Here is a 72089-nt window from a genome sequence, read left to right as displayed (position 1 = left end):
CCAATGTGGAAGTTATTGGTCGGAAACCATTTTGACATTCAAGGTCAATATGACCTTGACATTTGAACACAAGCTCAAAAGGGGTCATTTACAGGACAAGACCAATGCACCTGTGATGTCTGAGAGCCGGGGACATGGGTTGTTGTGTGATTGGTCGGAACTGTTTTATCATATAAGGTCAATTGGACTCACCCTGAATCTAATAGAGGTTTTCTACTGGCTAATAGCAATTAACCTGTTTAGTAGTTATTTGTCGGTGACCGTTCTTATACAAATGTTAATGATACCTTGGCCCTTTATCTTAAATTCAAAATGATCATCTACTAGCTTAGACAAATGCGAACGACTTCATGCCATCTTTAAAAAATTGTGGTCAAATGACAGATATAATTTCTGTCTGTTTAAATGTATTCTTATATCTAAACCGTAAAACAAGGAGAAATCAATCCTTATTGGATAAAATAAAGAATCCGAACATAAAATTATAAATTGCATATTAATTTCTAATATAAGTTAACATTATTGCAACTTCTTTGTGTAATTAAAATATTTGAGGTTGATGCTTGTTCGTTACTTTTGCACAACCTATCTTTGTATCATCATTTGAAATTCGGCTGAAAATTATCTTTATATTTCGATTTTATGATGAAAACAATATATCTTTATAAATATTCACCACCTGAAAATAAATATCCGAAAACAAATAAATAAACGGCCCTTTTAATAAGGCAGTGAAAAACCGTTTGACAAAATTTAGAAATTTAGACAAATAAGTTGGAAAACAATAAAACATCTTAGGCAAGCGCTACTGTGATTACTTATCTTTTCTTATCATTTGAACATATCATTTCCTATCTGTTTTTATTTCTGAAAACATCTTTCACGACGACAAATGCATGTGTCTAATCTTTCCGTATAGTTACTGCAGAAAGTAAAGTGTAGTGATTTAAACAGGCATCATTTTTTAAAATGGTCAATTAATCGGGAATATCAATACAGCCTACCACACAGTATTAGACATACTGCCTTGAACACATTGTAGGATATGAAAACTACTTTAGAGCAAACAAAATGAAAAATATGTTGATCAAAGACTTGATTGGATGCTTATTTGGTGTTTGAACAGCAACAGATATCACATAAAAAATAAAATAAATCTTATCAATATTTCTGTTCATTATATTTAGATAATACAGCTAAGAAAAAGAGTGAAAATGTGGCACCTGATCCCATTGAACAGCAACGGACACATCCTACATAACAACAAATAAATAATGTTTCTATTGTGTATATACAATTTAAATTAACCATCAAAAGTGATATATTGAAAAAAACAGGTGTTAAATTAAATGAAATTATTCAAATGGTACGTTACATTCCCTTTTGTGGCGTAACTACATTTATAAAAGAAGACATATCATTTCATAGCACATAGCTGATTCGATTTCCGCAATCTAATGGACAAATGATGTTGGCTCTAAGGAAAACTTCGTTTATTGATAAGATTAACTTTACTATTGCCTTTCTAAGTATATTTTGTAACAAAGTGATCGTTTCAAAATATAGTACAGATTTAATACAACTTGGTATGAGCACCTGTCACTACCAAGTCAACTTTTGTACTATCAAAAAACAAAATGACGAGGATACGCCATGTTGTTCCCGTTGCTCTTGTTGGTCAAGTTGCTACGAAAAGGGAGAATGCTGTCCAGATATTGCTAATACAACATTCCGGTTTAAGCATTCTTGCCATTCTGTTTATTATAAAAATACTGAATACTGGAGAAGAAAAACACAGTTACCAGCCAGAAGTTACGAAATGGTGACGGCGTGTCCAGATGGGACGGACTGTAGTTTCAACCCTTTTCAGCCCGGAGCAGATGTACGTCTTGATGACATGGTTGTTGTATACACTGAACCAGATAAAATTATTTTCCAGAATAGAATGTGTGCAGAATGCAATGGTATATATGATTACAAGAGGTAAGTATACATTATTTAGACGTAGTTGACTGACTATCTAGCTAAATAATATTAAAGTTTATACTTGTTGCGTTAATCAATAATGAAATGCTTGCCTTTTTAAGAATGAAGTACCGCCTGTTTGGATTCATATATCTATACTATCAAGTAGAATATCCACGCTTTGATGGTGCCTCGTTATGCAAAGGCACTGGTGTATTTCATAAAAGCTAAATGCATTTTATAAAAGTAAAATTGAATGGCATGTATTTCAATTAGCAATGGTATATTGTAGGTGGAGATTGATAGCATCTGATTGCATGTTCAGAGAAAAGATTCCGGAGGATATGTCTGGTAAAAAAATGACTCAACACATGCTAAAGAACTGTGTCATTTATTCCTTTCCTGAATTAGCTAATGAAATGTTGCCACAGACATGTGGTAAAACTTATAAGGAAACTATGATCTCGGTTTGTAATGTTACTGGCCGCTGGAATACTTTAGACAACAGTGTAATTGACAACTTGTTTGATGCATGCAACGACAAATACTTACGTAAGATTATTTTACTATACTGTTTCATTTATTTGTTGTCTTCATTGTCTAAACAAAAGCATATAAAAATCAGAGTGCTGAAAGCACTGGATGCGACAGACAAAGAAGGAATGCGTAAACGCTTTCATCTTGCACCAAGAATTTTCTAAATTTACGAAGGGCACTAAAATTCTATGCAAGACGTAATTTTATGGGGCTTGAATAGAGACCACCAATTCTGATCCAAAGACATATAATAGGTTTTCATATCTGTGTAAGTCTCAAAAGAATGACACCAATACATACATGTTGTTGCTTAGAAAAGTTTACCCCAAATTTCTCTTACTTCACACAATGCCATTTATTCAGTCTAACCTATGCTTGATTTATATGACTCAGAGAGTGACCCCCCAATTATGATCCCGAAAACATAATTATACATTTGTACAGTAAAAGCTCTGAAAACCGGACCCTGTCCGGACTTGACCAAAAGTCCGGTTTTCAGAGTTTTTATACATTTATTGATAATTATGTGTGTTTGAATATTGACTTTAATTATTCAAATCATTTTGTATCTACTTTTTAATCCTTTTGTATAAATCATATTTTAATTTCATTTTTTTTCAATAAATGTCCTGAGTTTTTTTATCATGCAAATTCATTATTATAATTCAGAAAATTATAAATAAAAACAAACATTTTCTCTAAAATATAACTTTTTAATTAGCTTTTGAAATGTGTCATTAATGGAATGAATTATTCATATTTTTGCATAAAATTAATGGCCCAAAAAAGATAACTTTAAGATCAAAATTTTACAGCAAATCAGGAATCATTTAACAAAAGATTCACAATTCTATTCAACATTTTATTGGTAATTGAATATGTCACTTGTTATTGGTACATCTTAGTCCACATTTAAATACACAGAAAGTTGACACTTAAATTGCTGTCCGGTTTTCCGAGGACTTTTATAAAGTAAAGGTCCTTGGATAGTGACCTCTATTAGGCCGAAAAAAAATCACATGAATAAACGGCCTATTCAGTTTATTTCTCAATAAAAAATGTTTGATATGATACATGTCTTAGTTTAACAGTTGAATAGAACTTGAATATCTTGGTTAACAAATTGTACAGATCGTATTTGTCTTGAAAATGGAACTGTAAGGCAGTATTTGTGTCTACGTTTGTTCGCTAATAACGATTTTTTTTTAAATGTTATTCAACAGATTAACGAAAAATATGAAATCAAATCCAATTAGATATTATAAATAATTAAATAAATATCTAATACTCGCTTTCAATGTTTTTATAACTTGCATAGGTCGTATTTTATAGTAAAGAGGAGTGTATTCATTCGATTGTTTTTGTACGCTGAATAATGGTTTATGCATGTTATAAATTAGAAGTGTCTAGTCTAGTCAAGTAAATCGCCCCGTCCGTGAATGACTGTCTTTAAAACCCAATTTCAAGATCATGTACTACGACCGTTTCGTCTTACAGACCGGATACATTGCTCTCTTTCAGTTTTTGTTGTTGACAATTTGTGTTATGTAGCCAATCTCTGAACATAACCGGAAGTTCAGGGAAGTAACTCGATGCCCACTGTACACACTTCTACACAGTACATACTACTTTTTAGTTATTGTTTTTAAATGCTTTGACACATGCGTTATCGTATTCACACTTATTTTGGCAAATGAAGGAAATTGAATCATATATCATTATCCAAAAACATTCTTCATGAAAATACAGCAGTTTCGATTGTTTGGCCTGATTACAGAAGAACTAGGTCTGAAATTACTATAGTAAACATAGTGCTTCTACGCGGAATAATCGTTATTTTCAACAAAAAAAAAATCAATCACCGCAAAACAGATATTTTCGTACTTCGACCGGAAGGAAAACGGGCCATTAGTACGATGCTTTGTCGCATATATAATCTTCATTTGTTTATTCTATCATTCAGATATTTAACGTTCTTTGGAATTGTTGTAATGTTCGTTTATTAATGAACAATTATTAATAGAAATTTAATCAAGTGCGTTGATACAATGAAGTAAAATAAAACACGACTAGTGTTCAGCACAAGATATAAATTTATTCTGTAAACCCTAATCATGTGATCTTAGATATTAACTAGAAAATACGGAGCATGCGCAAACAAGCATTATACATAGGGTCAGTTCAAGTTCATCATGTATGATAATACTACAGTAATTAAACTGTAACATGATCGCTTTCAACATATCCCGAGATATAGATTGTACTTTCTTGCTTGGTTGGGACTATCCACATTATCGTTGCATACCCCGAGAGCGCGTCCGTCGCAAAAACATTCTTGAATTATAGTTCTTTAGCAAAAAAGAGTGGAATAATTTCATTGGTATGATATTATTGCTTCAGAAATACAAGATTTATTGAATAGTATATGTTTTAATTTTACATTTCAGATGCTCCCGTTATAGAATCTACAACGTTTAATATTTACAAGAATGTGTATTGTTACTTGTGTAACAGTAAAGTAGGCGAACAGTTAGCAACGTCTTGCTATCAGTTTGTAAAAGACAGGTTCACTAACGAGTTCGTTGAAATACTGGATTTGCACACTGACTTTTCACCCCTTACGGCAACTGCTAATGAAGTGTGTGAAGAAAACGAAATCTTTGATGAGTTCTTCGTAAGTTCTTTAATCGCAACTTGTCTAATTCTACTATGCTTCATATACATTTATTACCGGACAGAATCAAAATTTAAAAATTTAATAAAGTCTCGGTGACAATAGCTGTCTACCAATGTGAAATATATGTTCAAGCAGTTGAATATATTTGTACAAAATTAAGATCTTTATAGTGAGAAGTTCGTTCATTTTAAAAGTATCTTTCTTTATAATTTAGATCTATTTATGTTGCTTTTTAAGGGTATACCACGAATAGCACGTCCGTGACAATAGTTATCCAGACCGAGCAAAACCTTCAGCTAAATCCCATATAGGCAGTCTTTAACAGTATGAGAATAAAGATCAAGTCACATCCATATTCACGCAACGCAGCTCTAACATAACATAATTTTATTAGTCGGCAACTGTTTAAATTAACTAAAATGGAAAGTATATGATGTTTTATTTGCTTGAATAATGCTTCCGAGGGATCACCTTTCTCTAAATTTATATTTGGTCGTTTACTATAGAATAAACATACTTTTTGTCTTAAATGAAAAATAAAATACAAAAAGTGTATTTACATTTTTTAGCAGAAATTTTAGGGGTATTATTAATTCATAGACTTCATGGAAACAGTCACTCATAAATCTGTTATAAATAGACAAAAATAGAATCCAGTAAGAATGTGCAAAACGGCAAAATTAAAAATGTTGAAGGCTCCGTTTGATTGAGCCTGTTCATGGACAGCAATGAAAAGGGCAAGCTAAAACAGTATTCATTATTTAAACAGAAATTCATTATTTAAACAGAAACAGCCACAGGTTTTTATCCTATATGTAGTTACATCTGATTTTAGTCTTTTCGAGCTATATGAGTACCTCTAAATACGAATCGCTAAAACTATTTGTTTACCTGTGTATTATGCTTTTCGTAAAGAATTAAAAATGTAAAATTTAGTTATCGTCGTAAGCAAATGAAATCGGTTAAAATATAACAAAATATCTTAAAAATCAGTTTTAAACAACTATGAGTTATTTAACTTAGAAATGCAAAGAAAACACTTAACTTTAAAATTTTTTTTTGTTTATTTCAGGGCAAGTGCATGGCAGTTATCTGTCCAGGATATCAGTATTTTACGGGAGGAATTTGCGTTAACCCTCCTTTCGAATTATCAATCGACGTCTATTACAAATTCAATATAATGCTTTTCCCCCTGAAACTGATTCCATCCGGCACATCATTAGAAGCTATCAATCTCAACGATGTCTTCAATAGCATTTTAGATACATCTAATATGAATAACCTATGCGAATATTTTCAGATGATTTCTGTGAAAGCGTATTTACATCTCGAGTCCCTTACTTTACATTTTTTTATTTTTGAAATAAACGCACTTGCGGTAGCTGAAAAGTACACGAATTGCACTCATGAGAATTTAGCTAATTCTCTACAAAATTTTACAAAAAGCGTTGAATTAAATATAACCGTCCCTTTTGATTCAGAAAGCGAAGACACAATAATTTTTTCATTACAACCTGATAATAGAACCCAAATGCTCGATTCCCTTGAAAGATTAGATCCTATTAACGAGACACATTTCAGCAAACTTCTGTTTGAAAGGCAAGAAGGAAAAATACCAACTACCATCGTAGAAATACCTTTTGTTTGTCCACATCTTACGTTGGACGTCCCAGAATATACAAAATTAGTTTCTCAATACCAGACACAAGAGCCAAACGTGGCAGATGCCACTTTTGCTGACAGATATGAGATTGTTGTCAAAACATTTGTAAATTCGTATGTTGATTATTTAGACAACCGACTTTTGCGAACATACTCTATTTGCCTTGATCAATATAAACGTTTAACATCAAAACCAGTTGTTAAACCTACAACGACAGCTTTGGGCACTTTGTCTTTAGTCCTTTCTTGCATTTCAATGATCTGCACTTTGGTCATATTCCTATTATTTTGTTTTACGAAAAGGCTAAATAATGGCCCAATGGTTATTTTCGGTTGTGCTCTCGTAAATCTTTTTGTTGCCCAAGGTTTTTTTCAGTTTGGAAGCGGATGGAATGATAAACCGTCTCTATGTCAGATAATAGGCATTGCTATTCATTATTTCTGGTTGGCTTCAGTATTTGCACTAAATGCTTACTGTGTTCTTATCTTAAGACAAATAGTGTCCGTTAGAATCAAGATGTGTAATACGGATTTGGCTGTTTCTTTGTTCTATGTCTATGGACTACCAGCTTGTTTTGTTCTTGTAAACATCATGTATACTAATGCAGATACATCAACACCAGCCGGAAGTGGGTATGGTGCAGGTCAATGTCACATCAACACAGCTTTAATGAGAGGACTTTTGTTTGCTTTTCCCATCTTTCTTACTGTTGCTTTTAACATTGTAATTAACTGTATGATTGCTGTTAAAATCAAACGTACACAAAACACTGCAAACAGTACTCGCAGAGAGTCCCGATACGCTATTGTTTTCTTCCGGTTGCTTGTAGTTGCAGGGTTTACATGGATATTTGGCATATTAAAAGAATTTGTTAATTCTCCAGTACTTGATTATTGTTTTGTCATTTTTGTTGGCGGACAAGGTATTTTTCTCCTGTTTTCCTTTGTCTGCAGACAACATTTCATTCAGCAACTTCGCAAAGAATTTCAGTCAAGAACATCAGATCGCTTTCTGTCTGGTTCGACATCTAACGGTTCAGATGTGCATGTTAAGAGTACAATTAAAGAAAACGAATAGATGTTTCAACAAAACCGTGTTACCGTGTACTTTGTTGTTATTGTTCTTTCGTGCATGTACCTATACATATATCCAATGCTTAAAATACTTTGTAATATAAGGCAGCGTTCTCAGAGGTTATAGCTGAACAAAAGGAACGAAGATCAACAATGTATTTGACGTTCACAGAACACAGCCCCGTCATAAAACAGTCACTTAGGCAAGGTCCCCAGAAGGACACTTTACTATGCCATAAACATTTCAAAATAGAGAAAATAAGTGGGTGAAACGGGTGGTTCCCGTCTCGATCATTTGCAGTGATAATAAAAATGCAGTGACTGATGACTGAGACGACATAAGCTGTAAGAATATTAAAAACAATCAGCCAAATATATGCCCGAATATATTCAAGCATGGTATTCAAAATCAAACATGAACACAAAATCACTAACGTTCGATAATGTGATTCAAAGCTGAACAAAAACAATTTAACAGCCCACCTTTTTAGGTCATAAACTTAATGCTATTGGTTTTGCAGACAGAAATTTCAACCGTATTCTCAAACATTTTAGTTTTAATTGCTGCTGTGTTGTTGGTCAATTCATGTGAATATTTAAATTAGACAAAAACCCTCCATTTTGGTCTCCCAGGTAGTGCAGACATTTTCCCGTTAAGTTAATCAGGAACTGTACCAGTGTGGACGAGCATGTTATTGTGTACCGATTGTATACAAATTTTCACCTATTGAAGTGCATAAACTTGAACAACATAAATTGGATTACATTGGTCTGGATTGCTTTAGTTCACCCTTTTTAGTTGTCAACGCATTAGAAATGACATATAATGTTTGTCTATCTATTCGAATTGTTAGTTTTTGTTAGGAAGACTACATTGCGTAATATACCAGTTATTCGTTTCACAAGACATTTCTCTTTCAAATAAAGAAAGACAAAATATCTGACCCCTTAATAATGTTTAAATTTTTTTTTATCGATCTACAATATCAACACCAATCGGAACATCCTCTGCTTTTATTTACAATAACCTCGGACTTAATTCGATTTAAAAGTAGTTCTATCACATAATTTTGTATTTTATCTTTGATAACGTATAGCGACATACATAGAAAAATCAAGTCAATTTCAGTAAAATTATGGTTTGAAATATGGCAATCATGACCAATTTATAAATACCGATGTAAGATTATAAACAATCGAATATTCAACCTGCTTTTTTTACAATTTCCTCGGATCTTTCAACCATAATAAAAAGTATATGTATATTAATTATGCACTGTTCACTTTAATATCTACAAATTTACTTAATTTGGATTTGAATAAACATAGTCAACAACTCCACGCACTTAATCACAATATGTTAACGTGTTAAGTTTCTTAGCATAGGTTAGACCGAAATACTGTATCCGTTCTATGTCTTCTTTCTATTGCGTTTGAGCTCCTTATACGAGGACTGACGGAAAAGGGTCGAAAAGTTGCGATTGTATCAATAACCTATATGATATTGTTTGCTTTATGTTTGACTTAACGCGCTGAAGTCATGACCATTTGTTGTACATTTTGTACATACATTCATATCTTTAATTCATATTGGAATTGCATGGACGTTGCAAGAACGATTAGCAGCAAGTCAATTGAATATAAGTTGTATTCGATAATTATTAACCAGGAACACGACAAGACCTCATTTGAAAAACATTAAGGCATACATTTATTATTTTTCTGTTGTTATCTTTATACATCTATTTTTTAATGTCAAATAAAAGTGTTGTGTAGGTTTTGCTTCAGCTAAATAGATCAAATATATGTTGTCTTTTTAGAAGTGATTTCACTGTTTTAATTCGACTTCACAAAAAGGAGAGAAGGTGTTTTTAATTAGCAATTTGCTGAAACGTGTACATTGTGTTATTTCTGTTTATATGCTTTGTTTCGTAGAAATCTTTTGCCTACGTTTTAAACATTATACGTAGAAGTGCTTATAAATGTACTCTTTGTATTCATTAAAATGTGTTTTGGTGTTATTCAGGCAATAGCAAATATAGTTAAATTGTGTGAGCTTAAGTATTGTTTAAAATTCATATGTAATGTGTATGTATAATATCGTTTTCAATTAATAAAGGTGTTTAAATTAATCAAAGTTATTCACATTTTTTTCCCTAAAAATGTCCGCCGTTTCAATTACTAAACAATAGGGCCATAAAAAATGACCCTGAAATCGCTCACCTGAATGTTATAACTCTCCTTGACAAGGAACAAACAATATTGTGAATTATAAACAAGAGCAGATATAAAATCTAACTCTTATTTTATCTGAAATAGCCATGTGTAAAACATACTGGTTTCTATTGCTAAGGGAAAACAAAATGTGATCATATTATGCAAATCAATGACCCACTAGGGCGGGGCCAATTTAGACCCCAGGGCTTTTATTTGAACTACGTTGGTAGACACTCACTAGATGTTTCAAGCTAAATATCTTAGCTCTAGCTCTTTGGGTTTTTGAAAAGAAAATTTTAAAGTTTGTAATAAAAAACATGTACAGAAAATCAATGACCCCGGGGGCGGATCCTATTTGACCCCAGGGCACTTATTTGAATAAACGTAAAAGACACTCACAAGAAAATGTTTCATGCTAAATATCTAAGAGGTTTTTGATCAAAAGATTTTTTGTTTGTTTTTACTATGGACATACAAAAAGCAAAATCCGGGAAAATGACCACTGGAGCGGGCCAATTTTGACCTAGGGCTTTTATTTGAACAAATTTGGTAGACACCAATAAGATGTTTCATTCCTAATCTCTAAGCTTTGGGTTTTTAAAAAGAGGTTTTTAAGTTTTAACTTTATACATATAAAGTTAATAATGACCCCCTTAGCGGGACAAATTTTGACCCCAGGACTTTTATTTGAACAATCTTGATGGACACTCACTAGAAGATGTTTCATGATTAATATTTAATCTCTAGCTCTTTAGGGTATTTTAAAAAAAGATTTTTTTAAATACTATATACATACACGGATATAATTCACTCTAGCCCTTTGGATTTTTAAAAGTTTTTTTTCTCTTTCGGTTGCCATGACAACCAGAGTTCTGCATTTAAATTTAATTCTTCGAAGAATTCACAAGGATGACAACCACAGGAACATTCTTGTGAAGTTTTGATAAAATTGGCTTAGCGGTTTATTTGGAGGTGTCGTTTAAAGTAAAAGTTTAAGGACAACGAACGGACGGACGCCGGACGAAAAGCGATTACAAAAGCTAACCTTGTCACTTTGTGTTATCAGTCCCGCCACTAGGAAGACACTGAAAATGAAAGAGCATGTTTGGACGAGGACAGTATTTAACGAGATGTCAATAACAGAATGAAATAGAATGAAATAGAAAAGAAGAGGCTGTCGAAGCTTTTTCGCGTAAGGTACCACCACGAGTCTAATATGAAGTTATCATTCTGGAAATAAGACCAACTACTGACTTTACTTTAAACAAATATGGTCCTTGTCCCAAATGTCTGTTGTTGGTTGCAAAAATATTGCTCAAAAAGCCCCAGAAGAAATGTGTCAACAGAAAAACAATTGTTAACCTCAGCATGGGAGACTTGACAATACAATCTGAATTTTGCTACCAATTGCACGTAAAATGACCCATTTATCCTATTGTGTATTGAATTCCTAAATTACATAACAAGAGTGCCATGATGGTTCTTATATCGCTCACCTGATAATGAAGGCTCAGCCCAAATTTCCAGAATATTTGGACTGGAACTGTGTCCCATAGAGTGTAAACACGGTTTTTCCATATTGGGGCTGTGTGACCTAGTTTTTGACCCCAGGTAACCCATATACGAACTAGACCAAGAAATCATCAAAATAACATTTCTGACCAATTTCAAAAAATATTTGGATCAAAACAGGAGCCTCTAAAGTGTTAACAAGGTTTTCTATATTTAGGCTGTTTGACTTAATTTATGACCCCAGGTGACCCATATTCGAACTTGACCTAGAAATCACCAAAACAGCCTTTCTGACCAATTTTCAAGATATGTGGATAAAAACAGTTGCCTCTAGAATGTTAACAATGTTTTTCAATATTTGGGCTATGTGACCTAGTTTCTGACCCATGACCTAGTTTCTGACCCAAAGTGACCCAAAAATCATCATAACAACCTTTCTAATCAATTTCCAGAATATTTGGATAAAAACAATAGCCACTTAAGTGTTAACAAAGGTTTTTGAATATTTGGGCTTTGACCTATATTAACAACATTTTTGACCAATTTCCAAAATATTTGGATCTTAACTGCAGCCACTACAGTGTTAACAAGATTTTTCTATTTTTAGCTGCTGTGACCTAGTTTTTGACCAGGGACAACCCATATTCGAACTTAACCTAGAAATCATCAAAACAGCTTTACCGACCAATTTCCAGAATATTTGGATCAAAACTGCAGCCACTAGTGTGTTAACAAGATTTTTTTATTTTATTTTTTGCTCCTGTGGCCTAGTTTTTGATCCGAGATTAGCCATATTCGAACATGACCTGTTTTTTATGCAAACAAACATTCTGACAAAGTGTGATTATGATCCAATCAAAACTGTGACTGCTATAGTATTAACAACCAAAATATTGACGACACCGACACACGACATCGGACGTTGGACATAGTCCCATCACTATACTTCACCTTGACCACTTCGTGGTTAGGTGAGCTAAAATTGATGTAAATAATGCCATGTTAAAGCATTTCTCAGCATTATCTGAGCTATCAAGCTCCCCTGAGCGTTGTTGTTACCTTTGATATCACTCTAACTTGTCTGCAATTGATGTCGTACATTTAAATATTTGATTGATTTGCAACGTCAGTCGGGTGATGATAGGTATCATAAAGTTTGATAACTCTAAATGGAATTCCAACATGTGGCTCTTTTGGGTAAAGCTTTTCATGCAAGGTAATTCATACAGTCAATGATTTGATAAATTCAATAATGCCTACTTAGAACATGTAAAATCAAGTTGGGTATGTGATAGAATGGGTAGAATTTTGCGTGTTTCTCGTATATCAATGATAAAATGAAAATAATAGACACTGTCTAACACACTATAATTTTAAGTGCACTTAATGTGTTTTCACTTTACTTGTGTTAAATGACTTTGGAATGATATTAACATGAACATTCGATATACTTACATGTAAAATATGCAATGTGCACAAGCTTTTGACGATAATTCCCAGCAATATGGAAAAAACACACAAATTTTGGATATAATTTCCAAAAATATGGACACCAAAGATATTTCACATAAATGCATTTCGTACATTAAGGTACCCCACAAGTAGAATTCTCCAACTGAATTCTCCATGCTCATTAATACGTCCGTCTGTCTATCCGTCTGAGCGTGTGCTAGTAAGGGGTATTTGGCGGTTAACATGTTAGAGGTGAGTTTAATTTCGTATACGCCAGACATGTTGGAATAATCCTTGGTTATGGGAAGCAAAAAGGCTTCTTTTTGGAGTTTTAAAAATATTGAAGATCACAGCCATCCGCAAGTCAACCTAGTAAGGACGTGTCCATATTTAGACCCGTCCATAACTGCCATGCTTGGATGGACTTTGAAATAAATTATATAAATGTGTGGCATATTGAGACAATGACATAAACAAAATCAAGGTGAAGCTCAAATGTCAAATCACACTTCACGTTAGACTTGACAGTGCTTGAAAAACTTTGTCCATTGAAGGATTATTGGAGAGGTCATCAGACCTATAAAAGTATAAGTAGATCTTATATAAACGATTATGGTGTCGGCCTGGTGAATTTTCGTACTCTTTGAGGCTTAATTCTCGATGCCACTTTTCTTGATTGATTATATACTGCCTTCAGCTTTAAACATCAACACTATCTAAGTCAAATGAGGTCCGAAATATAAAATGTTAACCATCTCCTTTTTCAGAAATCTGCATTCTGTTGTAACACTGTTCAAATTCACCACTTTAAAAACTCCTGACTGCTGGTGTGTAGTACATCTTTAATCCTTTCACCAACAAATGAGTTCCTGGAGAATACACAAAAAAAACTAAACTTTTAAAGTCATCCTATAACATACAAAAACTACACACAGCTATTAATATTAGTATTATACCCTAAATAAAACAATTCTGGGTTTGATTGGGAGTCTGGCAAGCATGTGCTGATTGTGTTATTAATATACTGAATAATTGTTGCTGCTGATGTGGAATTTATTACAGGGGATATATTTTAATCAAATAAAAACAAATGATATTGAGGACTTCCTCTGTTCTGGAATTCTACTGTTACAAACTAAAAAACTTTTTTCCCCCCCAAAAGGTTTTTTTTTCGAGTTAAAAAATTTTTCATATAAATGCTTTGGTATTTGTTTTGGGAAAATACATAGTGCCCAGGTATGATTTTTGTTTAAACAAAATGGGGCAGTTTGTGAATTAGGTTTTTTAAACTTGTTTTTGGAAATCCATCCAAATTTAAATTCTTTGACAAGTTAAAGGGGCCAAATGACAAAAATAAAGCACTTATTTAGTTCAAATTTATTGAAAGGTGGTCCCAAGGGTTTTAAAAACATGGGGTTAAAAAAATTTCGGGGTTTTAAAACTTTTTCCCAAATATGCAGCTTGTACCCACGAATGTTTAAATTAAAATTTATGGAGTAAATACCCAAATGTTTTTGAAATAGTTTAATGCATGTCTTTATAGTCGCTCACATTAAGTGCACTGAGTAGATATCTTATATTTTTGCAAAATATCCCAAATATAATGTTCATTCGTGTCTGAAAATATTCCTTAAGAAATGAATTCATAGGTCTCTGCGACAAGAAACCATTCACTCCGTTCAGAGTCAAATTTTTCATTGAAAGACAGGAAGCGAGAAACAAGCATAATTCAATGAAAAAATAAAGTGACCAAATAGGACAGGGAATAAAATCGTTCGGCCATTGTACTCATTAAATTTGGTTCGGCCATTGTACTCGTTTTTTATAAGATGCACAATTTCGTTATGCAACGTTACAAAGAATAGTAATTGTTCTTGACGGGCAAACTTCCAATTGTGCATAAGATGTCATTTGCGGCTAATTTTTTGCTCAAAATGTGTTTCTTTTACTGAAAACAAGATATTTTAGTACCTGTTCGGCCATTGTACTCATCACCCAAATACAACTTTTTCGACTTTCAGGCCTAAACAGAGAGAGCTACAAAAAGTAACCAATAAACATAACAGTACGTGGTTTTTTATACAGGGGTTCCGTGCGCGGCCTAGTTTTACATATAAATTTAACGTTAACTGTATGCTTACCTCAATTTCACTGCTTTAACCGAGAGTTTAGGCCGCCATTTTATGAGCCCATTGACGATTTTGGTCACATGATCATCCGCAGTGAATTACTTCCGTTGAAAACGGATGTTTACTTTTGACTATTCAACAAAAAGATATTTTATACGCGAAAGGAACTCAAGGGTGCAAAGAACTAAAATTTTACGAGAGTAATAGTTACTATCGTGGAAAACAAGAATGAATCGAGAAAAAAATGGCGGCCATTTTATTTCATTTTATTTAGAAAATAGACCACGTGACCAGATTTTATACTGATAAAAAATACTGTTACCTATGTAACAAAGTGAGGGGGTAATAATATGCTTTGATCCAGATGTTTTGTGAATATCTGAAGAGGTATTTTGACTTTTCCTAAAACATGAATGATCAGAAGAAATTTGAGAAGTGGCAAATTGATCTTATTCTTTTTCTGAAGGTAGCACACTTTATGTATGATAAACGCAACTTGGAAAGTTATTTTCTGAATATTTGCTAAATGTATTGCTAGTATTCAAATGAGACATGCATGCGCTATTTTCAATTAAACAGTTATCACTTTGCTTTGAATATGAATGAGTTGTAATAATTGTGGTAATTGTAATTTTCTACAATATGTTCTACAATGTTAGAATTTGTATTAAATTAGTACTCGTATTGTTTACGTGAAGTGTTGCAATAGTAACGTGAAGTGTTGCAATAGTAACAGAAGGCAGGATGTACATGTTGTAAGTATATACTGCATACAAGTAATTAACCAAGTCTTGAAAATTTTGAAAGCGAATAGTAATTGCAAAACCATGATAATCAGGTAAGACATTACTATTTCGAGCAAGTGAATCAAATAAACAAGAGGGCCATGATGGCCCTGAGGTCGTTCACCTGTATATAGGCCCCCCAACGTTGCAGGGCCAATTTAACCAAAGGGCTTTTATTTGCACAAACTTGGTAGACACCCATAAGAGGATGTTTCATGCTAAACATCTAAGCTCTAGCTCATTGGGCTTTTTAAAAGAAGATTTTTTAAAAGTTTTTACTATACACATATAGTTAAAAACAATGACACCCCTGGGGCCGGGCCAGTTTTGACTCCAGTGCTTTTATTTGAACAAACTTTGTAGACACTTACTAGAAGATGTTTCATGCTTAATATCTAAACTCTGGCTATTTGGGTTTTTTCAAAGAAGATTTTAAGCTTTTGCTATATACATATAAAGAAAATCAATGACCCCCGGGGGGGGGGCAATTTTGACCCCAGGTCTTTTATTTGAACAAACTTTGTAGACACTCACTAAAAGATGATTCATGCTTAATATCTTAACTCTAGCTATTTGGGTTTTTTCAAAGAAGATTTTTTAAGTTTTTGCTATACACATATAAGGAAAATCAATGACCCCCGGGGCGGTGCCAATTTTAACCCCAGGGCTGTAATTTGAACAAACTTGGTAGACACCTATTAGAACATGTTTGATGCTAAATATCTTAGCCATAGCTCTATGAGTTCTTTAAAAGGAGATTTTTTAAGTTTTTACTATATGCATATATGGAAAATCAATGACACCCCGGGGCGGGGCCAATTTTTACCCCAGGGCTTTTATTTGAACAAACTTGGTAGACACTTATTAGAACATGTTTCATGCTAAATATCTTAGCTCTAACTCTTTTGGTTGTTTAAAAGAAGATTTTTGAAGTTTTTACTATATGCATATAGGGAAAATCAATGACCCCCTGGGGCGGGGTCAATTTTGATCCCAGGGCTTTTATTTGAACAAACTTGGTAGACACCTATTAGAACATGTTTGATGCTCAATATCTTAGCCATAGCTCTTTGAGTTCTTTAAAAGAAGATTTTTTAAGTTTTTACTATATGCATATAGGGAAAATCAATGACCCCCCGGGACGAGGCCAATTTTGACCCCAGGGCTTTTATTTGAACAAACTTGGTAGACACCCATTAGAAGATGTTTCATGCTAAATATCTTAGCTCTAGCTCTTTGGGTTCTTTAAAAGAAGATTTTGTAAGTTTTTACTATATGCATATAGGGCAAATCAATGACCCCCCCCCCGGGGCGGGCCAATTTTGACCCCAGGGCTTTTATTTGAACAAACTTGGTAGACACTCACTAGAAGATGTTTCATGCCAAATATCTAAGCTCTAGCTCTTATGGTTTTTTAAAAGAAGATATTTAAAGTTTTTGCTTTCGGTTGCCATGGCAACCAGAGTTCTGCATGTAATTAAATTCTTTGAACAATTTTTAAAGGTGACCACCAAAGGAACATTCCTGTGAAGTTTGGGTGAAATTGGCTTAGTGTAAACTTTACGGAGGGACGGACGCCGGACGAAAAGCGATCACAAAAGCTCACCCTGTCACTTTGTGACAGGTGAGCTAAAAATATTGATTTTGATAATTGAAAATGCTTATAGTAATTTGATTTGCTGTAAATAACATAACATTTGACTGATGTCCAGCATTTTGAAAAGCAATTCGCAGACCAAGAGCACCAGAATCAGGACAGCTATCATGTCAAACAAATCCGTAATAAATACCTTCATTATGAGATAAATAACGTGGATATGGTCTGTCTGCCTGATTGCAAAACAAAATTGTCATAGATTCTGCTTCCATGTAATAAAATTATGTCAATTTCAAGGCTTTGTGAAATAACACCAAGAAACATCATTTATATAAAAATCAACGTTGATGTCTAGCAAACATATCAACATACAGCAAGTTTTTAATATTAAATGACATATGTTAACTCTCAGCTTTACCAAGACAAACTAGCTGCAAAGCAACGATAAATGTTTTGATTTCAAATCCTGACAAGGTCAAATCTTACCACATGTAGGCTTTGAGTTTCTCTCTATTAAATTTGCAGGTTTATTCACAGATTTATCAAGATGTAATTGATGTATTTTTAGCAATTGTATGTTTTGATTTTCAATTCCAAACACCGAGGTTAAATCAACGTTGGTGTCAAGTAAACATATAAACAAACTGTAAATGACATTTAATGCTTGACTCGGGATTAATGAATTAAAACGACACAATTTAAGTCTACTATTGCATTTCACACAAATGGGGCTAAAAATAAGAGAAAATAAGAATCCCTATAGAAAACAAGAATAAAGATCAACAAGATAAAAGCAATGTTCACAGGACGCAGCCCCCGACACACCCAAGTAGGGCACCCAGAAGACACCCACCAAAAACCTAGAGTGGAAATAAGGGCGGCGAATGGAAGAAGTTTCATTATTTTTTCATATACAGTATAGATACTACCGAACATACAATCAGTCTTCCAAACCGATCACAATGGCTGCTCAGGAGCAACTCAATCTTGCTAATACCAAGAAAATGAGAAACAAAGCTGTTCAGTTCAGGGTGAACTATGTTTTTATAACCTTATCACAGACACTTGTTTAGAAGCGAATATAAGGCATTTATAATGGCATTACTCCAGTATAATAGTACCTCAACAACCGATCAAATTCCATGATAATACGAGAAAGCACCTGCTTCACAGAGGGTGAAGGTCAGTATATACAAGTGGAAATATTTTTTGTTTTGCTTACGGTTACGATCTTTCTTCCTTTATATTGCCTTAAAAAGATATTTTTCTGGGTATCGGGCTAAAAAATATTGTACCAAAATGTTTTATAAAAATTATCCAACCAAGTTTAGTCCTTAGCCCCATGATGATACGAGAAAACAGGATATATCTTTTTGTTTACTAGTCGTTATTAATTTACAATATGTTGTTTTTGCTTGTAGTATTATTTGTCATATCATTTATTAAGATTTCTCATTGTTTTGTTTTAACTACCTTAATACGTTCGTGAATAACTTTGTAACTGCAAGGTATTAAAGCATCTATAACTGCAGGTTTTTGTGTTTTTTTCCCTTTGTTGGTTATTTAAGCAACTTAGTCAACATTAGGTTATAATTCAGGTGTGATAATTTTTAGTTAAATGTATGTTTTATTGTACTGTTAATTTGAATATGTGTTTTTCATCATATGTTTCAGTTCTTACGATAAATGAGATCAAGCAAATTTTTGTTTGTTGTTAACACTCCATCGGCGTTGAACATGAATTGTTAAGTGAATATGAAGGTAGTATATACGTGTCGCCTTCTGATATCAAAGAATGCGATGAATTGTAATTTAGGATGTTGGCAAAATTGATTTGAATGACAAATGAGCAGCCAGTTTCATGTCAGCTATTGCAGTCAAGTTGGTAGACAAGATGTTGTGAAAGTTTTGGATCAGTCAAAGTATTTTAGTTTTACAATTGATGGTGCTATAGACTTTATGGGTGACGATATTGAAAACATTTATATAAGAACATGTACACTCGGTTATATCAAAGACACTATCTTATATATTGGACCTTCAGAATCTTCATGCAGTCAAGATATTCACAACCACGTTAAGGAAGTTTTTGAGAAGCTAGGTGTCAGTAATGCTCTTAAAGAAAAATAAGTTGGATTTACTGCGGATGGAGTATCAAATATGCAAGGTAAGTTAAGTAAATCTTTCAAAGAATATTAAGTGATAGGATGAATATTTACGGAATAAAAATATTCTATCAACAAGGAAACAAGTAGTTTTTAACATGTTTATGAAAATTTAGGATACAAATTCAGGACTTCATGATCAAATTCTCATTGCTACCATAAATCTTAGTTTAACATTGATTTTTCCACAGTTGAGTCTATTTTAGAATGTCAAAACAATACATATTGTTTTTCTTTTTATTTTACATGTTTAAAAAGGTTGGCATTTTTCCCAGTGAAGAAATCTGCACTAGCAACAATACTGAAAGAAAACTTGGTATTCACACATTGTCTGGCACACAGATTAGAGCTTGCCTTCAAAGACAGCGTAAAGGTGCAAAGTAAGAAGAATTATGATAAGGCCATTACACTTCTACTTGGGCTTTATTACATATATAGAAAGAGTCCAAAGTAAAAAAAGTCACTTTTTCAAACATTTAATTCACTTGAGATGAAATCTATCATGCCTACAAGGATAGGTGGGACAAGATGGCTACCACATGTTGAACGAGCCATACAATTTTCATGAAAGGATAAAAAGCATTCTGTTTCCACCTACAAAACACCTCACACGAGAATGCTAAGACAGAAGCGTTAGCGAAATTGGCTTGTGATGGACACGCACTTGTCTTATGCTCAAACTAAAGGTATAACTTATTGTCAGTTTCATCTTTTTGTTTAGTTAGTCTTTTTAATTTTGAACTTTAAAGTAAAATGAAAAAATATAAATAAATATAAAATTAATAAATTGAACCATGTATCACATCAATTAGCAAAATTTCTGTACATTATGTGACTTACTCAAGACAAATGAAGATGAAAGTTGGAAGGTCTTATCAAGTTATCATCGGATTGAAAAAAAATCTACTTTTTCAATTTCCAGGATGTGGTTGGTGTCCTACAGAAGCTGTCACTTGTGCTACAAAAAAGTAATCTCAGTCTCGCTGATGCCTACACACATGTATATGCCACCGTAGACCTCCTTAGAGCACGCAAAACAAGGTAATATCAATATTTAATAGTACATTATTATTATATTTATTTCTTCTAACATAGATTTAAAAGCTGATGAAGTGGTTTGTTATCTTTTTTTCACAGAGAGGACACAGAGGTGCTTCAAAATATCCTGCCCCAGTGGGGTGAAGCTCAACTTGCCATTTTGATGGAAGAATGGTCTCTTCTTAAGCATTTATTGTACAGAAAGTAAGTTTTGTTTGAAGACAAATATAATATTATAATTTTAGAAATCAGTTAAATTTCAAATATGACAGCTACGTTTACTTTAGGTTATCTCTTAAATAAGAAATTATTTTTCTCTGACACTCTTTTATTTTTGAAAGAGAGGAAGTCTTTGATTATCAGGCATTGATGTTATGCAGCTTTTATGTAAATACTAACATTATTGTCATGATCTTTACATCTGTATTTGCTTTAGAGTTGGACAGAAGCTTGTTTATGGAAATATTCAGTGGGAAGATGTATTTAGAATTGTGAAAGACCATGACCTACACATTGTACCCAGTCTCATTGATCTTTTGAGGTCTTTACCACCGACTTCTGTTAAGAATGAGACCACTTTCAGTGCCGTGAAGCTCTTAAAAACTAAAAGGAGGGGAAGGATGAGCACTAGAAGACTGAATGAAATGATGCTTGTCCATCTGGAGTCCCCTTCCATAGAGGATTTTAACCCTGACCAGGCTAATTAACAGTGGATGGTATGTTAAATCTATTTTTGTATTTTATTGTAACCTCAGCATTGAATTATCTGTTTCAAACTTAAAATTACAGTCAAATTAATTTTAACAAGATTCATGAATCTCCTATAAGTGTTAAAATCTTACAGAAGAAATTTTACATTTTTTTTAAAATTTTGATAGGTAACCCCATCTGGTAGACAAATACATTTAGAATATGAGAGGTCAGCTTCAGTTCAAGATCAAACTAATAAAACTGACTGTAACATTAACACAGAAAATACAATAAAGAATCAGCCACACCAAATATTAAGTTGGTTAATTGTAGTCATTATCCAAGGTATGTATAAATTGTTTTTTATATTGAGTCCAACATTTTATTCAGTTTTTCATAATTACTTTAATTTGCCTTCTAATTTTGAATTACCCATATTGAAGAACATATAGCACCTCTGTGTTCTCAGCTTTACTTATAATCATTTTTCTCTTTATTAAAATGTGATGATTCTGATCTCTGCCTTCAGAGATGATGGTTTAGATGATGATGATGATGATGATGCGAGGGTGATGAAAGAATGGAGATGCCTGCAGTAGTTACAGTCGTTTAGTTTTTTCAGACAATAAATAACAAGTACTTTAAAAGTTTTTCGAGAAGACTGCTTAAGACCTTGAAAGACAAGACGATATAATGAAAACGGTTTGCTCAAACATTTTCAATATAATTCCAAGTGAATTTGCTAGACTAGTGCAAGAGAAGACAAAGATGGTTCAACGATTAGAGGCTAAGGATGAGAATGAATCCATTCGACATTATCACTCATTCTCAAGCGAATTGTCAAATTGATGTCTTTATGCACTCGTTGCAGAAAAACTTGCTATTTGATAGCTAACATGCAAAAAGTATATAAGGGAAATTTTTGATACATAGAATACATTGATAGTAGACTCTACCACAAATTTTAGTTTGCAAAGTTTGTTATCGTCACTTGATTATTATTGAAGTAAGGTTTAAACAAAGATAAGAACAAATAAATGGAATCAGAGAATTGATATCAATCATCAAAAATTCCACATTTTAGATAAAACAAGCAATAATCATAGTATTGCAAGCAATCCATAAGTCCCCTACCGGTTAGAACCCCAGCAACGTTCTGATGGACAATTGGCCATTCAATTTAACCAGTGAATGAATGACATGAATGAACTTAAATCTTTTGAGTTCTAAGTTTGTCTATATCACAGTAATGTGTTAAGTTTCCTTGCCTAGTAAGGAAATTATGTTTATACAACCGTGTCATATAATTACGATGTGGGATTTTAAAGTAAATCCTATAAGGAATGAAGACGTTAGAGCGAAAAATACCAATTTCTCGAAAAAAATCTAAATTCAAGGGGGACATAATCCTGGAAATAGTCTTGCTAGAGTATTTAACCTTCTCAAAAATGTTGAGTGATAATAAGAAACATATATATGAAGTTTGAAGTAGATACATTAGGAAATAAAGAAGTTATTTAAAAAAGACATTTTTTTCATAAAAATTCTAAGTTCAAGGGAGGTAATACTGATATTTTTTGTGCGAGACTTGCAAACCTTGTCACATATGATGTGGTTGATGACCAGAAACTTATATTTAAAGTTTGATGTAAACACCTTAAGAAATAAAGAACTTATTGTGAAAAAGCTGAACAATTTAAATCAGAAATATTGAAATTCAGGCTATTTATTGCCATAACAACCAGAATTTTCATCATAGGAAGAAAAGAAAAAGATGTGCAAAATCTCCAGACTGTTCAAGTTTCATAAAAATATTTTCAGTACTTTTTGAGTTATCACTGGATCCAGTTTATGTGTAACATTTGCCATATTTTCAAAATATTTGTTGCCAAAGCAACCAGAATTTTCAACATAGGAAGAAGAAAAAAGACGTGCATAATCTCCATACTGCCATCTATCCATATATCAAATTTCATGAAAATATTTTCAGTACTTTTTGCGTTATCGCGGGATCCAGTTTTGTGGACGGACAGACTGACAGACAGACAGACAGACAGACCTTAAGTCCTCTCCGGTTAAACCGGTAGGGGACTAATAACTTTTGTAGAATTGCGTTTTATTGCGATAACTTTGCAAGCTCAAGAAAAAATATTTAGCGTTTCATAGTAAAATATTTTGTTATTTGATAAATGCAATGAATAAATGGTAAAAATTAAGTTTCCTGAAGTGGATATGTTTAATATTTCTAATGAAATTCGGAATGTTTCAATCAATAAACCGGTAGAAGCATACATTACAATAAGATAAATTTTACAACTAGGGTTGCTTTTTTCAGAGAGTAGTACATGCAAAGTATTTGGTTGATGTTCAAAATATTTCACAATTGTCTTATTTAAGGGTTCTACTTTTCGAAATCTTCGAAATTAGGCCCTATTAAGAAGATTGATTTTTTTCGAATTTCGAATGTAAATTTCACAATTCTTATGAGAATCTGTGTATACCAAAGAGCAAGAAAAAAGAAGAGAAAACGAAAGGTTTAAAGACTTGAACCACAGGAAGAGATGAAAGCTCAAAGTCAAGAAGTCGACAGTGACTATGATCGTCTTCCAAATGATTCACACTGCTCTAGAAAACATTGTGCTTTTATGTGAGCTCTCTTTTTAGGTCCAATATTCGCAGAATAATCGAGCTAATGCAGTCACCCATTGTAAGTTGTTTTTGCCTCAGGGCTTTTCAGTTTAAAATGTGCAGATAATTTGCTCTGAAGTTTTTCTGCAAAATGTGTGGTTTTTAGTGATGCAATAGTATTAGGTGTTTTTTTAATATCAATTGGAAATTTAAAAAATAGTGCATTGATGATGAAATATAGTGAAAAATAAATAAAAATTTATGAAAATATTTGAGCCAGAAAATTTTCACATTGTTTGAAATCATATGATTTTGGGATTATATACATGGTGTGAGACTTGATTTTACCTGGATCTTTACCTGTGATTGTAAAGAAAATGGATTAAGCTGGATTAAGTTGGAAATTGCAAAACATACACAATGTCAGGTAAAGGTCAGGAATCAGGTCAAGGCAGTAGGGACAATGTAAACAATAGCAAGTCAAAAACAGTGTCGAAGGGGACAAAACAACCTCCAGCCAAAAGACCTATATCAGAGGCAAGCAATGACAGTACCCTAAGCAACGGAAGTATGAACATGACTCTATACAAAATCAATTAAATATTATTACAGACAATCCAGAAGGATTAAAAGGTGATTTACAACACATGATAAAGAAGGAAGATATAGAACTTATAGTGTCAAAATCGATTGCAAGTGCAATCAGTGAACTAAAAAGGAATATAGAAAGCATGGTAAAAGCTGAAGTAATTGAAAAAAAACAAGAGAGCTAAATGAAAAAATCACCTCGCTAGAATTTGATAATCAAAGCTTAAGGGAGAGACTAATGAAAAAAAAATAATGACACAACCAGATGTGTGGATGAAATTGAAGACATATTGAAAAAAAAAATGAAACTGAAGTGAAAGATGGTACCAAATGATCAAATTATAATGAACAATATTCAAGAAAAAAAAACATAAAAATACTTAATATGTTTGTCAAGAGTTTGGAAGTAATAATATTGTTTGTTATTCTTTGTACATGTGTCAACTATTTTGTTTATAGTAGAAAGCTGTTTGTAAACACTTATAATGTTACTATAACTATAAAGTGGAAATAAAGAGTATTATAATGTTATGTGTAATGTATATGCATATATGTAAGCATACAGTTACTTCTCTTAAATAATTTCAATGGTCATACATCAATTTCAATTGCCTCCCTTACAAAGATTATTGTTAGATAATTATTTTTTCTTGCCATTATCTTGGAACTTTTCATTGATACACATGTCAAATGGTGTTTTTTTGTATGCTTTAGTGTTTTTTGTTTTTTTGTTGTTGTTTTTTATTCTTTTCCCTGTATTAAAAGTTCCTTAAACTGATTAATCTATTATCACATCATTTGCTGGATATGGGGTCAGGGACATCTCAAGCCTCCTTTCTTATCAATATACTGATTGGGAGGGTGGCTAGTATAGTCCACGGCACCCTGGGGCGCCCTGCTTTGGCAGAGAGGAAACATGCATGCATTTTACGTTGCCAGGGAGGTGATCTGGTTGATTTCAGGACCCTGTTTCCAGCCCGGTGGTTCTTTAGTTTAAATTTAGTTTATGTTATTATTGTAATTAAAACATGCTGAAAAATGCATTTAGTAATTCCATCACAGTGAATGCTTATGGTTTCTGGCACAATAATTATTAATAAAAGTGAAAAAAATATTGATATAAAAAAACACAGTAACATATTTTGCACCATTCATTTATATTTAACACAACTTTTGCTCTCTTTTTTTTCTTGTTTTTTTTTGCAGTAAATTTAATTTATTTTTATATGCCATCATATTACACTATGTTTTTGAGGTCTGTATGTTTGTTTAAAGTGTCTTCGGCCAATGAAAGATGGCAAATAGTAAGATTGTTTATTGAATAAATTACACTGACTTTTATATTTATGTAAGGTTCTCTTTTGATTTTGTTTTTTAAATGATTTACGTACATGTGTAAAATAACTATTTGTATTCTTTAATTATAAGGTTAATATGATAAAATTTAAGGTATATTATGATATTTTGTTTGTAAATATTACAATGTGATATACATGTATAAATAATGTAAGGTATGAGGGGGGATGACTCCGACCCTGTCATACCTATTACGGGGTGAATAAACGGAGTTACCCAGTTGGGGCCTCAAAAGAAAAAAAAAAAGATTGGCGCAAGTTTAATAACTCTGATTCATTTTTTTCGCATAATTATGCCCCTTTTTCGACTTAAAAATTCTTAGTTAAGCTTTTGTGTAAAGGTTTTGCGTGTAAGCTGGTATCTCCATAACTACTAAAGGGAATGGATTGAAACTTCACATACTTGTCCTCTGTGATAATCTAACATGATTGGCACAAGTCCCTTAACTCTGATTTGCCTTTTTGCACAATGATGCCTCTTTTTTGACTTGGAAATTCTTGGTTAAGTTTTTGCTTGTATGCTGGTATCTCCATAACTACTGAAGGGTTTGTGCCTTTTTGTGACAATTTATGCATTCATGATTAACTACATAAAACATCTTAGTAACAAGCCTCTGTATCTTTTTCTGACAATTTTATGTATTCATATAGGTAAGCATAATAATACTCAATGAAACACCCTTGTGATAGTCGAAAATCGTTGTCCTTCATCTGCTCTTGTTTGATATGCTCAGATCAATAAAATGTCATTGAAACAAGATTTCATTTTCTGCCTTTCATTTAAGAAAGTTTTACATTGCAATTGCTTGCTTACATCAATTGTATTTCTTTTTTTGCTATATGAATATGAGTCTATTGTAAAGTCTGTAATTTACAAACACTTTTCGCCCACTCAAATTAATACCATATCATATTAAGGAAGCAGAAAACGTAACCATAAAGACACATAAGTCATTATAACAATTATAGGGATGAAAAATATATGGTTTTATATCATATTTTTGCATATAACATACATACAACTATATGGTACATATACAAGGAGATGGAACATATTCACCAAAATGATGTTTCACCACAACAGATTGAATGCATAATGGCTTACAATTGTGTTTACTGGTAAAGAACTATCCTTTTATTTTTTTGTATAAAGTATATCTAGAAATTATATTCTGATTTTATTGGATGCTATATTTTTTCTGAACAAAGGAATTAGACCTGGACATGTTAGATGCTGATGAAGATGAGCAGTAGTAATCTCTTTTCATCAATGTATTCTAAACAACACAAAGACTGTTTGCTTTGTATTTATCAATATTAATCGGAGTATGAACAACAAATTTCAAGATTTGAATCAATACTGTATTCAGCTACTTCTGAACTTGGCGGTGGTGTACAAACATGTATCGATATTGTCCTAAAAGAAATTGAAAACGACGACATGCTTGATTTGTCAGCATTTACCAAATGACATTAATCTTCATTTCGATTCTGTATTCGGTCATACACTTTGTAGATACAATTGATTAAAAGGGTACACTTTTTTCTCCCTGTTTGGCGAAAACACGATCAACAATGTATCGTAAGTAAATATTTATCACAACAACAAACATTCAAGAACAACATCTCTTTGTCCCTATGCTCTGCTGTGTTTTATTTTCTCATGATTAAGACAATTGGAAAAGTCACCGAGTACAAAAAGAAACCGGACTTTTTGTGTATGTACAACAGCCTTTGCAATCACAAAATACGACTTGAAAAAACGAGATGATAAATAGTATTGACGTAATATTTTTGACAATTTTTTCATTAAGGTGATTCCGCTTTCTCAGCCATGTTTGTTTTTTCACCAAGTCTGTCCAAAGTGAAAATAGGTTAAAATTCATATAACAACAAAGCTCACAATGTACAATGATGAGCCATTTGCATGTACACTTCCAGTTCTATGTTTTGAGGACTATTTAAAACAAAAATAAAAATATTAACAATTAGAAAATTTACCTTGAATGTGCTAAATTTCTGAAGACCAAGTACAATCAATTGTAAAGTTTTATGCACATTTCATTAATGGCAAAATTCAGTTTAAAGTCGTTTTAGTGCATGTAGTGCCGACAAATGCTATTTTTTGCAGAAAACACAACAAACTTGCAAAAACTTAAATCTTAGGAAAGTAGTTTATCTGACCTTGAAAAAACATGGCCTCCATGCCATGTGTAAACAAGATTGCATTTGAGAAAAATGCTATGCCACCGCATTAATACAACACTAAATAGTAGTGTAGGAACAGATTTTTTTTGTTTCTATACAATTGAAGATTGTCATAATGCATAGATCCCTGACCTATCTAATTCTTAGACCACAGCTGTTTTCTCTCGGCCAATCAGAGAGGCTAAAAAGTGTTTGATATATCCCACACATCACAGTAAAGTGTTTGATATAACTATCATGTTTGTATTCAACTGAAAGGAAAAAACCAGTTATGTGCACGCTTTATGAGGGGAAAACTTCTATGTATATTGTAAAGTAAAAAGTGTAATTCCCTTCTTAAAAAAACAAACAGATAGCAATAGTCCTTTGACCAATTTATTTCGACATTTCATCATTTTACAAGAATAGTTACTGTATTTGTAAATAAGAAAAAACTAGCAATAATGATGTGAAATGCGTTTATCTATCTATTTAAATCTATATATGTATCTAAATGTTACGACGGCTTTTGTGCTAATATTTTGGGGCACTGAGATTTCAATAATCGCATCCTGCCCGGCTCACTCTTAATAGCAGACACTGTAGATGTACATTCATTTACTGGTTTGGGAAGAGGGGATTCCACTGGTGGGGAAGGGGGTGGAGTTTCCGAACGGTGACTGGGCTGCGGTTGCAACGCTAAGGAAATTCTATGCTTTAATGCTTCAGAGGGACGTTTGTAATATTTTTTCAGTTCATGAATGAAGTAAAAAATTCAATGCAGGGTGTATATAAAGCATACAATAAATAAACGAATCTATACGTCAAGTAAAATATTTTCAATTTCAGCCAAACAACCAATAAATATCCTGAACCCTAATGTTGTTTAAGCATTAAGGAAAACGTTTAATGAAAGTTACATGCCCGTTTCTCCAACGAGCCCACTCTTGATAAGTAGCCATCGCCCCTGATTTCTGTCTTAGAGTATATTTCGGTAAACAGTCTTGCTTCCAAGCGCTGTGTACGGTGTTATGTCATTAAATCATTTAAATGAGGAATCAACAGGAATAACAACAAAAATATCCCAAGTTTCGAAATTATAATGTTATCACATTCAGAAATGTTAAATTCTTCCCAATTTTCTTCTGACTGCACCTTTGCGATAGAATGTGAAATCTATCTATCATTCAATAGATTGTGTATTCAGTAACTTATGAAAGAACATGAATTATGCCATTTTCTCGTGCATTTGTTTGCCTACAATAAGGCCAAATATATTGAGTAAGAAATATTTGGATATCCCTATGTAACTGTCGGAGAAAAAAACCGTTTAAGCATGTTTAATCTTCACCTTAAACAGAGAAAACTACCTGTGGTCTAAGTCAGATAGATCGCTCGTACCAGTTGGATGTGAGATTTATCAACTCCCTTCGCTCGTTGATAAATCTCACATCCAACTGGTACTCATGATCTATCCTATACTTATTATCAGATTAGTGGTTAAATCTATTGTTAACTCAATAAAAGATCAGAGTAGGAATATATCAATGCACTTGAGTCTAGTGAATTTGGTGGTGAAGGTCCTATTTCACACAGCCTAAATTTCATGACTGCATCAAAGGACAACATGTAATACACTTTGTCAAAATCTAGGTCAGCTGATATCAAAGTTCACTTTTAATTTTGATACTTGAGGCAAAATTTGAACAACTTTGGTAGAATACCTAGATGATATAATTTAACAAATATTAAAGCTGTAAGCCTTGTACCTTCAAACAATTAGATTTTTTGATTTTTTACTATATGTATATATTGAAAATAAATGACCCCGGGGCGGGGGCAATTTTGATCCCAGGGATATTATTTGAACAATCTTGCTAGAAGTCACTTCACAATGTTTCATGCAAAATATCTAACCTCTAGCATTTGTCAATTGCTAAAAGAAATTTTTTTAACGTTTTTACTATAAGTTTTTACAATGTTAATTACTTATCTTAGTCTTTAGTTTTCAGAAAATGGCGGAGGGTTCACAAACACCGACGTCTTCGAGTTCAGACTCGCCAAGGAGAAGTCCGCGCAGACCATGGAAACAGTTTCATCAGCCACCAAATCTTGTGAAACTCCAGACGCCCCTGGAAGAAGTCTTGACCTGGAACGACCAAGGTAGACTATGGGCTTCCCCAAGGGAATTGGTTACGCGTCTTCACACGTTTCTGTCGGCTAAACAAAACGACAAGATCGAACAGACTCTTCTTGGCCAATATAAGTTAGCTAAGCAAAAGAAGAAGATCGGGTGGATGAAGGAGTTCAGGGCGTGTGTTTCTCTTCATCAGAGTGACAAGTGGATGAAGGAGAATATTGATTACCGCCCACCAACTCGCCGACAGCAAACACATGCCATCCCCTCTTGCACAATGACTAAAGATGTACGCTTGGGTACAGACCCGTCATTACAAGTCTTGGGTCATGTGGGGGTTGCGTTCATTGAACGCCGCCTTTCCTTGTTGATCTTGTTTATCATATATTATATTGCATGAGGAGGTGGTCACTGTCAAACAGGAGCCCACAACGGAACCCGGTTTGACAGTGACAGTCAAGCAGGAAGAGCCATATGCACTGTTAACAGTGCCTGAGCCGATAATAATATCGGACGAGGAGCCCGAGGACAGGAATGCAGATGCCCGGTCCACTGCTCACACAGAGGAAGTTATTGACAACCTCAGGGAGGTCATTGACGAGTCCAACTTCCAGGCTCCTGGGGACAGGGATTTACGGTCTCCTAGGGGTCTGCCTGTAGAAATGCCACCACTGGTTGACAGAGTTGACAGAGAACTATCTCGGTCTCTAATGGCACAATCAAATCTGAGGGCTACTTTGGACAGGAAAAGACAAAAAAAAGGATCTTGTCCCCCACAAGAGGCAAGTCGTGGAAAAGTGCGCTTGAAGAGTTGTGTAATTGCAAACTGCAAGTGTATGTTTCGCAACATAAGACGCAACGCTATGGAGAAGCATCTTCCAAAGCCTTTCCAGGAGAATGCATTAGCTGATAGCTCCTTTCACAACAAGAGGATGGAGTTGCTGATGTTTCTGAAATGCAAGGTTCTGGGAGAGAAGGCTACCTTTAGTGATATGTTAAGGTGGGTGGACAGTCAAAGAGCCATGTCAGTGGACACATTTGTACCGGATACAGATTTTAAATGGCTAGAGAAAGCCTGCAGAAGGCAACGGTGGAGACAGTCTAGGAGGTTTTCGTTAGTGCCAATCAACTGTGAAGCATTGTTGTTTCACTGGAGAGTCTTGTTAGTGCTGTTAAAATAGATGTATACAGAATCCCTAAAGAAAGCCCAACACGGCAAAATTGAAAATGTTGGAGTTCTTCCAACAACATCCGTGAAGTAATGGTCTTCTGTGACCCGGAGAAACGCTGCCAAGTGAAAAAGGGTTTGGTTCTGCCGTGGGAGTTCATCCAAAGAAATGCCATCTCCTCTCTGATTCTCCCTATCAGAAACTATTAACTTCCTTATGTCCTGCAATGTTGTTGCACTTGGAGAGATAGGGCTTGACAGGACGGAGCCAGAAATGTCTTGGGATCTGCAGGAGAAGACCATGGTGCGTTTACTTCAATTTAGCATGCCGGTTCGCCCAGCTATTCTACATATGCGGGATTGAACAGACCAACATGCTGGGGAGGTAAGCGCCAAATGTCTTCAAATTATGAAGGCTAATACAGCCCCTACGCAGAAGATCCACCTACACTCTTTTGGGGGAACTGTGGAACAGGTCGTTGGCTAGTTAGAGGCATTCCCTAACTGTTACTTTGGATTTAGCGACAGAGTAACACATTTCGACAAGTATCAGGTTGCTGCCCTCCAAAGGGTCCCTGACAACAGACTTCTGCTGGAAACAGATGCCGCTTACTTCAAAAAGAATGCAGCCAAAGCAAGTACACCCAATTTTCTGGGAGACATTGGTGATGTGGTCAGCAAACACAGAGGTACTTCATTACCGGAAACAATGAGGCTGACTACTCGCAATGGTCAGGATTTGTACTTTCTACAGGATAAGGTTACAGAAAAGTTAAGCGTTAGCGGAGCTTTGTTTGTCCGACATGTGAATTTAAGGAAGTTGCTCAGCGTAAGCGGAGCATTTATTGTCATTATTATAGACTAAAAGGAAAAATGATACCTCAACTTGATGACTTTGAGCAGCGTTAGTCTGCCCTAAAAACTGGAAGTATTCAAACCTAGGCCTTGTTCTATAGAATGGGAAGGAATGTAGTACGGTACGGTACGGCACCGGAAATAAGACAGGAATTAGCGGCATTGCATGCGAAGCAGTTCAGTTCCATGCTCGTTTCTTCTTGCATCTAGATCGTACGTTGATCAGACTCAAGGCATATCCACCTACAGCAACGACTCAGAGTTCACTGGCCGGTTGCCATTGTACGAAGATTCACACAGCTTGTGGGTAAGTGCTTAACAGCTCCACTCGACCTCAATAACAGCACGTACAATCATTCTGTAATCTGGCTGTGTTATTCCTGAAAATTAACGTAAGATAATATAATTAATAAAATGATTAAAACGTAAAATCATTATTCCATTGTATGATAGAATAATAAATAAATAATATCAAAAGAGAACTGATTTCTTTACTGAAATCTTTCCATAATAATCGAAAAAGGAATTTGATATTTTTCAAAGTCATATATATTTGATATAGAGCTTTTGCAAAGAAATTAGAAATATAAATTAAAATAAATGCTGTACATTAAGAAATTATTAAAGAATGCAAATATATTATTTTATAGCTGTGTTATTTGCCAAATTCAATATTTTTTAAATATGAGTATTTTAATTTCTCATATTAAGTGTAATGCTTGCTTTATAGGATGTTAAATATTGAAAGAAGCTCTTGAGCTACCAGATAACTCAAATGTAACAGTTGAAATGAAAGTTATTGAATGCACAAAAACTGCCAGGAGACCAGTAACAACAAGCATTTGATAGTATTGCGGGCAATACAGTAGTCCCCTACCGGTCCCTCAAAAAGTTCTTTAATTGTCATACACTCCTGTGTATTGCCATTTATAATGACTTTGAGGATGAAGTCTGTATTTGAAAATATCAACCACAAAACATAATAAAATAAGTTTGTCTATATCACAGTAATGTGTTAAGTTTCCATGCTTAGTAAGGAAATTATGTTTATACAACCTTGTCATATTATTACGATGTGGGATTTTAAAGTAAATCCTATAAGGAATGAAGAAGTTGAAGTGAAAATACCAGTTTCTCGAAAAAAAAATCTAAGTTTCAAGGGGGACATAATTCTGGAAATAGTCTTGCTAGAGTATTTAACCTTCTCAAAAATGTCGAGTGATAATAAGAAACATATATATGAAGTTTGAAGTAGATACATTAGGAAATAAAGAAGTTATTTAAAAAAGACAACATTTTTTCCCCTAAAAAATCTAAGTTCAAGGGCGGTAATACTGATATTTTTTGTGCTAGAGTTATAAACCTTGTCACATATGATGTGGTTGATGACCAGAAACTTATATTTAAAGTTTGAAGTAAACACCTTAAGAAATAAAGAACATATAGTGAAAAAGCTGAAAAATTAAAATCAGAAATCTTGAAATTCAGGCTATTTGTTGCCATAGCAACCAGAATTTTCAACATAGGAAGAAAAGAAAAAGATGTGCATAATCTCAGGCTGCCATCTACCCATATTTCAAGTTTCATAAAAATATTTTCAGTACTTTTTGAGTTATCACTGGATCCAGTTTATGTGTTAAATTTGCCATATTTTCAGACTATTTGTTGCCATAGCAACCAAAATTTTCAACATAGGAAGAAAAAAAAAAGACGTGCATAATCTCCATACTGCCATCTATCCATATATCAAGTTTCATAAAAATATTTTCAGTACTTTTTGCGTTATCGCGGGATCCAGTTTTGTGGACGGACGGACTGACAGACTGACAGACAGACGGACAGACAGACGGACAGACGGACGGAGGGTAAACCTAAAGTCCCCTCCGGTTAAACCGGTAGGGGACTAAAAAGAAATTTTTTGAAGCTGTCATTGCTGACAAAACTGTGCAACCATCAAGTTTTTCAAAGAAACTGCCCATGAACAAATTGTAAAAGAACCCCAAACCTCCTGCTGCAAGACATAATAAAGAAACCCGATTCCATTATTTTTACTGTAGGAAGCAAGGCTCATTACTGTGCTCCAGTTGCTATCAATGTAAATCCCAAGTCATTGTTTACAGAAATAAAAGCTGGAAGATTTACAAGAAGATGAAAGTTATGATCAACTGAAAACCGAAATTAAAAGACAGCATTGTTAAATTCAACATTTGTGATATATAAGGTTTTCATTTACAATTTCCTAAAGTGTCCACCGATCTATACTTTTATTTGTATCTGGCAATTCATTTGCTAACACAGGTGCACTAGAAGATTAAAATTTCTTCACACTACTTTCATACATGTATTTCAAATTTAATTGGATTTTCACAAATAAAATAGGAATGGCAAATATTGGGGTGCAAGAAAATTACGAACAAAGAGTATTGTACCGGATTGGTTTTATAACGGTTGAGGTTTTCCTTTAGAGGGACCCTTGTATTTTTACGAGTAGGTTTTCCTTACGCTTTTTATATTTTTGACACAGCAAGTATTCCCGTAAATATTTGGAACAAAAAATGTCTTTCCCTGTTTTCCCTTATTTGATGTAAGTTTAAGTCCGGTATTGTTGTAAGACAATTACTGTAAATATTTTTCTTTAGCATTTAATTGCTACATAACAATTATTGAATAGTGTTTAAATGCATAGTAAAGTTAATGGGCGACATCACTTCTAACCCGAGTTCGAACCGAACGCAATGTGTAAGAACCCTTGTGACAAAATTTAACCTTTGAACTCAACTCTTTCTTAATCCCACGGCACACGTGGGTTACTGCAGTTTCCAAGATGGCGACTTCAGACGAGCAGAAAGTTGGTGTTCTGTAAGTTTTCATCACTTATTGAACAAGAAGCTTCATACAACAAAATTAACGTTGTATTAAAGTTAAGACAGGGTTTTACTGTATACTTTGCTTCTTTTCAGCGATGTTCGTCGTAATATTCACATTTTTGGTTGGATTATGATCAGATGATTTAATGGAAAAAATCACAGGAACCCGAAAAATTTCAAAACAAAAAATGAAGGATTTAAAAAAATCCAATATATACTATAAAAAAACACTTCTGTATATATAGAAGGATACAGTGGAACCTTTCCAAACCGGATGACCTCGGGACCAGACCTTATTATATATAATATGTTTTATCTGTTAAGGCAACAAATTTTTTTTTATCATAAACAATAGTTTAAACATAAATGATAGAGACTGGTTTTCTTAAAACAGTTTCAATTTCCCTATCTAACAGTTCACTTTCAATTACTGAAAGTGTGAAAATTACAAGTGTCATCTTCTTTGTGTGCAACAATGCACGATGTGTGCATTTTCTTCACAAGAATTAATGATATGGCCTGTTTAAAGGGGTAGATTTATGTGGAAAAAACTCTTAGTTTCAAGTTGTCCAGTATCCTTAATTCAGGGGTTCTCGATTTGGAGGGGTGAATTATAATATAGTGAAACTTTTTGAACCAGAACCTTTGGCCGGTTTGGAGGGGGCAGTTAAGAGGGGTTCCACTGTAGTTGGTGATTTAAAAAAATCGAATTACATGTTAGTTTTTACATTCTGATTGTTGTTTTTTGACATGCGCTATCATTATTGAGCATTTTGTATTTGCATTGCTGAGAAGATGTTCATGCTTGAAAACTTAAGTCACTCTTAAAAGCTCTAATTTTTAGCTCACCTTAACAAGTCTCTGTGAAACATAATAGTTAATGTTATGGATGATTAAAATTTGTAACCTGATCCCGGAACAAAGTTAATAGAAAACTTATAATTTGTTGCAGGCCGTGAGTGGAGTGACATGTAGTCGTTAGCGAAATTATGTTCAGTTAATTAAGTGACAGATCATGTGACGTGCAGTCTTCGTGAAAAGGATAAAGAATTGTCAGCCATCTGGACTGGTGATAATATTTTTCTGCCAGACCGAAATAAAATCTCTCAGACCGAAAAAGAAACATATTTAGCCACTGAAAAATAACTGCCAGTCAAACAGACCAGCAACTTGATATCAGTGCCAGACCGGAGGGATTTTTACCAGACATGACTGGCTGGACTGGCACTTTCGCAAAGACTGTATGTGATTTGCAGTGATCATATGGTATTGTTTTGGCATTTATCTATGCAGAGCAGAGACCACGGCGAAACTGAGCATCAACTTATGCTTGTCAAAATGAAAATAAACCTAGATGCTTTGTTTGTTTCATACTTTAACATCATTACTCTGCTGCATTCAATGGCATCAGAAGTAATAGCACTTTTTCATCTTCATTTCAGAGTTGATTATGTCTTCATCATACAGGGTAAATCTTCTACGTATAAAATAACAAAGCAGTTGGAAGAGATGCTGAAATCCCCAGACTGTGGTATGGTCTGTTTGCTTTTTATTGTTTTTAAGAATTTTTGGTTCAATGCACTAAAATAGTACCACATACAAGAAATATGTAACTTTGCACATACAATAAAAGCAACCTTTGTTCCTGAAGTTTTTGCATTTAACCTCATTATGTATTGGTAATGCAGTGATTTTTAACTATATTTTACAGATGAATAAAGGCTGTGTCCTCTAGCCCAAAATATTTATATTTTCCCCTAAAAATACTATATTTACCCCCTGAAATGCCCTGTGCACACTATGACTTGACAGTAGCTGACTAACATATTTATGCTTAGTTGATAAATTCGGCTGAAAGACAGAAAACTGTCCCAAAAGATAGCTTCTTCTATGTACCATGTTAAATTGAATTTAAAGTGAAAATTTTATAAAATACGTTGGTAGAAATCGTTTCTCATTTGTTTTATTTAAATTTCAGATTTCCCCCTTTTCAAATGTATCGTGATTAATTTCCCCTTAGAAAGCCACAGGTTGTTTTGAAAATTGGAAAAAAAATCACTGTAATGTAGATCATAGTGTTTCTCACTTATAATGCATTTAGCTTTAAAGGGAGACAGAGACAAAATCTTTATACGTATTTTCGACTTAAATTTTCTTTCATATTTTCGATAAATGTTATCGAAATGAATAAACTAAGCAGTCTAGGGGAAAAAGATTTATCCATATAAAAAAATGTTGTTTTCCTAACCTGACCCACGCGGGTCAGGTTAGAGCATTTAGATTTCACCATAATTATCACATTATAACTATTAAAACGTAAAATAACCTGTCAAATGAGTGATTTAATTAGACTTGTTTTAATCTAACAATATCCACAATACTTTTATTAACTTTTAGGGTTTGTTATTGTCAAATGACTTGTTTTAAAACTACTCGTAAGGTCTGTCAGCGTCTTCATTTCGTTCAACATATGTACACTTATTTACGTTTTAAACTCACATTAAATAGTATATATACAGAAAAAAAACATGCTGAGATCTTCATCACTTTTCAAAACTTCGTTTTAGAGTGATTTAAGTATATTTTTTAAATTTAATTTTTTGTTATATATTTGCCTGAGTATCCCTTTAAAACCATCTCATTGAGATAGTCTTCTTTTTTTATTTTTTTTAATAAATTTTAAGATCCAGATGTTCGTGATGCAGTCTACAAGGCTGTCCTTGAAGATCACAAACCAAAACCCAGTCACATAAATAATAACCTTGATAAAGAAGACCCCTAAAACAAAGCCGTTCATTATGAACCTAACGTCTGTGACAGCGACAGTAACAATAACAGTTATATCAATTCAGAGGTAATAACTAGAACTGTCTCACTCTCAGACAGTAATACAAGTGTACCATCACTGTTCTTTGTCTGATTTGGATCACAGACTGCAAATGCAGATATCCCAGGATAACTTCTGTTATGAAGATTTCCATGTCATGATTGCATTACAATTAGTTATTTTATGTTTTTAGAATAGGTGATCTTTCAAATAAGGTTGCTAACCGTCACACAGTGATCTTGTGATGAGCTGTCCACATAAAATGATTTTATATTATCTTCCTGCTAGTCACTTCAAGGTCTTTTATTTAATCCCCAGGAGATGCTTTTGTAGTGAGGCCTAGAGACTATTATATGTTAAGTACTGCTGTAACTTGCCAGGAACAAAGGTTAAGAAAAGTACCCGCTTGTTTGACTGAAAAAGGCGCTAAAATGAAGAATATAGGAGTTACATGGGGCTTCATGTCCCATTGTCCGATGTCTTAAACAACACTAAATAGACAGCATACATGTCCTGGATATCTTTTATTATTTATGATGGTTATCTGTGTAAATCTACAATAATCTTTTCCCTGTTTAATTGATATGCAAAAATCTGTGACCATAATAAATATTAACTGCTTATTATTGGAAAAAGTTCAGATAATTATCATGTTCTACAAACTATCTACTGATAATTGTTAAATTCTGTCCGTCAATATGTGTGACGTAATATTTCTTGTGATTAAAGTTCTGTGTGCATTATATTCATATCTCTAACCACAGCTTTAATTGTATGGAGTGTAGCATTTTGTAATTTTTTAATCGCTGTAATATCGTGATGTGCATACATTTTTGTCGTACTGTTCTCCATGCAGAATAAAAAGATATATTTTTCAAATGTTTGGAATATAGTGTTATTCACCCTATGAACAAATCTCTTATTTTTCCAAATTGGTCCGTAAATGATTAAGTGACAATGAATTTTGATAACTATATGATCGTTTTTATTGCTATACAGTTGGTGACTTACTGATTTACTGAATATTGAAATAAATTAGGAATGATATTGGAATGTATGTGAAAAGAAAAACGATTCAGGCAATTCAATTACAGCCATGCTGTTACTAATCTTTGTATTAATCCGACATCTGATAATTAGCACATGCAATCGAGGTTACTGACATACATGTATATTCTGCTGTTATTTTGACAATTTTTGAACCATAGGTTAATTTTTTTTTGATCAATCTCATTTCTTTGTAACTACTTAAAGTATTGACCTGTTATTTTATTCTTGCATTCATTATATTTTCAGATTTATATTTGGAAAGAATAGGTGGAGAAAAGGCTTATTAATTCAATGAAGGATAAATCTGAATTGTTCCTAAAGAACAAAAATCATGACACAATATGGAACATAATCTGTAAAGATCTGAACAGCAATGGAATTTTGGTCTCTTCACAGCAAGTAAAGAACAAATGGAAAAAATTAAAAAAGCTTACAAGAAGATAATTGATGAAAATAATTCTACGGGCAACTGCAGAAGTCAGTGGAAGTTTTTGGAAGAGTTCAACAACATGTATGGCCACAAAGCTTCTACCAGTCCTGCTTTGATTTTTGACAGTGGCAAGACTGGGGGCAATAAAATGTCAAAACCGGCTAATGAGTCAAGCCCAGAAACTCTTCCATCACAACATAACACTGACCAAAAAAATCAGGTAAAGAGCAATATAGCAAAAAGAAATCTTCGACTGTTTCAGTATCTGGCCTCATGTCAAAAAATTGAACAAGAAAATAAAGAATTCACTAAAATTTAGAAAGGGCAACACGAACAAAAAAATGAAGAGATTTGACATGTTTTTGGATGTCTATGAGTCTTCGTTAAAGAAGGAGTAATAAACAATTATAGTTATAAATCTTAAAAAAAAGTTTTTAGTTTGTATTTTAAGTTATAAAACATAACATACTTGTATATTTGCTTTGCAAAAGATGTCACTGCTTATTACCACCCCAACACATGTAGGAGGGGGGGGGGGGCGGGGGCTATTATTTCTGGATTCGCTTTGTCGCGTCGGTCAGTCCGTCTCCAATTTCGTCACTCTATAACTTTTTAACCACTGGCAAATTGTTCAAATAACTTGGCGGCACAAATGTTCACCAGTATGAGATGATGTGCAGAGCACAAAAATTGGCTTGCTACCGTCCTGGTCAAAGTCACTATTGGATATAATAGAAACATCATTTCCGCTGGATAACTTTGCTAAGGAAAGAGCTATTGTAAGCAAACTTGATATATCGATATCTTATGTAAAGTCTTAACTTAGGATTAATTTTAAGTTCACTGAGGTCAAGGTCATCATTTAATAAAATAGAAAAAATGTTTCTGTTTGATATCTTTACTAGGGAAGGAGCATTTGTAACCAACATTGATACATTAATACCTTATGAGAAGACCTAGTGTGATGTCCTATAGACTAATGTTATAATGTATGTGAGACCACTATAGTATATATGTATGTTGTATGTAATAGGAGACCGGGACTTCCGGAAAAACATGGAACCTTAGTAAATACGATTCAAACAGATACATAGTTGTTATCAATAAATATCCACCATTAGGACTTATCATCTGGTGACGAGGATAAAAACAAACAAAAGGAATTACTTATATAATATTTGGATATAATTTCATGTGTTAATTGATGAATTAAGACGTTAACCATGAACAATTTACCAGCATTTCCAAGTTTTGATCTTGAAACGGATAAATCCAATGCAGGCTCGCATTTGGAGAAATGGATTGGGCTACTCGAAAAATTATTTGTGGGGATGAAAATAACAAACACTGACCAGAGAAGAGCATTATTACTACATTACGCCTGCGAAAAAGTGTACGACATCTATGACGTAGAAAAAAAAGAGAGCGCAGCGACATATGACGCAACAAAAAAGGTACTTAAAGGGACTATTTTGTTCCCAAAAAGAACGTTCAAATTGAAATTTACAACTATAGATCATACAAGCAATTAGAAGGACAAACGCTTGATGAATATGTAACTGAATTAAGAACTTCAAATGGCTCAGAAATGTGCATTCGCAGACATTGACAATGAAATTTTACAACAAGTGATACAACATTGCCGCTCAAATCAGCTCAGAAGAAGAGCGTTACGTGAACCAGATAAACAAGAGGGCCATGATGGCCCTGAAGACGCTCACCTGTATATAGGCCCCCGGAGCTGGGCCAGTTTAAACCCCAGGGCTTTTTTTTGAACAAACTTGGTAGACACCCATTAGAAAATGTTTCATGCTAAACATCTAAGGTCCAGCTGGTCAAGTTTTTTCTTTACACATATAGTTTAAAACAATGACACACCTGGGGCAGGGCCAGTTTTGACCCAAGGGCTTTTATTTAAACAATCTTTGTAGACACTTACTAGAAGATGTTTCATGCTTAATATCTAAACTCTAGCTAATCGGGTTTTTTCAAAGAAGATTTTTAAGTTTTTGCTATACACATATAAGGAAAATCAATGTCACCGGGGCGGGGCCAATTTTGACCCCAGGGCTTTTATATGAACAAACTTTGTAGACACTCACTAGAAGATGCTTCGTGCTTTATATCTAAATTCTAGCTATTCGGGTTTTTTCAAAGAAGATTTTTAAGTTTTTGCTATACACATATAAGGAAAATCAATGTCACCGGGGCGGGGCCAGTTTTGACCCAAGGGCTTTTATTTGAACAATCTTTGTAGACACTTACTAGAAAATGTTTCATGCTTAATATCTAAACTCTAGCTATTCGGGTTTTTTCAAAGAGGATTTTTAAGTTTTTGCTATACACATATAAGGAAAATCAATGTCACCGGGGCTGGGCCAATTTTGACCCAAGGGCTTTTATATGAACAAACTTTGTAGACACTCACTAGAAGATGCTTCGTGCTTTATATCTAAACTCTAGCTATTTGAGTTTTTTCAAAGAAGATTTTTTAAGTTTTTGTTATACACATGTAAGGAAAATGAATGACCCCCGGAGCGGGGCCAATTTTGACCCCAGGGCTTTTATTACCACAGACTTTGTAGACACTCACTTGGAAATGTTTCAAGCTTAGTATCTAAACTCTAGCTATTTGTTTTTTTTCAAAGAAGATTTTTTAAGTTTTTGCTATACACATATAAGAAAAATCAATGACCCCCGGGGCAGGGCCAATTTTGACCCCAGGGCTCTTATTTGAACAAACTTGGTAGACATCAATTAGAACATGTTACATGCTAAATATTTTAGCTCTAGCTCTTTGGGTTCTTTAAAAGAAGATTTTTTAAGTTTTTACTATATGCATATAGGGTAAATCAATGACCCCCTGGGGCGGGGCCAATTTTGACCCCAGGGCTTTTATTTGAACGAACTTGGTAGACACACATTAGAGGACGTTTCATGCTAAATATCTTAGCTCTAGGTCGTTGGGTTCTTTAAAAGAGTTTTTTTAAAGTTTTTACTATATGCATAAAGGGAAATTCAATGACCCCGGGGCGGGGCCAATTTTGGCCCCAGGGCTTTTATTTGAACAAACTTGGTAGACATCCATTAGAACATGTTTCATGCTAAATATCTTAGCTCTAGCTCTTTGGGTTCTTTAAAAGAAGATTTTTTAAGTTTTTACTATATGCATATAGGGTAAATCAATGACCCCCTGGGGCGGGGCCAATTTTGACCCCAGGGCTTTTATTTGAACGAACTTGGTAGACACACATTAGAGGACGTTTCATGCTAAATATCTTAGCTCTAGGTCGTTGGGTTCTTTAAAAGAGTTTTTTTTTAAAGTTTTTACTATATGCATAAAGGGAAATTCAATGACCCCGGGGCGGGGCCAATTTTGGCCCCAGGGCTTTTATTTGAACAAACTTGGTAGACATCCATTAGAACATGTTTCATGCTAAATATCTTAGCTCTAGCTCTTTGGGTTCTTTAAAAGAATTATTTTAGTTTTTACTATATGCATATAGGGAAAATCAATGACCCCCTGGGGCGAAGCCAATTTTGACCCCAGGGCTTTTATTTGAACAAACTTGGTAAACACCCATTAGAAGATGTTTCATGCTAAATATCTTAGCTATAGGACTTTGGGTTCTTTTAAAGAAGATTTTTTAAGGTTTTATTATATGCATATAGGGAAAATCAATGACCCCCTGGAGCGGGGCCAATTTTGACCCAAGGGCTTTATTTGAATAAACTTGGTAGACAATCACTAGAAGATGTTTCATGCCAAATATCTAAGCTCTAGCTCTTTGGATTTATTAGAAGAAGATATTTAAAGTTTTTTTTCTTTTGGTTGCCATGGCAACCAGAGTTCTGCATGGAATTAAATTCTTTGAACAATTTTTAAAGGTGACCACCAAAGGAACATTCCTGTGAAGTTTGGATGAAATTGGCTTAGTGGTTTATGAGGAGATGTCATTTAAAATAAAAGTTTACGGACGACGGACGGACGACGACGACGGACGGACGCCGGACGAAAAGCGATTAAAAAAACTCAATGACATTATTACAATGGGACGTATGCTTTAACAATCGGATAAGCAAGCATTCCGCAATGGAAAATTCAGAAAATTCAAGATCTGTACACAAGGTTTCAAAGTTCAATAGTAGAACACGTGGACGAGCGCCGATGCCTCATGGCCGTGGGAACAGTAAATGGTCGTATGCAAATTCTTGAGGTCGTGGGAAATCTGGTCCGAAGAACCAATCGAATCAACGAAGTAGACAACGTGATGGTGCGTCAGCCAATACATGCAGAAAATGTGGTTACGAGTTCCCACACAGAGATAAGCCGTGTCCAGCCACAGGTAAAACCTGCAATGCATGCAAGAAACCTAATCATTTCGCATGCTGCTGTTTAGCGCCGAAATATCAGCATGTCAATGAGATCAGCGATAACACCAGCAGTTCGCTACAATTCGGTTCGGAAGAGGAGTACCTCTATAAAATCACAGTGAAAAATGTCGGTAAACATAAAGGATCAAAAACGCCGAAAACACAGATAAAAGGAATTTATGACGGTATTGGAAAATTAAAAGGACAAAAAGTCAAATTACACATAAACCGTGATGTAAAACCTGTAGCGCAGAGAAATCGATGTTCACCATTTCATTTAAGAAAGTTCAGAAGGAAATTGAAAAGCTACTTGAAAATGACATCATCATATAAGAAGTTAAAAATGAATCAATACCATAGGTGTCACCGATTGTCACCCCACCGAAGGAAAATGGAGATGTAAGATTGTATAGACATGAGAGAGGCAAAAAAAGCTATTGAAAGAGAACGGCACCCAATGCCAACAATACATGAAGTTTTACACGACATGAACGGTTCTAAAGTGTTCAGCAAACTAGATTTAAAAGCTGGATATAATCAGTTGGAATTAGATGAAGAATCGAGATCAATCATTACATTCTCTACACACATGGGCTTATACAGATATAAACGTTATGAATTTCGGTACTAACTCTGCAAGTGAAGTGTTTCAGAAAACAATCAGTTCCATCATTCAAGACATAGCTGGAGCCAAGAACATTTCGGATGATATAATAGTGTATGGAAACAGTCAAAAAGTCACGACAAGGCACTTGATCAAATTTTTCATGCATGCATCGTAACGGACTGACATTAAATAGAGAAAAATGTGAATTTAACAAGCTTGAAATCACATTCTTTGGTGTTGTATTCAGAGGAGACGGCATTTCACCAGATCCAGTGAAGGTTCGAGCAGTGAGAGACATGCAAGAGCCAACAAACTTATCTGAATTGAGGAGTTTTCTCGGAATGACATCGTATTGCTCGAGATTTATAAAAGATTATGCGGCAATAACGTAACTATTGAGGCATTTAACAAACAAGAGCCACCGCAGAGAGAGAGGGGGGGGGGGGGGGGGGGGGGGGGAACGCTCGACTTTTTACTTTTTCTAAAAGGAAAAAAAGAAATGTTTGAACAAATCTTAGCGTTTCCTTTTTATAAATTTAATCGGTCTGTCTTGTCACATTATGTTTTGTCTATATATTTTGTATATATAAATAGAAACACGCAATGCATTCTGTAAATAGAAACACGCTATGCATTCTGTAAATAGAAACACGCAATGCATTCTATAAATAGAAACACGCAATGCATTCTATAAATAGAAACACGCAATGCATTCTATAAATAGATACACGCAATGCATTCTATAAATAGAAACACGCAATGCATTCTATAAATAGATACACACAATGCATTATATAAATAGATAAACGCAATGCATTCTATAAATAGATAAACGCAATGCAGTCTATAAATAGATACTCGCAATGCATTCTATAAATAGAAACACACAATGCATTCTATAAATAGATGTACGCGATGCATTCTATAAATAGATACACGCAATGCGTTGTTGTTGTCGTCGTCGTTGATAATGATGTTGTTGATGATGATGATGATATATATATATATATATATATATATATATATATATATATATATATATATATATATACACACACACACACACACAAACCACACACAAATTAATATATATGGTCACTTAATGCACAAATCTGAGAAAATTCAGTAATTTAACCTTCAAGGTCAATGTCATTAAAGAGCCCAAGTGTTTGAAAAACAATAAGGTCTTGTCCTTAAGAATGTACTTCTATAATATGAAGTTGATCCCTTCAATAATAGCAAAGTCACAGCCAGTTACAGCCAAAACAAAGAAAATGTTAATAATTTGACCTTCAAAGTCAAGGTTATTTATGAGTGAATGTCAAGGTCTTCTGGTTATTTTTAAGGGTTATCCTTGAAGATTATCATGTTCAAGTTTGAAGACAATCCATTCAAAAATAACAAAGTTACAGCCAATAATAGCAAGAACAAGCAAAATTTGGATTTTGACCTTGAATGTCAAGGTCATTTATGGATGAAAGTAAAGGTTAGTGCGGTCCACTGAAAAGTCTTGTCCCAAGGGTGGTTGTGGCCAAGTATAAAGACAATACACTAAGAACTAAAAAAGTTATGATCAATGTACAAGTTTGCGGACGGCAACGCCGCCGCGACTATCACAATACATCTTCTTTTATACAAAAAAATCGAGCTAAAAAGGACACACCCTGGTCATGGGAAAATGATCAGTAAGTCGCGTTCGTGAAACTGAAAAGAGAATTAAGTAGTGATACGGTGATCACATACTTTAGTCCATTAAAAGAAATTGAGCTAATAGTAGACGCGTCACCAGTCGGCATATCTCGGATACTCACACAGGAAGGAAAAATTTTCGCGTACGCGTCTTGTGCACTGACAGACAGAATCACGTTACTAGCAAACAGAAAGAAAGGCTCTGGCAGTAGTATGGTCGTGTGAGCACTATTCGATGTACTTAAGAGGTGTTTCAACTTTCACGTTCTTCACAGATCACATGCCACTGACTAAAATATGGCAGAAGAAACAGCCACCACTACGAATTGAACGATTGTGATTACATCTACAACCATTTAAAGTGAAAATTGTATACAGGCCTGGAAAGGATAACCCGTCTGATTACATGTCTAGACATCCGTTGAAATGTGACGAGCAGAGAAATATAGCCGAGGAATATGTAGCATTTGTTTCCGCACAGGCAGTGCCAAATGCAATGACACTAGATGAAGTAAAAATAGAATCAGTCATAGATAAAACTATACAAAAAGCGATTGAATACGCAAAGAATGGAAAATGGCATGAAATGAAAACAGTGACAGATTTTAAAATCGACATGGAAGAGCTGGCGGCACTCAGAAGCGTTAAAAGATGAATTGACGGTTCACAATGACACGGTCTTATTAAGTAATGACAAATTAGTGATACCAAAAAAACTCCGAAATCGTGCGATAAAACTGGGACATGAAGGGCACCAGGGAATTGCTAAAACTAAAAGCTATATACGGTTTTCGAACATGATTGCAGAAAATTGAAACAACAATACAAAAATGTCTAGCCTGTCAAGCCAACTCAAGGGAATCAAGACCGCGAGAACCACTGAAAATGTCAGATTTGCCATCTGGACCTTGGAAAATATAAGTGCAGATTTTTGTGGACCTCTAGGAAACGGTGATTATCTATTGGTTGCAGTAGATGAGTACTTGCGATATCCAATAGTGGAAATAGTAAAGAGTGTTTTAGCAAATACGGTTATACCGGTAATGGACAAAATAATTTCAATGTTTGGTGTCCCCAAAGTGTTTAAAACAGATAATTGGTCACAATTTAATAGTACGGCATATGCGGATTTTACAGCTTTATACACAGGAAAATCACGCCAAGGTGGCCAATGGCTAATGCTCAGGCAGAAGCATTCAACGAATCGTTGATGAAGACTGTTAAATCGGCATTCATGGAGGGAAGGAATTACAAACAAGAACTGTTAAGATTTCTCCGCCAGTACAGACCTACACTGGATTTACGCCATTTCGGTTAATGTTCGGAAGGGAACCGGTAATGCGTATGCCAGACATTAATCAACACCAAAATGTGGACACGCGTGCAGACGAAATAGCACGAAGAAATGATGAGTTATCAAAAGCGAAATCAAAACAATACGAGGACGAGATGAACGCACGAGAACGAAAAATATTAACATCGGAGAAAGAAACGAAACACCAAGAAAATCAAGTACAATGTATAATCCAGTCCCATATACAGTTACAAACAAAAAGGGACCAATGATAAGTGTTCAAAATGATACAGGACATTGTGTCACCAGGAACTCATCAACAGTAGATCCAGACTTGGTAGGGAATATGGCTAAAAAGCACGGGAAACGATATTGAGGACTATCAGGGGAAGAAACGCGCTGAAAGGCAAAACACGAGTTATGCGGCAAGGCCAGTACGAGAGTCGCCTGCCCGCAAAGTTAAAAGATTTTGTAAGTTAGAGTATTGGTTCCACAGTGAAGATGGGCATAATAAACAGTGGAACAAGCAGGTAACGCGATCTGCCATGCGAAATTAATAAGTGTATACATCATGGAGAAATTTTATATAATTAGATTCTCAATGGAAAAATTAATATTTAATAGCGCAATAATAACATGACACTTACATTATTTAAATGACCATTTTTAAAGTACATTGAAGTTCTTATGTAGTGTGGACATTAACAATGCATTTAACAACAAATATTTAAAAGAAAATAGTGGAACTGAAATAAACAAATTATCAGATTTCATAAAAGAGAAATCTAGTATAGAACAAAATAAATATTCATGTTTGTATAGTGTATATGTTCGATATTGCTTATGTAGTGAATATATTTAGATACTACAGACTATAGTACTGACCTACAAACGATTAGAATGTGTTTATCTTATATACATACAGCTTGATTTTATGAGTCATGAGTGAACATTTCTAGAGAAAAAAAATAGGATGTGTTTTACCATGTTAAGTTATATCAGTGTACATAGCTATAATGCAATATTTTCTTAATTCATATCTTAATGATTTAAGCATTTTAATTGTTCAATTTAAAACTGATGTTTTATATCTAACTTGAGGAAGGATGTGATGTCCTATAGACTAATGTTATAGTGTATGTGAGACCACCATAGTATATATGTATGTTGTATGTAATATGAGACCGGGACTTCCGGAAAAACATGGAACCTTAGTTAATACGATTCAAACAGATACATAGTATGCTGGTGTAACCTGCATATCAAAGTTCCCCTTAGACTACATGCATTTGATATGTCTTGGTGATCTAAAGGATTTTGGTATTATTAAAAGATGGACCAAGAGCGTGTTAACTCTCAAAACAACAGTTCAGAAGGATCTCTGATAGACTGTCTTCCTTCAACGGTAAAATGCCTCGAGAATTCGCTCGCAAGTCCAGACCTATTGCTGAAGTAGAGCATTGGATAGCAACTGCATTCAGACAGTTTTTGTTATACACTGGCCCCATAACTCTAGGTGGCATTGTCACAGATAAGATATTTGACCATTTTATGGTACTCAATGTTGCGATTTCTGTGCTACTGTTGTCAAAATCAGACTTGAGGAATGAATATGTTCAATATACTCGTGAAATTTTAGTATATTTTATAAGAGAAGCAGCATTCATTTATGGAGACGCATTTATCACATACAATGTACATGGATTATCTCATATCGCTGATGATGTAGTGTTTTTTAATATTTTTAATTCCAGTGTAAAGTTTAGAAAATTTGGCAAAAGCTCCCAAAGAAAATTTACCGAAAGCTTCCCACAACCCCCTGTGCCTTTTTGGACATGAGGACTATTTGTAAAATGAATATGGTGATTACATAATTTAAATGTTTGTGTATACACAGAAGTACATTGCATATCAAGTATGACCGGCGAAGCAGTGCCTACAGGTAGCCCACTATGGTCCCTTTCGGTATGGGAGGAAGACAGAGAGGAGGGGGTGTTGCCGACCATTTGGAAACTCGGTGAGATGGCCTAGGGGGAAACACAGAAAGGAAGATGGCGGAGATGTGTGCTCCTGATGGCAACTGGGATACTTTTCCCCTAGTAAAAGTCAAATTTCAGTCAGGTTTGTATCAAATTGCTGAAATAATCGAATGTTTGACTATCCAGCTGTTATTTAGACCTTTACAGGGTTCTCATTAGGATATCTTGTGAAATTGCATTCAGAAAGCTTTCCTTAAAATCGTGCATCCTGTTTATGCTATTTTAAAGAATTTTGTCAAATATTGTATTCAAAGGACTGCAAATGAGCAATTCACTGAGATTCATAACCCTGACTATAATCCAGAAAACTTGCGGCAGGGTGTGATTTGCTGAACATTACAATATAATAATTAACAAAATAAAAACTACTTTTGATACTCGATAGTGTAGTACATGTTAAATTAAAATATATATTCAAAGGTTGATACATGGTATGTATTATAAAAATAAAACAAAAGAATCAATGTTACATAATGTAGATTTAATAGTCATCCATAACCATGATAACAATGTGTCCCGAACAATGTGACATTTAATATCATATGTTTGTTTAAAATTGAAAATGATTTTATTATGTATATTTCTAAAAAGCCTTTCATTGCTTTTGTCTACATATAGTAAAAGAGTGTGAAGAGTACGCCTTCACCACAACTGTAATCTGCACGTGAAGACTAGTGAGGAAACAAGAAAAAGGAAACACACAAAGAAAGATTGGGGATGATTTCGTCACAGGTACTAGTCTAAGTGTTCATATTTGTTCCTTTTGAATACATTAAAATTTGGTTTCTTAATTTATACCTCAAGTTCACTGTTGGGATTCCTTGCTTGATATTGAATAATATTTATACTCCCCTACATTGCCATGAAAAAAACCTATAGAATTGCTATGGTAACAGAAGTCAAAATGTGCTTTATATATAATTTGGCGAATTGATATTTTGTGTTTTAGTAATTTAATAATTATAAATGGAAGATCGACAATAATGAGAATCACTGCCCCCGGGCAGGGCCAATTTTGACACCAGGGGAAAAATTTGAACAACTTTGGTAGAGGACCTATAGATGATATGATATTATATAGCAAACACCAAAAGCTCTATGCCTTGTACCTTCAGACAAAAATATGTTTTATTTTTTTTACTATATGTACATAATGAAAATCAATGACCCCCACGGCGGAACCAATTTTGACCCCAGGGGTATAATTTGAACAATCTTGGTAGAGGTTCACTCCACAATGTTTCATGCAAAATATCTTGACTCGAGCCTTTGTGAATTTAGAGAAGATGATTATTTAAGTTTTAAATATATAAGGAAAACCCATAGCCCCCGGGGCGGGCTAATTTTGACACTAGAGGCAAAATTTGAACAACTTTGGTAGATTACCTATAGATGATATCATTTAACAAATATTAAAGCTCTAAGCCTTGTACCTTATGACAATAAGATTTTTTTTACTATATGTAAATATTAACAAGAGCACCGCTAGGCGGAGCATTATATGCCCGAAAGTGATTTTTTTTTAGTAAAGATGAAGCATTTGTAAGACATGGGAGTAAAATAAAGTATTACCTCCTTCAAATAACAATCCTCCTTTGAAGTTTCAATATTGTGGTCCAAATGGAACTTTAAGTTATGCCCCAGAAACTGTTTTCAATTCTAAGGTAAAAGTGACCTTGACCTTTGACCTTGTGACCCCAAAATCATTAGGGGTCTTCTACCCAATATGGACAATCATACTATGAAGTTTAAACACAGTAGGCCAAATGATACTTAAGTTATATTCCGAAAACTGTTTTCAGTTTTAAGGTAATAGTGACCTTGACCTTGTGACCCCAAAATCAATAGGGGTCTTCTACCCAATATGGACAATCATCCTATGAAGTTTGAACACTGTGGGCCAAATAGAACTTAAGTTATGCTCAAGAAACTGTTTTTAGTTCTAAGGTAATAGTGACCTTGACCTTTGACCTTGTGACCCCAAAATCAATAGGGGTCTTCTACCCAATATGGACAATCATCCTATGAAGTTTGAACACTGTAGGCCAAATGGAACTTAAGTTATGCTCCGGAAACTATTTTCAGTTTTAAGGTCATAGTGACCTTGACCTTTGACCTTGTGACCCCAAAATCAATAGGGGCCTTCTACCCAATATGGACAATCATCCTATGAAGTTTGAACACTGTGGGCCAAATGGAACTTAAGTTATGCTCCGGAAACTGTTTTCAGTTTTAAGGTCATAGTGACCTTGACCTTTGATTTTGGGGTCTTCTACCCAATATGGACAATCATCCTATGAAGTTTGAACACTGTAGGCCAAATGGAACTTAAGTTATGCTCCGGAAACTGTTTTCAGTTTTAAGGTCATAGTGACCTTAACCTTTGACCTTATGACCCCAAAATCAATAGGGGTCTTCTACCCAATATGGATAATCATCCCATGAAGTTTGAGTATTGTGGGCCAAATGGAACTTAAGTTATGCTCCGGAAACCAAATTGCTAACGGACGGACGGACGGACGCCAGGGGGTATAACATAATATGTCCGAAATTCGTTCGGGCATATAAAAATCAATGACTCCCGGGGCGGGGGCAATTTTGACCTCAGGGCTATAATTTGAACAATCTTGCTAGAGGTTCACTACATAATGTTTCATGCAAAATATCTAGCCTCTAGCATATCTAACCTCTAGCATTTGTCGATTGCTAGAAGAATTTTTTTTAAGTTTTTACTATAAGTTTTTACTATATACATATAAGGAAAATCAATAACCCCGGGGCGGGGCCGATTTTGACCCCAGGGCTATAATTTGAACAATCTTGGAAATGGTCTACCAGACAATGCCTTATGCAAAATATCTAAGCTCTAGGCCTTTTGGGTCTTTACAAGAGGGTATTTTAAGTTTTAACTATATGTACATATAGTGAAAATCAATGACCCCCGGGGCGGGGCCAATTTTGACCCCAGGGCTATAATTTGAATAATCTTGGTAGAGGTCTACCAGACAATGCCCTATGCAAAATATCTAAGCTCTAGGTCTTTTGGGTTTCTACAAGAAGTTTTTTTAAATTCATTCTTATAATTCGTTTTGGTTGCCATGGCAACCAGATTTCTGCATGGAATGAAATTCTTTGAACAACTTTGGAAGCCCTTCACCAAAGGATCAATCCTGCCAAGTTTGGTTGAAATTGGACTAGTGGTTTTCCACAAGAAGATTTTTTAAGTTCACTATAATTATAATCTATATAACACATAAACACACACATACACACAGGTGAATCGCTATATGCCACCGCATCGCAGATGCTGCGGTGGCATAAAAATAATACTTGATACTCATTTGAATTGTAATTTACACAAATATTTATATTCTCATCTCAGACATAGATGGTATAAGGAGACGAAAAGTTCCAAATGAAGAAGAGGACTATACCTTGCCACCAGAACTTCCCATCCAATCAGGTGATGAACAAGAGGAAAACAAGTCTAAAGAGCCGGGTAAGAAAGAATGCTTGTCAGATTGAATTATTGAATAATCATTTAAATATTCTGGCTTGATGAGTTTGGTATTGGCATGACTCATTAATTAGTTGACTGTCAATTACGATGTGAAAATCTAAAGACATCTAAAAATAAAAAGAAATCTGTTAATAAGCAGTATTCAGTATAAAGTAATAGAAAGAGCACCGAAACACGAGGCTATCTGAATTGTACGAGGGGGCGTAGCCCCCGAGTATAAATCAGATTGCCGAGTGTTTTGGTGTTCTTTCTCTTTTGTATCATAGTCAAACATAAAAACACGTTCCCTGTTGTCACAATTTTAAACCCCGGGAAAAAGTAACCAATGATCGAGCATCTGAATATGATATTTCTGCCGCTTTCCCTTTCTCTGCCGTCACAATATGTAAACCCCAGCAAAAATGAGCCAATCAACGGGCATGATCTGGAGTGCGGGTAACTGATACCTGCACTCCAGTTACCGCACTGTGCATGTATATGTATACGATTTAACTATGACACTTTTTCAACAGAAAGGTCCCCAAACTATGATACAATAGCTCTTGTAGCATGTGGCCAACAAGTGTTATTTGTCATACCCACTTATATTTATAATAAGATTAGATAAGTTTAGCGAGGCTGTTCGCTGACAAAATTGAGCTATTGTCGTAGTTATATCGTTGTCCGTAAAAAACTTTAACATAAGCCATAACTTCTTCATCGCTTGGTGGATTTCACTCATATTTACACTTATCTTGGTAGAGGTTCACTTCACAATGTTTCATGCAAAATATCTTGACTCTAGCCTTTGTGAATTTAGAGAAGATGATTATTTAAGTTTTAAATATATAAGGAAAACCCATAGCCCCCGGGGCGGGCTAATTTTGACACTAGAGGCAAAATTTGAACAACTTTGGTAGAGTACCTATAGATGATATCATTTAACAAATATTAAAGCTCTAAGCCTTGTACCTTATGACAATAAGATTTTTTTACTATATGTATATATTAAAAATCAATGACTCCCGGGGCGGGGGCAATTTTGACCTCAGGGCTATAATTTGAACAATTTTGCTAGAGGTTCACTACATAATGTTTCATGCAAAATATCTAGCCTCTAGCATATCTAACCTCTAGCATTTGTCGATTGCTAGAAGAATTTTTTTTAAAGTTTTTACTATAAGTGTTTACTATATACATATAAGGAAAATCAATAACCCCGGGGCGGGGCCGATTTTGACCCCAGGGCTATAATTTGAACAATCTTGGAAATGGTCTACCAGACAATGCCTTATGCAAAATATCTAAGCTCTAGGCCTTTTGGGTCTTTACAAGAGGGTATTTTAAGTTTTAACTATATGTACATATAGTGAAAATCAATGACCCCCGGGGCGGGGCCAATTTTGACCCCAGGGCTATAATTTGAATAATCTTGGTAGAGGTCTACCAGACAATGCCCTATGCAAAATATCTAAGCTCTAGGTCTTTTGGGTTTCTACAAGAAGATTTTTTAAATTCATTCTTATAATTCCTTTTGGTTGCCATGGCAACCAGATTTCTGCATGGAATGAAATTATTTGAACAACTTTGGAAGCCCTTCACCAAAGGATCAATCCTGCCAAGTTTGGTTGAAATTGGACTAGTGGTTTTCCACAAGAAGATTTTTTAAGTTCACTATATAATCTATATAACACACAAACACACACATACACACAGGTGAATCGCTATATGCCACCGCATCGCAGATGCTGCGGTGGCATAAAAATAATACTTGATACTCATTTGAATTGTAATTTACACAAATATTTATATTCTCATCTCAGACATAGATGGTATAAGGAGACGAAAAGTTCCAAATGAAGAAGAGGACTATAACTTGCCACCGGAACTTCCCATCCAATCAGGTGATGAACAAGAGGAAAACAAGTCTAAAGAGCCGGGTAAGAAAGAATGCTTGTCAGATTGAATTATTGAATAATCATTTAAATATTCTGGCTTGATGAGTTTGGTATTGGCATGACTCATTAATTAGTTGACTGTCAATTACGATGTGAAAATCTAAAGACATCTAAAATAAAAAAAATCTGTTAATAAGCAGTATTCAGTATAAATAGCTCTTGTAGCATGTGGCCAACAAGTGCTATTTGTCATACCCACTACTATTTATAATAAGATAAGTTTAGCGAGGCTGTTCGCTGACAAAATTGAGCTATTGTCGTAGTTATATCGTTGTCCGTACAAAACTTTAACATAAGCCATAACTTCTTCATCGCTTGGTGGATTTCACTCATATTTGGACACAATGACCCTTGGAACAAGACCTTCACATGCATGTGTACTGTTTTTGACCTTGACATTCACTTGACGTTGGTGGTCAAAATATTAGAAAATGCATAAATCAGATGAGCGTCACTCTCCAATGAGTGTTATTGTTAGTCTTGTTCCGCAAGCCAACTGAATGGCTTTCCCACATGAAAGATTCGCCCTGAACGGGGTTCTGACTTCAAACCAACATCAGTAGAGGGGCAAGTGTTATGAATTAAATAATTCTATATCAACCAATCACCAATGTTTTTTAAATTCATTCCTTATCATTGCAAATCATCACATGTCTGGTATAAATAATTATTTCTGAGAGCCTGCGAGGAGGTTGAATAGGAAATTGATAAAACATGTGTAGCTCAAGCGTATCTACCTTTCATATCACTGCTGGACATAGTTGTGCTAATCAATTAATGTGCTTAAATATCTCTACTTATTTATAGATGGGAGCCAGGTTAAAAAGCCCACGGAGAAAAGGAAACTGCCTTCTCCCATTAAGATACATAACGACAAGCAGGACAAAAGTGAAAGGAAAGAGGACGAAAGTGAAAGGAAGGAAAACCAAAGTGCCAGGCTAGATAACCGAAGTGCCAGGAAAAAGAACCCAAATGGCAGGGTAGTGAATCGTGGACAAGCAAAGACGGGAATAAACAAGACGGCTTGGCAACTAATACAGGAGCGGAGATCTCGAGGTGATTGGTAATTTATTCTAGCTTGGGGATACAATAAGTTTGCATGTAATGATGTATGCATTTTACGTAATGCAGAATAAATTCATTTGTCTAAAACTGTGTTCATTGGAAATTTTCATCAACATGAAACTTACTGTAATGGCATCATCATAATATAAATTTGTAATAATTTAGAAACAAGGTAAGATATATATACATCTTTTTTGATATACAATTGCTTTTGAAGATTTAGAGCAAAGAGATTGTAGGGTTAATTATTGATGGATATTTCTCAATGACATTTATGATTGATATTAGCTGCTCTTGCCGTCTAAAATTTGGAGTGTTTTTTGTTATGGTGAGCATAAAGTTTTTCAGACAAACGCAAACAAATCATTTCTGAGTCGGATTCTCCAAGTAGCTACGATGATGAAGAGATAAGGACAAGACACAAAAAAGCGCGTCATTCGAAAAAAGAGAAAGGAGCCGGTCCAGGAAAAGAAGCCCATCAAAGAAAAAAGATCTGTTTCCCATTGATGAAGGACGTAAGTTGCATAGTATTAAAGCACTGTGTAGAGTGCATTTTCTTGTCTTTATAATTTTTAACACCTCTATTCAAAGAACATAATTATAAAGTAAGGAGTGATGTCGCACTTGCATTATCAACAAGGCCCATGTAATTGCAGGCATCCCATGATCGAAAAATCCATTTGTTCACCAATAATGAAAAGTTAAAATTCATGTACGACCAGCAGTACTTCGAAAAGTGTATGTAGTATATTTCAAATTTTTAACACCCATGGAATAATTTTAATGAACAGGACCTGTGAGGATTTTTAAAGTTTCCGAAGTCAGATTTGTATTAAATTTATGGTCCCTTTTCATCTAGAACATTCTAAGAGTCATAGTGCAGACGACATGGAATGACTATTGTGAGAATTCTTCATCCTTACATAATAAAATAAGGAGCAACTGGACAGCCAATTAATATCAAAATGTCCACACAGGCAGCAGTGGATCTTCATGGAATTGCATCAATGATATTTTCAGGTTTTCAGAGGAAAGTTCTGTCTCTCTTAACGGAGATACGTGACTCAGTAAAAAGTGCAGGAAACGTGTCAGTGGAACAGTGCAGGGGATTACAGATTAAGCAACTGTCAACTCTTGATGAGCTGAAAGAGTTTGAACAGTTTCTCGAGGAGAGGGACAACCTTGAAAAACTGGTATGAAACAAAACTTTTCTTTTGATTTTAGCTAGATTATATTCGAAGAACAAGGAGATATATTACACTCACCGTGGCGTCATCATCGTAATGATTATTGTTAAGGATAATTTTTACTTTTTTAGCTTGACTAATAATTTATTATATTGCCTTATGCAATCCTGCACTATCCAGAACTTCGAATAGTCATAGCGCTGTCGTCTGACAGCTCTTGTTTAAATTCTATACATCTGTTATTCAACTGTAGATATTGCTTTGAACTTCAAACATGTCTTGATTTGTCTTCTGTGTCAATGTACAGTTTCATACCATCAAAAATTATCTCCCTTTTTGACTTGGTCTAAATTGTTATACTATCCAGCTCTGTTAATAACATATTGCACTGTTACTCAACTGTATATAAATCCAAATAATACAACAATAATTTAACTTTGTTTCTGTATACAGACATTCACATTCAACAGAATAGGAGGGAACTCTGCTGCCGAGCACATTAAGAGGATAATGGAGAAGTGAGTATTGAAAACCTAATGAAAATACAATGTACATTAAACTACATTATTAAATGCTAAGAAGCAATCTGTAATGGATACGTAAAAACTGTCCTCATTTTTCATCAGAAATAAGAGTCCATGTTTTTCAAATTGTAACCCCCCCCCTGGGGATGTTTGATACAGGATTAAGGGTAATGTATAGATTTTTCTTTCTGTTTTAAGAACCATGACAAACGGTCTGCAGTCCCTGATGAACAGGACGGGAAAAACAAAAAGTTCCCCTTTGAAGTACATATATATATAGCACTCTGAAAGGTGAGTTGAAACTTAACAAATTATAGACATGTTCGTTGATCTTCAGAATTTACACTATATTCTTCTATAATTCAAAATTTTGCAAGATTCTCGATCTGGCAAATGAAATGTGTTGACAGACTTGCAGCCAAGGGAAAGTAATTATTTTTTTAGCAGATTTCGTTAAAATTTACTTTGCAACATAAGCCACCATAAATAAGATGGCGTCCTTTGCTTCCACAGCTGATTATTGTATCTTGCAACCTTGTCATGAGATATTGTTCATGGTGTTCCATTTCTATCAAACGTATTAAAGTAGAGCCTTAACTTACCAATGAGGAAGATAGTTTGACCAATCAATGTTTTTCTTTGAAATTCATAAAATGTATATGCAAACAATTCGATCAGTATAATTTATTATTGTTCAAGATGTTATCACGTGTCAGTTGTGTTTCGAGAACATTGCCTGAGCTTTAATATGAACTGACTTACTATTTCAGATGTCGTATAAGAGCATTGACGAGAAAAAATAACCTTGTCAAAGTTAGAGGACAACGTGCAGGCAATTTTAAAATTTGCACCATACAGGACCGGGGGTGACAAATTATCAAGAGAAAGCCAGAAGAGAGTAGTGAAGCAAATTGAAACAAACAGCCATTTGAACGGAGATGTCGAAGCACATCTACAAGAAAGTGATAGTGACCAAGCCCAACTACAAGAAAGTGATCGTGACCAGCGACACAAATAAAGAAAATGTACTTAAGAATCAGGGTTTGGACAAGTATATATTGTCTGGCCGGTAAATGCCGGTGTCGCAAATAACCCTAAAATCACCTACATGTATGTGGCAAATACTTGCATTTATGAGTAAAATTGTTAAAAAAAACCAGAAGAAACAAAAAAAACTTTGTACATTGTACTTTATTTTGATGAAATTGACACTGGAAACAATCATGAAGTCACTACTAATATTTACAATTGCAAAGGTGTGACACACATTATATATGCATTAAGTATATGTATATAACGTTTAAAATTCACATTTACAGTGTCATTTTTTTAATTATTTCAATCGGGCAGTGCTTGGGGGGACCTTTGCTCTAGATTTGGCAATGTTGATAATGTATTGGTTCTTTTTAGATGAGTTGTGTTTTGGTGCCTCAACAGTAAAAAATAAACCTCAACATTGATCAATCTCATTTCAACTATTTTCAAAGTTGATTGACATAATTTTCGGCATTTATCAAGGCCCATACGCCTAAAAGCACTGTTAGAGAGCCAGCCTACACTCACTCACATGTTGAGTATGGATAATGTCATTTTCAACATAGATGAACCTCATTTCAACGATGATCAACCTCCTTTCAACCTTGATCAACCTCATTTCAACGTCGAGCTACCTTATTTCAACATTGATCAACCTCATTCCAACCGTTTTCAACCTTGATCAAAAGAGGGAGAGATGATCAAGGCCGAGTTTGCGAAGAAAGTATATGAAGTTGTTATCTGCGTTATCAGCAGTAAGAGTTTGGAGTTTTTCCATTTTCATTTTGCACAATTATTCTTTGTATAGAGCATTAATACTAAAAACCTCATGAACTAATGACACGAAACCTTATATGTAGACTGAGGTCTCTGCAGAAGTGCACTGTGCAGGAACTGTAATTTGCTTTTTGCTAGCGATGCCAAATTGGAGTAACCTCTCCTGTTATACCTCAATCATGAATATTCATACTGGTCAAAATGTAACCTCATCTTAGGTCCTTTTTATTACACTCCAAAAATTACAATGTTCATCATTTGCAGGGTACTGAATGGTTATTTTTAGTCGGATAGATGATGAAAACATACAAGGTAGGGACCCCCCCCCCCCCCCAAAAAAAAAAAAAAAAAAAAAATGGCACAAAATGAAAATAACAAGAAATAATCTTTTTTTAAAAATAGAAATTCCAAAAATAAAATAGAATTTTGATAACGCAAGACATTTTGGCAAGTTTTTCTTCCTTAGAGTATTATCTGAAAGAACATGCCTCCTTTACAAGCAACAATAGTCGGTATATGGCTGCTTGAAATTTTATTATTTTTTACTTGACCTCGTTTCAGGCTCATCGTATCCACTTTATTTTCAAGTCATTTATTCATAATATTTATTATTTTGGCTACTAATTAATAAAAAAAAAAAGCTTTAATATCATAAAATGTCTATTTTAAAGAATTTGCCAGTATTTTGATGTAATACAAGAGATAATTTTCTTTAAGTTAAGAATTGATTTGTACTCAAACTGTTTCGTACCAAAATCTTTCCTTAAATTCGTCAATTTTTAAGATTAACTGTCACCAATTGCTTGCTTTAAAATAATTTTTCTCATGCAATAAATGAATATTTACAGGTTGATTTAGTATTGTATGACATTTCTTCTGAAAATCTAAACAAAAACTATAAGTTTTCATTATTTAGTATGTGACCTGTCAACTGAAAATTTAAACAAGATTGCATTTGAGAAAAATGCTATGCCACCGCATTAATACAACACTAAATAGTAGTGTAGGAACAGATTTTTTTTGTTTTTATACAATTTTGAAGATTGTCATAATGCATAGATCCCTGACCTATCTAATTCTTATTATCAGATTAGTGGTTAAATCTGTTGTTAACTCAATAAAAGATCAGAGTAGGAATATATCAATGCACTCAAGTCTAGTGAATTTGGTGGTGAAGGTCATATTTCACACAGCCTAAATTTCATGACTACTTCAAAGGACAACACAGTAAGACACTTTCTCAAAATCTAGGTCAGCTGAAATCAAAGTTCACTTTACATCTTAATATGTGCACATGGTTCAAATTTCATAGCTGTGCATCAAAGGACAAGAAAGTAGGTCACATCATCAAAATCTAGGTCACCTGATATCAAAGTTCAATTTAACAACTAAACCTGTGCACATGGTCAAAATTTCATTGCTGTACATCAAAGGACAAGAAAGTAGGTCACTGTCCCCTTGGGCAAGGCAAAATTTTGGACCCAAGGATTTAATTCAAAACAATCTTTATACAGTCCACCAAACAACATTTCAAGTCAAATATCTAAGCTGTAGCTTTCTCCCATTCAAAAAACATTTGTTTTATTTTCTGTTTTTACTATGTGTACAAAATGAGAATCACTGCCCCCGGGCAGGGCCAATTTTAATACCAGGGGAAAATTTTGAACAACATTGGTAGAGGACCTATAGATGATATTATATAGCAAACATCAAAGCTCTATGCCTTGTACCTTCAGACAAAAATATTTTTTATTTTTTTTTTACTACATATGTACATACAGTCAACTATCGTTATCTCGACATCGCTTTTCTCGATATTTCGTTATCTCGATGAAATTTTAAAAGTCCCGATTTTTTCCTTCTTTATCTATATTGGAAATATTTGTTTATCTCGATATTTCTATTTCGATATTTTCAGTATCTCGATGAAAAATTTCAGCCCCAACAGTTATTTTCACACTATTATCCTTTGTTTATCTCGACTAATAATTTTCTTTCGTCTGTTCCCTTCAGACGTGTGAAAAACACAATCTAGACGATAATTGCTCAATTACAGCGCGTGTCATAATGACAATTATGTTTGTAACAAGTTTAGCTGTTTTTATAAAAGTTAATCTATTTAGCGTGTTGATTGACTTATGTCCAAAATGAGTGAATTTTACATTCTTTTTAAATATTCGAACACTGTATCAATTCATTTTGACTTTAAATGTAAATGAAATAGTGAAAGTATAGAAACACTATCGTTGCAATATTGTTTCACAACATCACCACCAAATTAATCAGCGGTAGAACAATCTCGAGAAAGACCCGATAAATAACCCGGGAGGATATCCGAATCAACCATATCCGATATCAGATTCACTATATTGGTGTATTACTGAGTAAATCTCACTATGTGTTTTTATCACAGACACCGTGTTTCCGCTGGTTAACATCCGCCAATGTTACTTTGTCAAATATTGACTAGGCCTATGAAAACAAGATATAGGGATATTATAGTTTATTTGACATAAGGTATGCACATGTCTTTTGTAAAAATCAGTTTCGCTTTGTTCTAACCCTAATATGTTTATCTCGACATTTCATTATCTCGATATTTTTTGGACGGTCCCAATGACTTCGAGATAACGAGAGTCGACTGTAATGAAAATCAATGACCCCCGGGGGACCAATTTTGACCCCAGGACTATAATTTGAACAATCTTGGTAAAGGTTCACTTTGCAAACTCTCATGCCATATATTTAACCTCTAGCCTTTGTCAATTCAGAGAGGAAGATTTTTCAATTCAGAGCAGATTTTTCAAGTTTTTACTTCATACATATAAAGAAAACTATCGCCTCTGGGGCAGGGCAATTTTAACACTAGGGGCATAATTAAAACAACTTTAGTAGAGGACATATAGATGATATTATATATCAAATATTAAAGCTCTAAGCCTTGTATCTTCAGACAAGAAGATTTTTTATTTTTTAGTATATGTACATAGTATACCCCTGGGGGTGGGGTCAGGCCAATATTGACCCCAAGGCTATAATCTTGCTGGAGGTTCACTACATAATGTTTCATGAAAAATATCTTAACTCTAGCCTTTATAAATCTAGAGAAGATGATTTTTTAAGTTTTTACTATATACATATGGCCCCGGGGCGGGGCTAATTTTGACACTAGAGGCAAAATTTGAACAACTTTGGTAGAGTACCTATAGATGATATCATTTAACAAATATTAAAGCTCTAAGCCTTGTACCTTCAGACAATAAGATTTTTTTGATTTTTTTACTATATGTAAATACTGAAAATCAATGACCCCCGGGCGGGGGCAATTTTCACCCCAGGGCTATAATTTGTACAATCTTGCTAGAAGTTCACTTCACAATGTTTCATGCAAAATATCTAACCTCTAGCATTTGTCAATTGCTAGAAGAATTTTTTTTAAAGTTTTTACTATATACATATCAGAAAAACCAATGACCCCCGGGGCGGGGCCGATTTTGGCCCCAGGGCTATAATTTGAACAATCTTGGTAGAGGTCTACCAGACAATGCCTTATGCAAAATATCTAAGATCCAGGCCTTTTGGATCTTTACAAGAAGATTTTTTAAATTTATTCTTATAATTCCTTTTGGTTGCCATGGCAACCAGATTTCTCCATGGAATGAAATTCTTTGAACAACTTTGGAAGCCCTTTACCCAAGGATCAATCCTGCCAAGTTTGGTTGAAATTGGACCAGTGGTTTTTCACAAGAAGATTTTTTAAGTTCACTATATAATCTATAACACACACACACACACACACAAACAAACAAACACACACACACATAAAATATCAAAAACTTATGTATGTAGGCATGAAGTTTGAAGTTGATATCTCATATAGTTTTCGAGATATGGCCCAAGAAAAAATAAAAGTATAACAAAATCAAAGGGCAAGTACATGTACTCAAAAATTATGGAAGGAGGAGTTATAATTCTTGTGCATTGCTCTTTTACTCATTGAGACGTATCCACATACGAAGTTTCAAGTTGATATCTCATATACTTTTCGAGAAATGGCCAATGTTAAAGTTTCGACACACAGACAACAGACAGAAAAACAATATGCCCCACGATCTTCGATCCGGGGGCATAAAAATGGCTTGTCATCGCTACTTTTGCATGATGGCATAATGATTATTTATTTTAATTGGCATTCATAATTTTTATTTTATTTTGAGAAATATGGATATAATGAGGCAGAGGAGACGTCACGGTTCTCGCAATCTAAATGAAATCGATTGAAAGGATTTTTGCAAGTTTTTCAAATCTTTGAGGTCACTGGAGGGGGGGGGGGTCAACTTGTCCTTTATAGTTCAATAAAGCAGTTAAATAATTAAACATAATGTTTGACCTTTTTGCAGCTGACAAGAAACTCCTCGCTAGCAATGCCAAGTTGCCACTAAAGTACCCTTTTGATGATGTCAAGTACCAGAGCCAACATTTAAAAGGTAATTTAGTCAACTTAAGAAGTGTCCATCGTGTTGTACCTGCGAAATTTCTAGAATGCTCCTTGATACACTATTATTAACGGACTCAGTTTACACAGTGACAAGCAACAATACTAAAGAAATCACATGTAAAAATGATCCATTTAGCAATACGTTTCCGTAATGAAATTCAATCTGACCCTGAACGTATATTGGAGGCATTCTAACATTAAAGCAGTTATCAACAAGTGAAAAAGTAAATACATAAATAATGGATTGTGCAATATTGAGATAAAACCTTACTGGATACAATATGTCAGTTGTTCAATACAATAACACATGTTGTATTTCAATTTTCAGTGCACTAGTCTATGCATCTATGTTATGTTAAAATCCTTACACAAAAGATTTAATTGCCATTTATTTCTGAATTTTAGAATCTGATGCTGTATGCAAAGCTGAGAGAACAAGATGTCCACACTGGCCAAACCTGTACAGTCAAAGGCTAAAGGCAAGAGATTTTGTAAAAGTGACATTATGCCCATCCAAGGGTATATAATGAGTGAACGGGTGAATATAAAAATAAGTTTTCATTTTGCCATAATTCCTTTTTATTTAATAATTAAGTTCCAATAAACAATAAATAACGCAGAGATCCCAATGAAATTTCTGTATTATATCTTTTAGAATTTACATGTAACCAAACCTTAGTTTATAACAAGAGCGATCAGTAATCACATGTGTCGCCTCATAATGGCCAATTTCATGTTGGGACAAATTTTGTGACAGACGGACAGACAGACAGACAGTGCACAACTAGACTTGGTACTGATCAATCATGTAAAGTTTGGATAAAATTGCACCAGTAGCTTATGAGGAGTAGTCCGGACAAGCTTTTGCGTATCTGGCAACAAACAGAAAAAAACACCTTTTTATCAAAGGGCCATAACTCAGCCAAAAATCATTCAACCGGAAAACCCGTGCAATATGCACAAGGACTTGAGCTACAGATCAATCCTGTAAAGTTTCATTGAAATTGCATAAGTGGTATAAGAGAACTAGTCCGGACAAACTTTAAAAATAGAAATTATTAAAGGGCCATAACTCTGACAAAAATCATTGAACCGGAAAATGCTGACAATATGCACAACTAGACTTGGTACTGATCATTCCTGTAAAGTTTGGATGAAATTGCACCAGCAGTTTATGAGGAGTAGTCCGGACAAGCTATTGTGTATCTGGCAACACACAGAAAAAAACACCTTTTTATCAAAGGGCCATAACTCGGCCAAAAATCATTCAACCGGAAAACCCTTGCAATATGCGCAAGGACTTGAGCTACAGATCAATCCTGTAAAGTTTCATTGAAATTGCATTAGTGGTATAAGAGAAGTAGTCCGGACAAACTTTAAAATTAAAAATTATTAAAGGGCCATAACTCTGACAAAAATCATTGAAGCGGAAAATGCTGACAATATGCACAACTAGACTTGATACTGATCATTCCTGTAAAGTTTGGATGAAATTGCACCAGTAGTTTATGAAGGGTAGTCCGGACAAGTTTTGTGACGGACGGACGGACAGACGGACAGACAGACGGACGAAGGAGAAGTGATCCCTATATGTCGCCACTACTCCGTAGAGGCGACACAAAAAGAGTGGGGCAGTCTTTTTAGATTTTAGGAAGATTTATAATTTTATTCAAAACATTTTCCAATATCAACAGTTGGTCAAACACCATTTTGTCAGTTATAAAATCAATTCAGCTCAACTTGACTATGAAATAATGAGCATAATGTCACTTTAATAATTCTTATGTATTTTATTCTACTTAGTAACAAATGCTCTTTATTTGGTGACAAAATATTTGCTCTTGAGTGATCTTATGTAACATAATGCATGCTTGCGAGTTCAGTGCGTAGGAATAATTCACAAAGGCTGTTAGGCCTGAGTGAGTTGTTATAAGCACCGACCGAGCAACTGTGCATTATTATACAACAAGATATGTTTGTAAAACATGTATGCCCCCTATCAGCAGCCAATTAGTCATGTGATAAGGTTATTATGCATGACTTCTGACCCAGTGATCAAACAATTAATAAGGGTTATAAAGTATCTACTGGTCATGACCTTGACCTTTGACCTCTTGACCCAAAACTCAATAAGGGTCATCTGCTGGTCACGACCAATCATCATACAAAGTTTGAAGTTCCTAGGCCTAGGCGTTTTTAAGTAAATTGATCAGAAAACCGTTTTTACCTACAAGGTCAATGTGACCTTGACCTTTGACCCCTTGACCCCAAAATCAATAGGGGTCATCTGCTGGTCATGACCAATCACCATGCCTAGGTTGAAGTTCCTAGGCCTAAGGGTTCTCTTATTATTGATCGGAAACCGTTTTAACATACAAGGTCAATGTGACCTTGACCTTTGACCCCAAAATCAATAGGGGTCATCTGCTGGTCATGACCAATCACCATGCCAAGTTTGAAGTTCCTAGGCCGAAGCGTTCTTTAGTTATTGATCAGAAACCGTTTTTACTTACAAGGTCATTGTGACCTTGACCTTTGACCCCTTAATCCCAAAATCAATAGGAGTAATCTGCTGGTCATGACAAATCACCATACCAAGTTTGAAGTTCCTAGGCCTAAGTGTTCTTGAGTTATTGATCAGAAACCGTTTTTACTTAAAAGGTCAATGTGACCTTGACCTTTGACCCCTTCACCTAAAACTCATTAGGGGTCATCTGCTGGTCATGACCAATCATCACACAAAGGTTGAAGTCCCTAGGCTAAGCGTTTTTAGTTAATTGATCGGAAACCGTTTTTACCTACAAGGTCAATGTGACCTTGACCTTTGACCCCTTGACCCCAAATCAATAGGTCATCTGCTGGTCATGACCAATCACCATACCAAGTTTGAAGTTCCTAGGCATAAGGGTTCTGAAGTTATTGATCGGAAAGCATTTTTACCTACAAGGTCAATGTGACCTTGCCCTTTAACCCCTTAACCCCAAATCAATAGGGGTCATCTGCTGGTCATGACCAATCACCATACCAAGTTTGAAGTTCCTAGGCCTAAGGTTCTTTAGTTATTGATCGGAAACCGTTTTTACCTAAGAGGTCAATGTGACCTTGACCTTTGACCCCTTGACCCCAAAATCAATAGGGTCATCTACTGATCATGACCAATCACCATCTCAAGTTTGAAGTCCCTAGGCCTAAGGGTTCTTTCATTATTGATCGGAAACCGTTTTTACCTACAAGGTCAATGTGACCTTGACCTTTGACCCCTTAACCCCAAAATCAATAGGGGTCATCTGATTGGTCATAACCAATCACCATACCAAGTTGGAAGTTCCTAGGCCTTAAGGTTCTTTAGTTATTGATTGGAAACCGTTTTTACCTACAAGGTCAATGTGACCTGACCTTTGACCCCTTGACCCCAAAATCAATAGGGGTCATCTACTGATCATGACCAATCACCATACCAAGTTTGAAGTTCCTAGGCCTTAAGGTTCTTTAGTTATTGATCGGAAGCCGTTTTTGCTTTCAAGGTCAATGTGACCTTGACCTTTGACCCCTTGACCCCAAAATCAGTAGGGGTCATCTACTGATCATGACCAATCACCATACCAAGTTTGAAGTTCCTAGGCCTTAAGGTTCTTTAGTTATTGATCGGAAACCGTTTTTGCTTTCAAGGTCAATGTGACCTTGACCTTTGATCCCTTGACCCCAAAATCAATAGGGGTCATCTACTGGTCATGACCAATCACCATACCAAGTTTGAAGTTCCTAGGCCTTAAGGTTCTTTAGTTATTGATCGGAAACCGTTTTTGCTTTCAAGGTCAATGTGACCTTGACCTTTGACCCCTTGACCCCAAAATCAATAGGGTCATCTACTGGTCATGACCAATCACCATACCAAGTTTGAAGTTCCTAGGCCTAAGGGTTCTTTAGTTATCACTCGGAAACCATTTGGTCTACGGACCGACGGACCGACGGACCGACAGACCGACGGACCGACGGACCGACAAGTGCAAAGCAATATACCCCCTTTTCTTCGAAATGGGGGCATAATAAATCACAAAATATCAAATTTTATTTCAACTTGTATCATGATTTTAAATGGAATAATGAGGGGAAAATTATAGAACTATTTGGCTGTGCTTGGTAATGACATCGCAAATTAAACAAGATATCGTCATTTTGCACTACTGTGAATCTTTTGGAAAATAATGCACGTTACATTTTCTTCTTTGTCTATAAAGAAAAGGCGGCTCATCATATTAAATATTGAAATATTTAATGCAGCAATGATATTCAAAGAAAATGATCGGTTTTTATAATGCAAATATTTCATAGTAATGGATTTTTCAAAAAGGAAAGAAGTCGGCAGCTTTCAAATTGGTTAAATGTTAAAATATAATTGTATAATTGTATGAATGAAAACAAACATCAAGAAGTTAACATTTAAAGAATGACTTACAATATGTTATTCCCAAATAAAAAAAAAGTTAAAATATAATAACCTAAATAAAAAAAAGATAATTCATAGATAAACATGAAACATTTTGTAATCTTAAAATGATAAGAGTTTGTTAATTTCAGTAGCTGATTCTACTCCAGCTGACATTAGGGGCCAATGTTAGGTTCCAGTGACCTGGTGCCAACCCTAGGTTCCAATGATCAGGTGCCAAGGCCAAGTTCAAATGACAAGGTGCCAACACTAGGTTCCAATGACCAGGTGCCAACGCTAGGTTCCAAGTCAAGTGGTAGGGTTTGACTTTTTTTGAAGAAGTTAAAAAAACACTTTGTTGGTTTGTAGGTGTTAGAATGTAAAGTGGACAGGCCCGGTGGTAGACGCTCGCCTACAAATCCAGAAGACACAGGTTTAAGTCCACACCTAGCAAATAACTCTCATGAAGTTTGATCATGAAATCCTTTCTACGGCCATTCTTTTCCTATCGCTGACTCAAGTATGGCAGTTTTCAGTTACCAGTGATAAATATTGGCACTTTGTACCGCCTGGTAACTGACCGCCGTGATATAACCTAAATAGTGATGAAAACAGCGTAACAAACAATACAATATAAAGTGGCTATCTTGATTGTATATATAAGATGCTGCAGGCACCCCTGAACCGAAATATACTGATAAATAGAGTTGTTAAGATTGTTTATGAAAGAAAAAAAAAAGGAAAATTTAATGAAAAAAGCTTATTGGCATTATTAATAATAATTGGCAAAAACAATTGTTTTAGGGACATTTATCAATTCTAAATAATTTATTGTTCTTAAAAATTAAACACATAACTATCTTGAATTTTTTAGATGCCTATCGTAAACAAGTGGGACAAGTGACTTGCCCTCTGCTGGTAAAACCTTTCTCAGGATTGCAGACTTCAGGAAAAGTTATAAGGTAAATAACATTGACCTACAGGTTTTGATAGTTGATTATGAACTCAATATTTTACTGTTCAAATATCTTCGCACGTTTCAACTTGAAAACATAGCATTGTTTCAATTTGTACAATTTGTCACTATCCCACATGAATATAATTAATGATGCAGTCTGATAGATAAAATATTATATCTAGCATGCAAATGGTCATTGTAAACTATTTTTAGCTCATTTGTTTTGAAGAAGTCGAGCTATTGAGATTACAGAGCCTTCGGGGTTAAGCGTCATCGTCGGCAGCGGCATGCAGAAATTAATAAATGTAGCTTATAACTAAATTTCTTGATGGATTCTTTTCATATAAACACATTTTGTTACTTGGGACAATAGCTTTCCAGACATGCAACGACCTTTGACCTTGACCTTCAAACTGACAAGCGTTGGAGTCGTACAGGTCTTGTTTTGATATATTTTCATTTTAGGTTATTTATCTAAATGCTCATTGTTTTTTTCTGGCTGTGTAGTTCGGAGGTGTCGAGAAAGGAGTTTGACGACATATGACCAGTTATCGCGCTTGAAAAAGAGGATTTGGGAGTTGAAAAAGATGCAAAATACTGTAGGGAACCAACATCACCACCTGAGAACAGGCATTATTCACCATCTGAAGTACCGATAAAGCCAGACAAAATCTCACCTGTAACCTCACCAGCCAATGATTTGCAGCATTATAATGAACATACAGAGATTGAACTGAGCACTATGATAGAGCATGTGGATGACCTTTTTAATTCATGCAAAAAGCTGTTGCTGGCTTTGTTCCAAAATGAATACATTATATCACATAGTGTAACAGGTCGTCCAGCAAACACAATGACAGAACGAAAACCCAAGTTTGATTGTAGACTTTATGATTGTTTCTCCAAGCTTATTAAGGAAAAGTTTCATGTAAAAGATGCTGAAATTACACTGAAAGTTCAAAATGTTCAGAACCTTCTCAAAAAATCAATTAAGTAACTGAAGCATCAGCCTATCATTCTCTGATAATTGTGGATGATGAATCTTACATTTTAAACCTTGTTTGCAATGCAAAATTTTAAAAAAAAAGTGCAAACTTATTGATTTTTTTAACTCGCCTGAGCACAAAGTGCTGAAGGTGAGCTTTTGTGATCACTCTTTGTCAGTCATTCTTGCATCACCAACTAACATATGTTAGTCATCCGTGCATCATCAACTTAAAACAACTTCTCCTAAACACCTGAATGGATTAAAAAACACAGTAATGTTCCTCTCTCAAAATAGGTCGAGCTGTTCACCTTTACTGCACAATATAGCCGCCAGAGCTATAATTAAAAAAAAACTTTCAACAAGATTAGATCGATGGTCTGTAAATCATGGTTTAAATAGCAACCATGGTTTTCTGACCATGATTCAACCTTGGTTAACCATTGTTTTCTGACCACGGTTCAACCTAAAATGACAATGGTTTATAGACCATGGTTCTACTTTGGTTGACCTTTGTCTGTCAAAACCATGGTTGTAGACTGTGGTCCATTTATTTTGTTAAACCATGTCATAACAATGGTCAAAAAGCCATGGATTAACCATGGTCACATTTCGCAGGGGCACAGCTGATTATGTTTCCGTATGTACAATGTTTCTTATAGATCTAAAATGCTAAAGTCGATATGTGTTATAATACAAGTATCTAAAATAACCTACAGATCTTAAAAATCGAGAGATCTTTACAATAGTTTAGTTTATGCTGTACGTGCAGTATTTATAAATATATAAAACAAGTTGTGATATGGGAGTATAACGGTAGAATACACAGAATATCCTAAATTTAACTCATTATTTCTATTCAGGCGTTGAAGGCTATCCGAGACAAACTGCAAAGTGTGTCAGTTGAGGGGTTCATGCTCGACTTTGAGCTCGGTATGTATATATAAGTTGTACTCGTCATTATTTACAATATCAAGTTCATTTTTTCATACTTCATAATTTACAAAGTTGTAAACTGCATTCATATAATTCTTGATTAAACATATTTTTTTTATTTGTATTGCATAATGTTAATTTTATAATTTAGCGGCATGGAATGCAGTTAAAAAAATGTTTGATCAGGATGTACATATAAAGGGCTATGTCTTCCACTGGTGTCAGGAGGTTTGGCGACAGCTTCAAGCCAATGGGTTATCCACCACTTACAATGCAAGGAAGAACGTAAGTCACTAATAAGTCATACGTGGCTTCTTTTTAAACTAGATATTTATTAATTTTCATATATTTAAATAAAATAAGTGTAAAATGAACTTAACATCCAGGCCAGATAAATTATTAGAATCATTATTATCATTGTTTGTGTTACCTAATCGCAAGGAACATGTTTGTTCCTGCTAACTAATGATAAAGAAATGAAATATTTTTATGGTATGTTTTGGTTATTGAATATTTACTTTTTCAGAATCACAAGTTTTTGTGTCAGTTGATGGCACTTCTCTTCCTTCTAGTGAACCATATAGTGCCGACATTCAGGGATCTGCAGGGACGATCCACAAACCCACAGATTGTAGCGTTCTGTAGC

General features: G+C 34.6%; 1 protein-coding gene and 2 long non-coding RNA genes across 3 annotated transcripts in view; all 3 read left to right on the top strand.

The window, feature by feature from the left end:
- Positions 1-31819: 31819 nt before the first annotated feature.
- LOC132739905 (uncharacterized) lies at positions 31820-38328 on the top strand. The gene is made up of 3 exons (XR_009627072.1): positions 31820-32725; positions 36728-36816; positions 37970-38328. It is a non-coding gene; the product is annotated as an uncharacterized LOC132739905 (long non-coding RNA).
- Positions 38329-55879: 17551 nt separating this feature from the next.
- LOC132739904 (uncharacterized) lies at positions 55880-57820 on the top strand. Its single transcript, XR_009627070.1, has 3 exons — positions 55880-56632; positions 57138-57310; positions 57758-57820. It is a non-coding gene; the product is annotated as an uncharacterized LOC132739904 (long non-coding RNA).
- Positions 57821-63979: 6159 nt separating this feature from the next.
- LOC132739906 (uncharacterized) overlaps positions 63980-72089 on the top strand; it is a 9121-nt gene continuing 1011 nt past the window's right edge. The window contains exons 1-7 of the mRNA XM_060727738.1: positions 63980-64127; positions 64544-64676; positions 68717-68880; positions 69439-69526; positions 70030-71440; positions 71595-71728; positions 71970-72089. The exon at positions 71970-72089 is cut by the window's right edge and continues 94 nt beyond it. Coding sequence (XP_060583721.1) covers positions 71422-71440; positions 71595-71728; positions 71970-72089 — 273 coding nt within the window. The 5' untranslated portion in view covers positions 63980-64127; positions 64544-64676; positions 68717-68880; positions 69439-69526; positions 70030-71421. The remainder of the gene's footprint in view (positions 64128-64543; positions 64677-68716; positions 68881-69438; positions 69527-70029; positions 71441-71594; positions 71729-71969) is intronic.

This window comes from Ruditapes philippinarum, unplaced genomic scaffold (assembly GCF_026571515.1).
Source record: "Ruditapes philippinarum isolate M1 unplaced genomic scaffold, ASM2657151v2 ctg8644_1_1_1_1, whole genome shotgun sequence".
In the NCBI taxonomy this organism is placed as follows: Eukaryota; Metazoa; Mollusca; class Bivalvia; order Venerida; family Veneridae; genus Ruditapes; species Ruditapes philippinarum.
The sequence above is the reverse complement of the archived record's forward strand: the minus strand, read 5'-3'. Positions and strand labels throughout refer to the sequence as shown.